Below are 72,089 nucleotides of genomic sequence, written 5' to 3' on the forward strand. Positions count from 1 at the left end.
GCGGTGGTGGCGCACGCCTTTAATCCCAGCACTCGGGAGGCAGAGGCAGGCGGATCTCTGTGAGTTCGAGGCCAGCCTGGGCTACCAAGTGAGTTCCAGGAAAGGCGCAAAGCTACACAGAGAAACCCTGTCTCGAAAAACCAAAAAAAAAAAAAAAAAAAAAAATTTGGTTAGAGAGGTGAAATATATGAATAATATCTTATTATTTTTTGATAACTAGGTTTATATCTAGAAATAATTTTATCCTCACAAAAATATAAGCTGTGATTTCACACTATTTAAATAAGACAAATATTTATATAGAATTAATTTACTTACTGATGAATTTATGGGCACAATGTTTTCAGCTAGCAAAGTACATATAAGGAGTACAGGAAGACCAGGAACAAAGATACAGCATGTGTATCCAAATAAACCAGTTGTAACAAGATGAAGAATTGGTCTAATCACTTACTTCTAAATAATGGATTTCTAAATGGTAGAATATAAATACTTTAAACCACCATATAAAATTGTTTTTTTAAATAATCCAGACATATGATAATGGGTTGAACCTCTGAAACTGTAAGTGAACCACCCCAATTAAATGTTTCCTTTATAAGATTTGCCATGGCCATGGTGTCTCTTCACAGCAATAGAAACCAAAACTAAGATACCTCCTAATTCTTCCTAAGCCTTCCATCAACTGGGAACCAAACAATTAATTATATGAGCTTATGAGGGCCATTCTCATTCAACCCACCACAGTAACTGACTGAGCACAGAGGAACAACATCTCAAATATTTGGGACATAGCTCTAATTCACTTTAATGAAAAAATCATAGACTATAAACTTTGAGAGTCCTGGTGAAAATGATCATATAAATACTACATATGAGTTATGTGTGTATCCTGAGATGCTCTTTGTGAGTTTGGGTGTTTCTGCTTCATCAAATCACAGATTTGGAGCAAGTCATCATCAAATGAAAGGTCTTAGGTAGGAGATTGGGTTAGGGCAAATCCTGAAAGCATGAATGGTATAAATTGATGGATCTGCCACCAGAGAGAGGGAGCACCCATTTACTACACAGATTCAATCAGCATTTGTGTCCCATTTACTAAGAAAGAAATTATTTGTGTGTTTTGTGGATAATAATGCCTAAAACAGAAGGAGGTGGACAGTAATATTATAGCCCCATTTAAGAACAGTCCTCAATCATTAAGGAAGTGGAATTTTTCCATTGGGTAGAAATCACAGCCTTCTGTGTATTTGGTATTGCTTTCACTTGGAAAATGGCATAATAAGACATGGCAATATACATTAGTTTGTGGATAGGGGCGGCAAACAAGGCCAAAGGGTCAAAGACTAAATATCCCTAGTAAAATGGGAGTCATGAAATGCACATGGAAATCTCATCAAAATCAACTCATCACAGAGATGATAGTGAGGTAGGTAAGATGGCCGATCATTGTGTTCAGGTTGTCTAGGATTTTCAGGCTACTGTTCTCATCTCTCAAGCCTGAGAGAATTAAACCAGGAGACAATGATGGCATGGATATGTGCTGTACATGGGCACCATAGTGATAACATTTCTTCATCACTTTTAATCTGGCTAGCACCACATGAATGGAGGCTAGGCAGTAGCGACGATGGTCCCTGAGCTTTTGAACTGGAACTGAACTCTAGTAGAACTGGTTAGCTTTCTGGTTCCAGTGAGAAGTGAGACTATGGGGGAAAACATTTTCCAATTCTTTGGCTATTTCTGGTGGCAAGGACCACTAGGAAACAGTGAGTTTTTGAAAGCAGTATTTCAGTGTAGAGTCATTGATTTACAGGAATTTTGAGGGGATATGGGGGTTCAGTGTTTTTCTTCTCAGGTTATCACAGCCATAACATCATCTTTAATATTTAGCATATAGTATTGTTTCAGTCACATGCTTGTCAGTTTTGATTGTATTTGTAAAGAAAATTAAACCCAAATTTTGCTATATTATATGAATTCAAAAGTAGGTGATTTTCAATCAGTAACTGAGTTTATCAGGGCCTTGTGCTCTATCACTGAGGTAAATCACCAACCCCTAGGTTCTGAGTCTTTCTTTTGGAATGTAGTTACCATACTTTTATTGTTTGCTAACAGAATGTGTACAAAGAGAAAGAGAATTTAAGAAGGGATTGTGGTCCCTCGTATTTCTGACTCTGTATAAGTTATTCAGAGAAGGGGTTTTCCTTTTTCTATAACTTCACATTTCTTCCCTTCTGGATAGATCAGGTAATAGGATTAGAAGCCTCTGAAGGTATAGACCAGTGAGTGGGTGATGGACAGACACAGGTCTGGATGCTCACCAATGGTGCTCCAGATAGGATATAAATTCTGTGCTTACTTAACAATAACACATTGTTGTGCACAGACAGCTTCTGCTTGCATAAGTTCACTCATTCTTTCTCATCTGCCGTCTTTATCACAGCTCCCATCCTCTATTTTCTTACCTACTGCATCATTTTCTGCTTTTGGAGAGCAGTGATGTCTTTTTGGAAACACACATCTTAACCTTTTTTAGACTATAGGGATGTTAAAGAGTTGTGTACATTAGCTTTAATTTTCAGCCTCCATATGGGTGACATTTGAGTCTGCCCTTGGGTTTGTGGGGGAGATGAAAAGTTGTAAGAGTGTGAATGAATAAATTCTGTATTTGATAAGAAACACAAACATATACTTCACAATATTATGGGACTACATCATGAATCTCTACATTGTATGGCTGTGTTTTGTTTTTGTTTTTGTGTGTGAAATGGCAGAAAATAGTTTGAGAACTTCCAAAAGATGTACCTGGCAAGAGAAATCAAAAAATATGTCAGCCAAACTTGGAAGTTGGTAGTTTTTAAGTATTTGTGGGCTCTCAGCATTTCCAGTAGGACAGATTACATACTCAACAGCCATTTTTAGCAGAGTGGAGATCACCAGCAGGATTGGAAATTTTGTGATCCATAATTTCCTCCCACATTGACCAAGACTGACTCACATCAAATCACTTGATAAAACACTAGCAAGTGTCAGTCTCATTTTCTCCTTACACAGCTTGCTTACCTTTGAAGGCTATGAGAAGAGGAAAAACTCAATTATTTTAAGATAAAAAGTTAGATTAGGTGGAATTCTGCATATTTGCCAGCCATCTGGTTCAGTAACAAACTCACCAGGGATCTTGAACATATTTATAACTGAAAATACTTTGAACTTGAATGACTTTTAAATTGGGACATAAAATAGTAACAGACTATTCAGAGTTACTTAACAAGGGCTAATGAATAGACATCTTTTGAGCCCATGCTCCATGATATTTCCTTTTCCCTGGGGGAGGGGAAGTAGAAAGATGCAGATTATTGTTAGTAATTGACTGAGCACTCTTTCATCAACACTAAACCATACCTGTAAAACACATTTTAACTTGGTCTGATAATGTCATGTGGCTACCTTCCATTGGTAGAACTGTATTCATATCCTACTGAAAGTACCACATGTTCTGCTAGAACTGTTGAAGAAGGTGGACAGACCTCATCTAATCACTTATGTGTTTCTGTGTCACGGACCAGAACACAAGTGACTGGGTCCTATGTCAGAACACAGTTGACCTTCAGTTTTTAAGAATTTGGCAGATAATAAATTCAGACCTTGCTAAAAGCATGAATAAATAAGTTCAGTTTTCAGAATTAATAAAAAATACTTCTCTTAACGTACATCAACACAGGCTCTGGGCTGCACCACAGAATCTCTTGAGGATAGTGCAAACTGTAGAACATGGTGGCCCACACATTTCATCCCCACACTGGCAAGCAGAGGCAGGTGGATCTCTATGAGTTTAAGACCCTCCTGGTCTACATATTGTTCCAGACCAGCTGGTACTGCGTGGTGAGATCCTGTCTCAAAAAAAAAATGTATGAGGCTGATAGCAAAGAATTTTAAGATATTGACTCTAACTTTGAAGACTAGAGAGAAGCTCTCTGATCAGTGAAGATTTCACTGGCCACGGAGAGATTTGCTAAGCCGGGAACAGACTCTGTTTGATCCAAGTGTCATTGGTCTTATGCTTTAAGAAATGTCAACTAGTCTTCCCAATGCACACACTTCTAATGGAACATATGTGTCATAACTACACTGTATTTGGTTTTTCAACAAATGTTAGTAAATGTATATTTGTGAAGAATTTTGGTAATTTTTTTTGAAAAATACATTGTCAGGAACAGATTGCTTTTGTTAGTGGGAGTATGAGTATCACAAAGATTCAGATTTTGACTATTTGACAAGAACTCTTTGGACTTCTGTTAACCAGCACCATATTGAAAAGAGGATGTTATTGTGAGGAACATGTTTGATAGTACACTACAGAGAGTTCATAATATGCCTCCATAATTGGTTTCTAATATACCATGATGGCTAAATATGTTAGTCATTGTTCTACTGTTGTGAAGAGACACCATGACCAAGACAACTCTTACAAGAGAAAACATATAATTGGGGGTTTGCTTACAGTTCCAGAGATTTAATCTGTTATCGTGGTTGGGAGCATGGAAGCACATATGGCAGTCATGGTGATGTAGAAGCAGCCGAGAGCTCTACATCCTGATCTGCAGGCAGCAAGAAGAGAGAGACTGGCCTGACACGGGCTTTTGAAACCTCAAAGCCCACCCCCAGTGATACACTTCTCCAATAAGGCCACACCTTCTAATCCTTCTAATCCTTTCGAATAGTGCCATGCCCTGATGACTAAGCATTCAGATATGTGGGGGCCATTCTTATGCACACTAAAATTCTTTAATTATTTTACAATGCACTTTTGTTGTAGTGGAAGCCTTAGAAAAAGTAAAATGTTAACGTTCTGAACATGTTGATTTGATTTCTTCCAGACTTATTACTTAAGTGGTTGCACTGAGATCATAAAGACTAAATACATTTTAAATCGGTATTTTTATTATCTGCATAAAGAAAGAATGGAAATATTTTCTGCATACGCTGGCTGTTTATCAGCAGCAATAGTAGTGCATATCTTTGAGTATCTAAGGAATTAAGAAAATCCTATTTACAGATTGCTGCCTGACCATTGTCTTCAGTTATGAACACAGGTGATTCTCAAATGCTGGGCACAAGATACCGAAGTGAAAAAACAAGTTATTTAGTGGCACTGAGTATTGAACACAGGGCCTCAGACATGCTAGGTTTGTGCTCTTCCACTGCACTGTATACCCATCCAAGAAAGAGTTTTTGAAAACATTCTATTAGAAGAACAGAACTCATTCAGCCATTTGAAATTGGCTCCCATCACAGAAGAAAGCTTCTTCCAATAAAGTAAGGATGTCTTGCTTGGCAGAACCCAAGCACAAAGGGAACCACTAAAGACTGTCTGTCCCTGAGTGTGGAGAGGTGTCTGAAGGTGTGCTTTTTTATCAGAATAATAAATGATGATAAGTGAGTGTTTCTGTAGCTCTGCTTTTACATTTGCAAACAAGGTTCTCACTATCTTTGAAGGCAGGACTCTCACAGTCTGTGAGCCCTCAAACGTACTTGCTTTAAAAAATCTTTTTCTGTTCTCTAAATATATGCATTTTGGCAAAAATTTCCATTGATGGAAACTCTAAGAGACTTTTTTTAAAAGAAGAAAATATTTTTCAGTGGGATAAAGACAGGGTTTCTAGGTTCTTTCCTTGGATAGAAGAAATGCATTGGGACTAATACTGTCACAAACTGTTATCATCCAATGTTTTAATTACTAGACAGAGGAGAAGTTAAGCATTGTCTTCACCTTGAGGGTACTCTCCCCAATCAACAGTGATCATATAATCAGGTATCTACTATGTGAAGGCGCTGATTTCTAATAGCTGAAGCTTGAGCAGTGTGGACAGCCTCAGAGCACAAGAGTAGAAGAGGCAGTTGGAAGGAAGGAAAGTTACTTGATTTTATGAACCATTGACTTCCACCCTGACCTGCCAACATGTTCAGAAGGTGAATGGTTACGGGGGTCACAACTCGCTGGCCTGAAAACTGGATATAAAAAAAAATCATTGAAACAAATTTGAAGATTGTTGCTTGTAGAAAAATAACATGTGCAATGAAATTTTTTCCCATAAGTTTAAAACATGAATCAAATAAAATACAATATATATATGTGTGTGTGTGTGTGTGTGTGTGTGTGTGTGTGTGTGTGTATGTATGTATGTATACATATCAGCTACTGAGAAGTAAGGCTACAGAGCCTTTAAAGATCGTAAATGAAGAGACCAAACAATTGAAGTAGAAGGCAGCAGTATGTCTGTTTCTTCTTAAGTTCAGTAGGCTACATGCCAGTCAATAATCCCTCCCTCTTATTAGCCTCCTTATATATCTGGTTGTAGTATTAAGTCATGCTCTTGGTAGTGAAGTAACACATCACACTTGAATGGTTTAACTACTTTTATTTGGGGACTAGGGACCTCCATAGGATCTTTCACCCTGCCTCACAGACTTTGTTTATAACAAGATTAAAAATATATGAAAAACAATGACAGAATGAAAACGATACCCCTCACTTTGAAAGAGTTTACACACTAAAAGGAGATTTCATTGACCTCTCTTTTGGAAATTGTTTTTCTTCAAGGCTGTTTAATGTATTCCACATGAGTATGGGAAGTTCTGAAGTATTCTTGAATGTTCGAATGTCAAAGCTCTAACTTATTGGTGTGTTTTCATTCAAAGCATTGCACCAGCAACAGACCATTTCATGATATATATACCAGGTTTAACCAAAGAAAAATGGCTGATTCTATTTGAGTCAGAAGAATCAAATAATACTGTAGTAAAGCAAAATTGACTTTTAATGTTTGTTACCAGTTCATTTTATCTTACAGAAAATGAAAACAGTCTTTTTGTAATACAGATTGGTTCTCCTCAAACTTGTACTTTGTAGCTACTAAACGCATTTAAATATTGACTTTTCTTCTAATTGTGTGGCTTAATGATTTCTGTATTATTTATAACTTTTTTTGTATAGTGCTGTTCTGGCAGTCATGAGCTATGACACAGTTAACTTTTCAAAAAATTTGTCAGCTGTCAATTGATTTTTCTCTAAGTATTCTATGCAAAACCAAAATGACACAAATAAAAGAGAAAAAAAAAAGTTAATCCAAACCTGATGACTGATTCCCTTCTAATCCTCCCTTCTTTAGTGGTCAGCTACTCCATGACAAAAGTGTGTTTTTAGGAGTACTGAAATCAAGAAACCCAGTATGGCTGCCAGCAACCAAATTGGAATCTTATTTGAGTCTACTAATTGCCACAATAGCAAGCAACCATCGTACTGCATAAAACAACTCTAACAGGTGCCGGCCCCCTTTACAGGAAAGAAATTTTAAATTTACAAATACTACATTTGGCTAAAAGTTGCTGTGACAAAATATGGCAGCAGTCATTAAAAGATGGCTTCCAGTGTTAATATGACAACTTATCTTCATCCCTGTATTGTATTTTTATGTGAATTGGTTCTTTTTGGCTTAGAGTTTTCAAATGGAAGGAGGGAATCTCAGTAAAATGTGTAGATATAATTTGTTCTTTATATGGGCCATAAGATAAAATATGATGGAAACATTTTGTAATCTATCATCTTCCTTTGGTACTCTGGGAACCTTGAAATCTACAAAGTGATTTCTGAATTAGACAGTGTTATGTCAGCTTTTTGCTAGGAATTGTGCTAAGACAATTTTTCTCTTGAAAACATAATGAGATATGAAGTATGAAAATAGATATTTGGTGGAATAAAACAGTGAGATGAGAACATTAAAAGACCCCTTTTCAATGAGGAGTTCAAAGGGCACAGGATTCTGGTCCTTTGTGTGAAATCAGAAGTTAAAAACTCTGCCCAGCAGTGTTCATTCGAGGATTTGTTTCAAGAACAGACAATGATAAGCAGTTGGTATAGATGTAAGTCAGCTAACAGTCACTTTGGAGATTTTGATCAGCACCATTTCCTATACTAAGGATTCAAAAGTTAAGAAATGCTACTGTGCTTAAATGTTTAGTCCTATGATGCTAACCAAAAGGAATGCACCCACTTCACCATAAAATTTTCCTACTTGCATTTCAGACAAAATTCTTAAAATATAGGTAATGATTGTTCAAGTATGGTCTTCCTCCAAAGAGCTTATCTCTTCCCATGAGCTGGTCAGAGTCTCCTTCTTAAATAATATATTCATTATATTCTAGACCATTCGGCATCTTTAACTTGTGTTTAGCTTAGAAGTCTGAGTTCAATCAGCAGTGTTTGCCTGAAGTCACCTCATCTCTTTGGATTTATAGTCTGTGTAACTTGCATATCCTAACTTAAAACTGTATCCTCATGCTCTAAGCCTAAAGCATCTGAAAGAAAGGAGCTAGTTTTACTTACAATATTTTATCTAGATACTATATCATGATAGTTATGGTTCCATGGACTTCCAACTGCTCTATACCTTCCATACACATGCCTCTATATTTATAGAGCAAATTTATTACAGTTATTACAGAGCTTTAAATGCAACCATGGTCAATTCAGGAAACAGATTTATTTACTCATATTCATTGGGGGGAAATCTACATTGAAAACATTGATGACAGCACACCAGCTATGCTTGTACTTGGATTGTTATACTAAGGTCCACTCACCAGAATTCACTGTGAAACAATGGGAAATCAGAAAATTACTTGAATACAAATCTTGGTCCCTGTGGGGTCTCAGCAGTCATAAAAAGAAAGCTTTATTTAAGATTGGAGTTGCTAATACTGAAAGTCATTGATCTGAGTTTGGACTTAACTGTTCACTTAAAGCTTGAAGGTGTAAAGTCTTCAGTGTGAGTTCCGGTATTTTGTTTCTGCCAAATGAGAACCAGAAAGCAAACTGACAGTGACTATATTTTCTATTGGAGAGCCTTTTTTTTTTTTTTAATTTTCCCTCCTAAACACAGGTCCTATTTGGGGGTTTGTATTATGTATACAAACAAGAACACAATTTTGGAAGTTGAATCTTGATTTCTTAGTTAAACAAGTGTAGAGTTATTCATTCATTGGATGATTTTCATTATGGAATGTAAATAAGAAAGAAATATTAAATAGGTTAAAGTTATTTTTATAGGACAATAATGTTTCATAAGCTAACATAAAATCAAGCTGCTACATTTTTATATGTTTTCTATCCAGCAGTTTATCTTTTCAACTGCCCTGAGTAAATTCTAAATACCGCTTAGCAAAGATCCCTTAGAATTTAAATATAACTCAGTGAAGCTACTCAAAAATGATAGAACAATCCTTTCTGATAGGTAATCTTAATTAGAAGGTAGCAATCTCTCATTGGTAAAATATTATCTGTGTATGTTAAGTCTATACTTCATATAAATGGGTTGCCCTAGGAGTTCTAACTCTGGTTTTATTGTTATGTATCTGAGTCTATATGGTTTTCTTTTTAGTCAAAAAGGTAGAATTTTAAATAGTAAACTATTTTGTATACTGGAGACTTGGAGTATTAACTTTTAGAAAAAGTGTCCATTGTTCCCTTGTGAAACTGAGGTTTTTTTTTTTTTTTTTTTTTTGCACCTCCCAGAATCCCAGTTTCTGTAAAGAGGCCTGTATTTCAAATTTGTTGTTCTAATTTGTTCAGCGAAATGCATTTCAAAGTTATAGAAATATGTAAAATTTGTGCTTGTGGAAGTCGCTGCTGATTTTCCCTAACACAATCCTGGTTATCCTCAGCCTACTGCATGCCCCGTTCATGAAATGGCATTTTGTTGGGATGATGTAGCATACATAACACAGGCTCTGAAGCCCGTTTTTAGCTTCCCTTATACTTATATTAATTTATAATATACATTGACTGATAGCTTTACAAAACAAATGACTGATCTGGCCTTATAAAAACGACTCTTTACAGTAAGTGGAAAAGGGTTATCACAGTTTTGGTAACTTGCATGAGTTCATATTAAAAACAAGAACGAAAACAAAAGACCTTTCACGCGTTCCCTCTGACTCGAGAACTGACTCTTTCTAGGGCACCATCAGTTGTATGCTCTGAAGCAATAGACCCCGTACAGCTTATGCTTTTTATCCGGGAAGCCCACAAAGCGCACTGCAGCCTCAGTAGGACTGCAGCGCCTTCTTGGCCGAGAAATAGGGTAGCGGACGCTGCCATCGGCCAGCCAGCCAGCATCACAGCGGTCGTAGCCCAGAAGCTTCCAGGCAGCAAATATCTGGCCCACTTTTGCAATCTGAGCACCGTCATTGAGACAAGCTTGCACCGCCTCGTCGTAAGTGAGCTTGGTGGGGTGGATCAGGTAGTAAAATCGGCCTGCAGAGAGAAGGAGAGAGAGAGTCAGCCAGCCTGTGACAGAACCACAGAGAAGGAAGGAGCCAAGGCCAAGTGCTTCTCAATGACAGGAGATGCAGAGGAACGTCGGAAATTCGGAGAACATAGCATTGCCATCTAAATGTCAAAGCATTGCCATCTAATGTCATATTAATAGGTCACTCTAGATTAAATAAATTCACTTCCCCCTTGCTTCTTGGCGTGTGCGCCCACATGCCCTTGTACAGCATTAAAAAGAAAAGTCCAATGGCAGATGCAGTTTCTGTTAGCTAATTAGAGACTAAAAGAGCCCTTCTGTAGTTCTCGGGAAGACAGAATACCACGCTGAAAGAAGGCCTATTTAAATTCTACTTGTTGCAAGACTGAACCCTAGTACAAGTTTCTAGAGAGGCAAAATTTGAATGTGAAAGGATCAAAAAGCATTCCTGACATAAAAGTCCATTTAAGAAAATCAAAAGCCCTCAAGTTCTTTTCATTACAGGTATCAATAAGACCTTATTCTCAACCAAAGCCTACAGCATAAAAATGCATCAAACCCAGGAAGTCATTCGCCATCAATGATACTCTCACTGAATGCAAACTCGGCCGGCACTCCCTTTCTAGCCCCGGGGTTTGTTGATGTTTTAAAACTTCCATCATTTGAAGCCTGACATCATGCTGCTTCTTCATTGCATAGGGACACTGTTACTTTCAACCACTTACTGCAGTATTAGTTACTAAGATCCCATTAGCATGATGAAATATGATAACATATACAAAATGTATCCTCAATTGACTAAAGTGGCACACACTGAATATTCTCTCATTCATGTTAGTTTCAGTATAATATCATATTTTCTTATCAGACACATCTTGTAGTGTAATGTCCACTGGCCTTCATTTAGCATGATGCTCGTGTGTGTGCGCGTGCGTGCGTGTGTGTGTGTGTGTGTGTGTGTGTGTGTGTGTGTGTGTACGTGCATGTGCTCACTTGTTTATGGTTTTGATTGCATGCATGTGGCAGCTAAAGGCACAACCCTGGTGTCATACTCAGAAATGCTGTTTACATCTTTTGATATGGGGCCTCTCATTAAACTAGCCTAGCTGTCCAATGAGTCCCAAGGATCCCCTTGTTTCTGATTCACCATTGCTGGAGTTATAAGTGCACCCCCGTACATCTGGCATTTTAGTGTGAGTTCTCAGGACTAAACACAGTTCTTTCTGTTTAGGAGGCAAGTACTTCACAACTGAGATGTCTCCCCATTCCTAAACAGGCGGTCAAAGGCTAAACTAATGCTTACCAGTTCTTTCTACCCTAAGCTAATGAGATCTGGAGTAAGCGGGGAAGCCACAGCAACCTTCATTAACTAGAGAGTTCAGTCTGCCAGCTACACAAATCAGTAAACCACAGTACGTCAGTTCAAGTCTGACCTCTACATGTTTGGAATGCAGTTTGCCTAGGACACACATCCATCTGTTCAACACTGTGCATGGCTTCAGTACTGCCATGGCTAGAGCCACAACATTCAAAACTCTGTTGTGCAACGGTGACCATGTGGTCAGCAAAGTAAAATGGCTTCCCATCTGTTTTCTTTCTTTGTTTCTTTTTTTTTTTTCTTTCTTTTTTTTTTTTTAACAGAGATAGCATAGTGACCACCCATTCCTTTTTGCTTCCCCCTGAATCTGTTTCCAGGGACCCTAAGTATAAAACTTTGGGCTCAAATCTTGATTCACAGGCATGTGACTTGTGCATTTGTTCTGGCTAAATAGAAGGTCTTATGTTTGTTTTAATGCTCTGTAGTCTTAAAACGCTTTTGGTGTTTTTTGGTTTTACCGTTGTTTCTTTGAGACAGTGTCACTAAATAGCTCAGGCTAGCCTTGAACTTACGATCCTCCTGCCTCAGCCTACCAAATAATAGGATTACAGGCTTGTGCTATTATTAATAAATTTTGAACAAAGGCTCCTACATTCTCATTTTGTGATAGGGCTCGAAGACGATGTTCGGGACAGCGCATCCAAAGGGCTGGGAGTGGGAAGAATGCAAATGTCAGTCATTATGCCGTGGAACCTTCCCCCACCTTTCTCTTGCGATGCTGACAGGGCTTTCTTTGTCTCACTCAGTTCCTCCTTTGGCCTGAACTTTGCTGATCGTAATATTGTGACTGGGCAAGGGAGGGCATGTATGGCAGGGAAGCTCCTTCCTTCAGCACAGAGTAATGGGTACACAGATAGCATCCTGAGGCAATGTGAAATGTGTACCACATGACAGCTTCAAGTGCTTCATAAAAACAGGATGGTTAAAGTGTAGGAGGACCAGAGGTAGGCCGTTTTTTTGTTTGATTTATGTAGGCAGTTAAAAAAATGATGACATTCAAGATTCAAGAACGTTTTATCTATCCTTTTAAAATATAGTAATACCTTAAATGGTTGGTTTTTATTATTGTTGTTTTGTTTTGTTGTTCGAAGTTATCACCCAAATCCAAACAGTGTTTTAAGACAACTTGTTCTCTGGAATAGAAAGGAAGGCAGTGTAGCTATCATCTCATCTTACCATTGAAGTTGGATGTAAAACAGAAAACATCGTATCTGCTTTTATCTTTGTCCCAAAACCCGTAGTTCCTGACACCAGGCACTGTGTTCTGGCCCCCACAGGGCTCGCGGGGTTTGGTGATAGGGTACTGCACAGATCCGTCACTGAGCCAACCAGCATTGCACCAATCCAGTCCACCCCGCCAGGCATCATACAGCTGGTCGAAGGACGCAATCACAGCATCCTGGTCCAAACAAGCCTGCCGCGCCTCGTGGAAGTTGAGATTGTAGCGTCCCAGCCGTGGAAAGTAAGGGAACACGACACCTGTCCAAAGAAGAGAAGGGAAAGGTCGTCAGTGATAGGATCCTGAGCACATCCATGTACAGACGAGTGTGGGGGGAAAGCGGGGTTTCCCGATGAGCTGGGTTTGGGTCAGGTTTCAGTGGTCTCTCACAGTGGTCCCTTTCCACGGCACACACTTTGTCCCAAGCATCGCACAATTTGCTATTTGTTACTTGGATTGATAACTTCAGTGACTTGCTTCCACTGCCAAGAGCTCAACTTACGCTCAAAATTTCTCCCTTCTGACAGAGAGGCAGCCATGGGTTACAGTGTCTAAACAGTGTCTTGAAAACATGTCTCCGCTGCTGGTTACAAACCCTAGCACAGACACTGTGGAACTTCTCTGGGAAGGAAAAACTCAGTGGTAATAGTACAGGTGGTGGGGGGATGTAGTGCTTGAGCACATGGTATTTTTTAAGAATTCACAGTGTTTTTCAGTCATTACTGTTTTGGAGTTAGCAAGTAGTTTCATATAATCTTCAACACATAGAGACATATGTTGAATGCTTCAAATATGAGTGAATATCTGCTTTTACATGTGCTCCTAAAACCATCCAAGTAAGTGACTGTCTCCTTGGGATTATTATTTGGAGAAACTTGAAGTTCATATCTAACAAAAGCCTCACTAGTCTTATTTCATATAATAAAGTAATTCTGTGCTAGTGAGGCATACCTCATGTGAAATATTATAACTCTTGGTTTCAACTTTCAATACATTCCTTAACTGTTGTTCCCTGCCCTTGAAACAGCGCTAAAATAAGGGCTTTTACTTAAAACATTTCCGGTATTATTTATTTAAAGGCCAGGCAAGCAAAGTTGATTGAGAAATAAAGGCCCATCTCCCTGCAACAGAGAGGTGCTGCATGGAAGGGACCTGAAAATGGGTTCCAGTTTTGGCTTCTCTATTTATATGTCATATCACAAACTAAAACTGAGGTTTTGAAAATGCTTTCAATATAAATGGATGAAAAAAATTGCTTCCTTAAACTTATGCTATATGCGCCGGGCGGTGGTGGCACACGCCTTTAATCCCAACACTCGGGAGGCAGAGCCAGGCGGATATCTGTGAGTTTGAGGCCAGCCTGGGCTACCAAGTGAGTTCCAGGAAAGGTGCAAAGCTACACAGAGAAACCCTGTTTCGAAAAACCAAAAAAAAAACCAAAAAACCCCCAAAACTTATGCTATGCAAGATGAGTACAGAGCAAACATCCATTAACTGGTTAGTTCTGAAGAGTCAAGTATTTCAGTGAACAATCCCTTAGTAAATGCAAAGAGCATCGATTGGTATTTGACTGTGTCTCAAAAGTATTTCTTTTTGTCAAATAATTATTGGGGTGGAGGGTTGAGCTGTCTCACATCCCACATAGTTTTTTTTTAAAGGATGGATTCCCAAGATAAGTATCCAGAATTGTGTCATTTACTGCATATTAAGGAAGACATTTGTCAAAGTGTCTACCCCATAGTTAATAAAAGATAACCCAGAGCAAGCATTCTTAGAAATATTATTCCAACTACTTAGTATCTTAGCACATGGAATGCAGGCACTTTGTCCCACTGGCCCACTAACTGTATGGGCATTAAGTTGCATGCTACAAAACTGCACATTCTATTCAAGATGATGCACAGTTCCCTAACAACCAATCATGGCCAGTGTGTTCTTTTCTAAATTATCCTGGACGTTTCTACAAGAGGATTCTGAGGCTTTAAACCAAGTCTCGTCCCTTGTCCCTCTAGACCAGTCCAGCTGGCCCAGGTCACCACAGGCGAGGATCCAAGAAGGCTTTCTGATCTCACTCTGCCTTCTCAGGTTCTTGGCTGAGGGATTCATCAGCTGGATCAGAGCCAACAGAAGAAGGAAAACCTTTGACTCCTGCTGCGGTAAGGGGGAAGAAGAGCCTGGAGATGGTTCTAAGGATGCTCTGCCCCCACCCAGCTGGGACAACTGTGTACCCCAGAACCGAAGTGTTACAATGTACCCCATGTCATTTGTTCTCTTTACTTGGCAATCCCAGATGTGTCCCCAAGAAGGGAAATAATCTATAGTGCAATGATTCTCTTGGTAGCTGGAACTCAAGCGGCAAAAAACCTCCCAACATCTTTATCTGGAGATAGAAACTATTTGTACCTTTTCTTTTCCAAATGGTTCATGATGGAAACAGTGGAAAATGTAGGATACTTGAATTTGTAATAACTTTAAAGACCCAGAAAATCGTTCAGATTTAAACTCACTATCATTTGTCATGTGTCATGGTGCTTCTAATGGGCAGTAAAAAAGTTTCCATGAGTCCTAGATTATCTGCAATATGACGGATTCAGTTCCAAATCCAGTATACTTTATTTATATTTAAGTTGCTTTCTATTTTAACATAATGTCATACAATCTTTTTATAAAGTCACATGCCTTTTATTACCATTTTATTATTTTCTGTAAAAATTTAATTATTAACTTTGTTTTAAAAAAAGTTAAAGGTATAAAGCATCCCGTACCAGGATTAACTAGACCCACAGTCTATACATCTCATTAACAGTCTGTCCATCTCACCGAACTTCTTTAGAGTTAGAATATGTGTTCTGAAGCCATGGAGCTTCACGTTGGATTTTATGAGAGAGATGAAACCAGTGAATCTCTATATGCTGATGGACCCTTGTGGGATTCAGGAGGGCCAGTGTTCAGTGTTAGCATTTTCAAAAGCCACAAATGCGTCCTAGGAGGGGATAAAAGCTTCTAGCAAACACAGATCCATGATTCTGTGAGGGAAACCATCCTACCAATGCAGTAATTTTCAGTCTTTGGTGTAGAACAAGGGTGAAACTCATGAAAATAAGGCGCCTTGAACTGTATAAGAAACTCTCAGCACAGACCTTTGCCTAGAGTGATGACCGCAAAGGGAGATGAAGGTAAGGACACATTCTCTTGTGTAGCCTTGTCCACGTGTTGACCTTTGAACCTACTGAGTGTAATATATTCAAAAAATAGAAATCCTCCCAAAATGCCTCTACTATTTGATATTTGGTGTCTAAAAGACCCTGGGCCATTAAAAGAATTACTTCATTGCAAGAATATTTAAGTAAACCCAGAGGTTACTTTTTCTGCTAAAGTAACTTTTATAGCCATTTTGCAGAATACAATTACATGTATTGTACTGCAGATGTCCTTTACAAATCTTACCATTAGCTTGAAATGGAGATAATTTTAGAAGCAAATAAAAAAGAATCTAATTTGAATTTCTCAATAACTAAAAAATGGCTTTTAAGTTTTGAATGGCATAAGGCTATTTCCAAAAATTATTAATTCAGTTTCATTGCACATTTCTCCTTGTAAATAGCTTCAATTTTGCATAGAAGTATTGTGCATACATCTCAAACATGAAAGCTGAAATTAATTGCAGACTGCCGAACACAAAAGAATAAAAATTTGCTAGGCATAGACTTTTGGGTCCTCACATTACTATGGGAACCACCACATGCTATCCTTAAAACAAAGGGGTAGTGGCTAATTATTTATAACTTTACAGTTTGACATGCCTCATGAATACCTACCTTGCAACTCTAATGCTACCACAGCGGTATCATCTTCTAGACCTTCAATCACCTCACACTTGTATCTTCCGTAGTCCTCCAGGGTGAGATCTGTGATTACCAGGGAGGCGTCATTGTCTCCGCCTCCCCTCAGAAACACTCGGCCCTGATATCCGCCGTAGGTCTTCTTGTGGTAGCCCATGGAAACGAAGACATCTACCTCCCTGAGGTAATCTGAAGTTAGCTTGGTCCACTTAATGCGGATTTTGTGGATGCCTGAGCCAAATGCTGTAGGGTCTCGGTAAAATTTACACGGCAGTGTCACATTGCCACCTCGGTGTGAGAAGACTTTGGCTTGCTCTGCTTCCACGAGGAGACGGGGCCCATTTTCCGCTATAACAGCAAAAACAACAAAAAAGCAGGATGGAGAGGCAGAAAATAATTTCATGTGCTTTTAGACTTTTTATATGATAAAAAGGGCTATCTGACAGAAAATATACCATTCTCTGTGATTAGACAGGAGGTGTCTGTAAGCTACTACAAAGCTGGGGATGATATGCACAACCATCATTATAAATTATGGGATTCAAACAATATTAACGGTTTAATGCTTTTATAGTAAATTCTAAATATTGTTTTAATTCCACTTTTCTTTATTTAAAAACCAGGAAAGTAGATGCAAAGTCAAGGGAAGTGACAGATAGTTCCCTGGCCATCAGAATGAACCTCAAATCTTTCAAGGCTAAGTAAGTCCAGCTAGATTTTCTAGTGCAGCGAGTCTGAAATACACTGGGAGAAAAACTTTGAAGAGACACAGTTCACTTGCATCTTGTCATCAAGGTCACATGCAAGTACTTTTGCAATTATGTTTTCCATTTATGTGCACATCTGTACCATGCTGCTCTAAAGCACTTCAAGCCACATTTATACATCCCGTTTCAGCTGAGGCTGGGCATCAGAAGGGTAGTATTAATGCTTAATGCTTAACTCCAGTAAGTTTTGAGATACATTCTTCAAAATGCAGAAGTTTCAAATCTGCTGAAAATTATACTTATTTTCTAACACCAAGTAACTATTTCAGTCTTTGTTTCCTTTGGCTGCCTCCCTCCCTCTCTCTCTCTCTCTCTCTCTCTCTCTCTCTCTCCCTCTCTCTCCCTCTCTCTCTCTCTCTCTCTCTCCCTCTCTCTCCCTCTCTCTAGCCTTGTTTTATACTTAACCACTTCCATCTTTATTGTTCTTGCCCTGTGGTTTCCTGCCTTAACCTTCCAAGGACTTCCTGGCTTTCTAAAGAGCACCACAATAATATAAGTTGCCAAGTCAGCAGGGCCTTCACTTTTAGAAAGCCAGATGTTATTTTCAGATCTTGGCTTTCCCTGGGGTTCCCTGGTTAGCACTTTATGTTTTCGACCTTGGCACATTCTATTGAGGATTCTTGAGATATGAAAAGGGGAAGGTGTAAGAACTCTAGGACAAACATACCTCTTGCCTACACACAGTTTCCAAACTATAAAACCTTCCTTTTTTTATAGCTTGGCAGTCAGTCCTTGCACCCTTAGGACAATTGCTACTGAACAATCCTTGGCCATGAATCTTTTAAGATGTACAAATCACAAGACGTACAAGTCACCTGGAAGAGTAACCACTTACCTTGAGACAGAGCTCAAAACTTAATAACACACATACAATAGGTTCTGATTCAACATAAAAATATATAAAATCAGGTAGTCTGATGTTATTGTGATCAGAATTGATATTCAAAATTTAGCATATCATTGCATTTATGATATGAGTCCCAATCCTCAAAAACTGAAAGTGTAACAAGTCATCAATGTTCTCACTTTCAATAGATAATGCCAGCTGACAATAATGACTTCGAGAGTAGTTAGTTAAAATGAGTCACAAACACAGTTCACTAAACATTTGTATATATTCCAATCATTATCTCATTTAGCACAAGAGAATCTGAAGAGAAAAGAGACAAATCTCCTTTCTACTCTACCCCACATATACATATACATATACATATACATATACATATACATATACACATACATACCCCCATTCAATATTCCAGGTCTATATCTAAATTCTATTTAAAGATCTCTGGCTATCTTTCTCAGGGGAGGAAAAGATGCTCTGACTAACCATGCTCACCAATGACCATAGGGGACATTGATGGCTAGTGTTTGAGGGACACACTTGGACTTTATGGCATGCTAGGCTTTGAGTATAAATAAAAACACTGCATATTTTTGCAAGAGGCCTCAGTTCTATGATTTGTTCAAGTTGTTCAATTTAAAGTTAAAACCAATACTCATCATGCAAAGATAAAGGGCACAGGAGTACCTAGGAACAGGGCTTTTCATGTGATAGAGACCCTGGTCTAGTCTCACTGTGTCAATGTATAACCTTTTTATTTGGGCTAGCTGTGTACTCCTTAAGCTCCTTGCCTTAAAGATGAATTAGGAATAGTAAAGCTATCATACAGTAGACAAGCTTACACATACGAAACCCTTAGAACACTGTCAGAATATAGCACGTGGCATTAACTGCTGGGTTTCTGTTGCACAGCTTTTACTCAATATATCTTAGAATACTAGGACACTGCCTAGTGCCAAGCAAAAATTTCACACTTGTAGATATTCAGTATCAACTACTTGTAATGTTTTTGAGCCAAGCAGGTAAAAGACTAAATAATATATCAAAGTCAACCTGTTTTTCAAGAGGACTTGGGAATTTGAGGGTTTGGTGCAATTGTAATATGTTTCAGGATGAATCCAAGGTCTTGTTTCATAAATTACAGAGCAAAGAACGAAACTCTTGCACAAAGGACTGTGACTTCTATGTTTTCTGTCTTTACTGTTAACACTGCTTCTGTAGTACTTCATGTGGGTAGAGGCTGACTTGTGTATTTCAGGCTTTAACATTCCTCCTAGGCTGTATGGAAGTCTAGGGTTCTTATTTCTTTCCATGGAAGTGGTGAATTTCCTGAGATTCCAATAACTCTAAGAAGGATGCCTAGCACATTTAGTGATGAACGGTCCTGAGTGTTCACTAACCCAAATCCCAGCACGGCCCTGACAATGGCTTTGGTTTGCATATCAGAAGACATATACTACAGATTATAAAGCCCTAAACACGGCTGGAGAGAGGGGTCTACTACCAAACAAGAAGATATGGAAGAATGAAACCTGGCTAGCAAGTCAGAAGCTTTCAAAGTTCTGTCAGAGTCGCTATAGATCAGCTCCTCCCTGTCTACTTTAGAAGAACACCTAAGTTAATCTTGTGACCAGGCTCTGTCACACAGGCTCTCATGAGGTTTAAATTATTTTGTTTGTTTGTTTATTTTTCCAGACAGTGTTTCTTTATGTAGACTTGGCTGTCCTGGAATTCACTCTATAGACCAGGGTGACCTCGAACTCAGAAATCCACCTGCTTCTGCCTCCCGAGTGCTGGGATTAAAGGGGGGTGCCTCCACCACTTGACACTGATCATGAGGTTTTAAATCATAGCTTAGACTGATCTATTCATGCATCAATCAAAGCCCTTTGAGTGACAGGGCAGAGGTCTCACAGCAATAAGGAAGCAAAGTATAAAATTCAACCTTGATCTTCAGAATCAGTACTTCTTGTTTTTCTTCTTAACAAAATGAAAGAATAACCAAAACAAAGCTGCATATGTGTGCTTATTTTGTTCCTATCTTCACTCTGGAGTCACGCAAACTCTTAAGTAAACTGAAGACCTTGTCCTTAGATGAGGCTGTTTACTCAGAACATAAAGGTAATTTGGGAAATTAAAGATGCTCAGTGGGGGAGAAGCTTTTGTGGAGAGCGTCTCGTAAGTATGAAATTACTTGTTTCTAATAGAGATGGTGAGTGAAGGTGCCTTGAGAGACTTGATGCCCTTCCAAGCACACAGCTTACTCCAGGGGAAACAGCAGGGCATGGCGAGAACGCCAACTGGGGATGCACTGGACCGCTGGGTCCCTGTTATTATTTTACAGACCGCTGTGAAATCTAGAGGGTCAACTCTGCTGCACCAAATGAAAGCAGTGTGATCTTTGTATCCACTATGTACTTTAGATGAAATCTTTAAACAACAGGTCAAAGTGATTGTAGAAAAAATAGTTGAAAGATAGCTTTGAAACTATTGTTCTTAGTCCTATTAGAAGTGTAATTGTTTTGAAGTTCATGTTCAGAGAAACCCAGATAACAAAAAAGGAGAAAAGACTGTGAGTCCAAGATTGTCCCTCTGAGAGAGTCGTGCAAGATGACAAGTCTTGTTAGGTGACTTTCTCCCATGGTGTGTAGGAAATACCAGTGTCCAGAATATTAGATTTCTTAGACCAATTGAAAAAAATGTGGTCACTTATTTAAGATAGTCAAATATGGGAATTAAAAATACACCTACACGATCCACAGCGAAGCACTGGCCCAGCTCCAGGAGGCCAGTCAAAGAGAGGGAGGAGGGATTATACGAGCAAGGGGGTTAGGTCAAGGTCATGACAGGGAAACCCACAGAGACAGATGACCTGAGCTCCTGAGAGCTCACGGACTCTGGGCTGACAGCCAGGGAACCTACATGGGCCTTACCTAAGCCCTCTGCATGTGGGTGACAGTTGTGTAGCTTAGTCTGTTTGTGGGGCCCCTAGCAGTGGGACTGTAGCAGGAATCTTAAAGATTTTTTATTAATAAAACAAACCCAGAGCCAAGTATTGGGGTGCACACTGGAAGATCAGAGAACCAGAACAATCCACAGCCACCTTACCTCACGGGATCCTCAGCTGGTCTTGTTTCCTCCGACTGGAGGCCTCTGAGTCCTCATCCAGAATGGGTCTCAGCTGAACTGCTGCTAGAAGCCTGAAAGCTTAACCAGCCAAATGCTTAACCAGCCAAAATGCTTCTAGTTTCTGGTCCTCACACCTTATATACCTTTCTGCTTTCTACCACCACTCCCTGGGATTAAAGACTCACTTTCTGGGATTAAAGGCTTGTGTCACCATGCCTGGCTGTTTCCAATGTGGCCTTGAACTCACAGAGATCCAGACGGATTTCTACCTCTGGAATGCTAGGATTAAAGGTGTGAGTGCCACCATTTTCTAGACTTTGTATCTAGTGGCTGTTCTGTCTCTGATCCCAGATAAGTTTATTAGGGTGCACAATATTTTGAGGAACACAGTACCACCACATGGGACAAGGACCTGTCCCTGGTGCATGAGGTGGCTTTTTGGAACCTATTCCCTATGGTCAGATGCCTCGCTCAGCCTTGATGTGGGTGTTGGGGTGGGGGTGGGGGGACCCTGGTCCTGCCTCAACTTGATATGCCATGCTTTGTTGATTCCCATGGAAGACCTGGCCCTTTCTGAGTTGTGGAGGGGGGGTTAGGGTAGGAAGGAGGTTGGGGGAGGGAGCACGAGGAGAGGAGGGAAGGGAAACTGGTTGGTGTAAAAAAGATATACACCTCTGCAGGAAACAGAACAAAACAAAACCTTGGTATCTTTTTTTTTGTGTGTGTGTGTGCTAAGACATATACAGTATATATGACTACAAATACGCACACACTAGTATACATGTATATTCACACATATACATACTTACACGTTTTTTAAGTCACATTCAAGTGTGCGGTGAGGTGCCGCTACCTACTTCCACTGCACTGTGCGGTCATCACTGCTGTCTCTCCCAGAGCCTTTTCCATCACATCAAACAGAAAGCTGATTTCTCTTGTATCCCAAACACACAGACAATGATGAAACTGGAAGCCCTCTGACAAGTCATTTGAAAGGCCCTAACAAAGTTTTTTTCTTTTCGAGACAGGGTTTCTCTATGTAGTTTTGGAGCCTGTCCTGGCTCTCGCTCTGTAGCCCAGGCTGGCCTCGAACTCACAAAGATCCTCCTGGCTCTGCCTCCTGAGTTGGGATTAAAGGGGTGCGCCACCACCGCCCGGCTGAACAAAGTTTTAAAAATTCTTTCTGGAAGAAAAATGTGTGTGTTTGGGAGGTGGGGTGGGTTGTTTGTCTATTTGTGTGCATATGTCCACGTTTTGAAAACTTTGAACTTTGTGTATGTATTTTGTATGCACAATGTTTAACAATGGTATGAAAATAAATTAAAAATTGAGGAATTCTTTAATAAGTAATCAACCTTAAAAAAAAAATAAAACAGACAGAAAACAACCCAAATCCTTGTCTGTGGCACCTCAGGAGAGACATACAAGCGGTCAACAGATGTGATTACGGTGTGTTGTTACAAATAAAGTATTACATTTTTTACAGAAAGCTTGTTGTTCCCTTAACAAAACTGACATCTCCAAGCAAGATTTTAAAGATGCTCCATTTCACTTTCCTTACTCCTTAAAGTAGTGTTTCCAAGGACTCTCATGGTGTCTAGTTTTGAATTATAAATGGAAGAAAGCCCCGATGCTGGAAACAGGGTAATGAAGATCACCCTTCCAGGTCGTGATGGCTGCTGTCTCTCTGCCTTCAGCGACGCTGCCTTCAAATTGTACAAGCTGCAAGATCGTGCCCCTTGCATCATTTCAACTCCTCCCCACACTCTGGTTCTTCCCTAAGAACCACTTCTTTCTCGTTAATCCAGCTAATTATCCAGAGCTATGTTTTTACAGTCTTCTCAGGCAGCAGGTGTTTTTCCTATGAGACCTGCGTTTTCTGGTCTGATATGCTAGGGAGCAAGCATCCTCCTAGGAACTCAACACATCTTCCTCCCTGTCTTCTGACTAAATTGACTGTGATGGGATGTCGTTTGATACTGAGAGACAGTATTGTTTGGGGCAATCCTGATCATGAACATGTGCTATGTTATTGTTATTGCCAACTTCACAGTAAAAAGTAAAGACACATGCCACCACTGTGTTGAATCCTAAATTTAACAACTTATGGCAATATCGAAAACACTTTTGTCAATAAATGTAAGCCTTTCCACTTGAGCAAGGTGTCAAGAGGCCCAAAGGAACTCTATGGAGTCAAATGAATTACATTTTAAAAACCTCAATTCTGAGATGTGCACCTGAATCTGTGTTAAGGTATTGATAAATATTCTGCCTTTTTATTTCCATTTTCTTCATATTTTAGTGTAAGGAAGACATAAAAAGTGGAGATGGTTTATCTCTGTTTTACTAATAGAATTTTTTGGTGGGCTTTTGCCTTTCCCATATTAATTGGTCTTCATTCCTTTCTTTACTAGTAACGGCATTAGTTAAGCATATGGGCTGTGCCTCTTGGAGCATGATGCCTAATCCCTCTGACCCTGAGTTTCCTCATCAGTGCAACAGAGGAAGACAGCATCATCCCAGGGTTCTTAGGAACATTTACTTAAACTCAACACATATGGAGAGCTTTGCTAGTGCCTGACCGACCTGAGTGTCCAGTTAAAGTTACTCATGCTGAGGAGCATTCACTCGGGACGCATGTGTCTGGTGTGTTTACCAGCTGGTCTTCAACTTCACCAAATCCTGCACCTCATCAGTCTCCCCAGAATCTTCTTCTAAGGCGGCGATTCCTAACAGGCTGCGTTTGAGGACCATCAACCTCAAGGAGGCTCTACCCTGCTCTTTTGGTCCACTGGCAATTGACAGTTGATGGAATACGAGGTTTCATTTTCTTCCGTGGTGGAGCCTCTAACAAGTTGTCCTTGCTTATGGTAAATAACCTTCCACTCATGCTCAGGCAGAAAAATTCAAATTAAACTCAGTGAGTCACACACAGAAGGAAGACATGGATGTAGGGGAGGACTTCTCTAGAGGAAAGGTTTCAATGGGAGAAGGAGGATAAGAGGGGCCATAGGGTATGTGAAAATGCCTAAAAAATTATTCTATAAGTGTATGGAATGTCAAACAGTAACTAGGTTCCCCTCCCACCTCACCTTTATCTCTATATAACAGTTTCTCTCTGCTTCTTCCTCAATTTCTTTGCAGGTTTCAATCTTTATTTAGATGTATTCATCATTATTAACCTTACTCCTATTAAAGTCACCATAGCAGCCTAGAGGTACATTTCCAGTAAGGGCCAAGACTAAACTTTTCATAGTGATTTGTTTCCTTTGGAACATGGTTCTAAACAGTTGGAACAACATTGAATGGAATCAAATGTCGACCCTTTTTACCTATTCCTTCATTGAAAAAGTACCTCCCACAAGAGTGGAGAAATGTACATGCTGTCTATCTGGCTCCCATGAGAGTGTGGCACTCAAGAAAGACAGACTACTGGGGTGTGAATCTCAGCTTCAACAGCTGACAAGCAGCTGCCTCAGGCAGGATGCTTACTCTGTGTCAATGTTAGTGAGACTCGCCATCTACATAGTACTGCTGGGGAGGCTTAGATGGGGTGATAGGGTTCACATTTCATCCTTCTTCATGCAGGTAACTGATTGCAAATGTCAACGCTGGTGAACTGGCATTCTGCCATGAAGTCTTACTTGCTTCAGAGCAAGGGATGCTTTTAGTACTTTTGCTAACTTAAGAGTTAAATTTATTTGTATGACCAGTGGATAACAGGTAAAAATTTAGCATTAAATTCTTATTAATATAGACTGAAAAAAAATAAATCAGGATATCATAGAAAGATTATGGAAAACAGAAAAAAAAGTTTAAATTGGGGCAATTCAACAGTGTGTTGAATGGCACTGTTAAGATAAACGGGACGTCTGTTTCTCAATGCTCAGGGCTCATTGCGGCAGAGGGAGGGTAAAGATGTCAAAGAGCCAGAGGCTGTGGATGACTTTAAGGATACACGTTTTCTGAACACAAAAAGGCAGTTGCAGATATGAACTTACAGCATTTGTGACAGCATGCACAAGACCTGTACAGGTTTGGGCCATACAAAATCCCAGCATGGAGAGGGGAGATGGCCATGAGGTCCTACCCCTGGCTAAGGATCTATCAGCAGCTGATAGATGCTAGGAGAGGGAGAGTCAACTTTCTTAAGGATGAGGCCCCTGAGAGGTTGACCACATACAAGTAAAGGCCATGCATCCAGGAGTACATACATGGGCAGCACACACTATATTTGATGGGCCTTAAAAAAAGAGGGAACAAATTTGGGTGAGCAGGGAAGGCGTGGGGGAAGGAATGAATATGATCAGAACACATTGTATGAAATTCTCAAGGAATTAATAAAAATGAGAAGGAGAAATATGCTTCCCAAGAGGTGACTGCCAGGCTTTGTTCCAAAGTTGATAAAGACACTGGAACGAGAGTGTGTGCTGTTTGATATCTTTGATATCTGAGATTATCTACTTAGTTCCTAATTTTTGAAACTCTTCTACTATGTGGCAAAGGAAAAGAACTCAAATCGCTTTGTTTCCATGCAGAACATGTCAGGCAGTTTCTTGGGAGGAAGTAGAAGGTCAAATGATTTATAATTTCCAGAAAGGACACTTAATTTTGTGCACTACAAAGATTAACACCATTGCATAATGTGATAGATATCACAGTAATACAAAAGCACTAAGAAAATTGTTTAGGGAACCTTATTGTTTTGCGAACAACCATGAATTATTAAGCCTTCGATGGGTCAGGTATTGAGTTTAGTGCTGAAAGAAGAGAAAATACAAGTCTGTTGGGAGATGTGCCCACAGATCTCCAGGGACATGAGGAATGTTAAGCTTGGAGGATTGTCTTCTGAAAAGAAAGGATGTAAAACCTATTCTTCCATCCAGAAGGCTGGGAACTGGAAGTGACTAATAGTCTGATGATCTGCATTATCTGTTGGGCCAGGCCACATCAAGCTCTTACAGCCAGGACTGGAGGTGACTAGTAGTCTAAATGACCCTTACATTATCTGCATAGCCAGAGGCTCCCCCAAACTCCCACAACCAGGACCAGTGCTGGCTAATAGCCCAATGACCTCCATGCTATCAGTATGACCAAGATTGACCAGATGCTTCCTTAGGCCACTAAACTAACACAGGTAGCCTATCTTTCCTTTGAGTTGAGTTTCAATGTAATTATGCCTCCTTGTGCCTAGGGGATTGCTTTACACTAGGAAACTTCTTTCCAAATATACTGTGATTAAATATGCTGGCAGTAAACTGTCTGACATCAGACTCCCAAAGTTTGATCCAGTTTGATTAAGTCAAACTTAAAGAAGTTTTCATTGTAACTTCTTAAAAGTTTGTTTCCCTCCCGGCCATGACCCCACCACAAGTCAAAAACAAATGCTTTGGTTGATCAAGGGTTAGAAAAATGACAGGAACAGCTTGGATAGCAGAAGAATATGGTACAAAGGACAATATTCAGTCTGGGAGCATACATCCCATTCTAGTGGGCAGTGGATGAAGGTCTTACCAGCATCATCCTAGGGGATACAGGCAGGGAAGCAGCAAGCCTTTGGTTTTTTTTTTTTACAAAGGCTAGAAAAATAATATTTAATATTAAAGTGTCTACTTATATATAATCCCTTGCTGCTAATTTAGATTTAAAGAGTTTTTTTTCCTACCTTTATATCCAGACAAGTTTGAAACATGATTTCTTGATGTTTGACTTGACTCTGTCTCCCAAGTTCTGGGATTATGAGCATGTGCTACCATGTCAATTTAGAATTAAAAATAATGAGAAACTTCACATGTATTAAAGATCAGGATTCAACCCCTTTGGGAGTGAATAAATGTCTTTTGTATACTGCCTTATCTAAAGGCATCCTCTTGCCTCTGCCTAGGTATTCTTCCTCCACAGGTTATCCTGTCTAGTCCCAGAAACAGTGGTGACCTATATAATCAGTTATAAATATCATATATAGTTAACTCTATAAACTAGCAAATCCACATACCTTCTGGTCATATATTGTGCTGCCAAACAGTTCTCTCTTCTTTTATGGAAGCCATTTTATCAATTTCTGTCAGTCTAGGCCTTGCGTCCATTATCCATTCATTTACTCAATAGAAAACCCATGGGCTATGTTTAAGATACTTCTCTTATTCTCCACATCCATCCTATCAGTAAATTCTGGCATTTCTACATCCACTACTTATGGATGATTTATTTGGCTTACAGCTTACAGTCCATCATCCATGGACGCCAAAGCAAGAACTTAATACAGTAGCTTGAAGCAGAAGCCATCAAATGTTGGTTACTGGCTTGCTCCGTGGCTTATTCAGCTTGCTTTCCTTATACAGCCCAGGATCACTTGCTCAGAAGTAGCGCTGTCCACAATGAGCTGCATCCTCTCTCGTCAATTATTCATGAGGAAAATGTCTTGCAAACAAACTCACAAGCCAATCTGATGGAGGCAATCCTTCATCAGTGGTTCCCTCCTCCCAGGTGACTAGTTTGTCAAGCTCACCAAAAACTAACCAGCACATTCTTAGAGGATTACCTCATGTTTACTCCGGGACCATTCATTGCAGTGTATTGTCCACATGGTCTTTTGTAAGAGGCAGTCATAATAGATTATATCTTTGCTTAAGACTTAACCATTTTTTCATTGGTTAAATGTAAAATGAAACCCTGGATGGCAAAAAATTACGGTAGTCTGGATTTTGTTTACTTTTCCGGTCTCATTTTAAATCATACCTTCTCCACTAGAAACTTTCAACTGCTTTATAAAAACACAGTGAAGGCTTTCTTCCTCACATCCCCATTCTGCTCACATAGTCTACACATCTGACGATAATAAACTGATTCTTGTTCTAACAGGCTTTATACGCAAAGCATTGTGGATTTGGGGTACTTATGTTTCTCAGGATATCTAAACCCCTTTTGAGTGAAGAGTAGAAAAGGTAGGGTGAATTCTTGTTTGACTTACTTTGTTCAACACACATCAGAGGACAGACTTTGAACATAAAGTGATATACTCAGAATATGTACATGTGGTGATTAATAACTGACTATACTATACAAGGAAGCCAAGGAGCCAATGTATGTAAATAAACCAGGCAAAACGGCTACCATTTGTACTGATTACTGGATAATGATTCCTGAGTTTACATGTGTCTAGAGGTACTGTGTGGGAACACAGTTCAAGAATGGAGTCGTGTGAGGGGATTTCTTAGTGCTGGTGAGAAAACTCCAAGAAACCAAGACAAATGTCTTATGACCTCCGTTTCCTCAAGAACACAGAATTGTTTTTGGACTACGCTTTCATGCCCTGCCCAGGTGTGGTGGGTAGGAGTCTTTCGGAAACTCACTGGCTATTGTTGTCTGTTTATATGCCTCTATGGAAAACCATGGTTTTGCTGCACATGGCTTGTCCTCCACATGTGGCTCGCCCTTGTGATTGGACACTTTACTCACGTGACTCCTCTGAACTCTCAGAGTGTAAATTGTCTGATGCTCTGAATCAAGTTGGCTACTGCAGGAGACTTTAGTCCGCCTCATTTATCGGCTCCATTTTCCCAGGTCCCACCACTTCTAGAGTGGTTGAAGTAGTGTTTATAAAGGTATTGCATTTATTTTTTCAGTATTTTTATTTTGGAATAATTTTTCTATAATATATTTTCTTAGATACTATTAGTTTGATTATCCTTGAGTGACTGTTTTAATTGCTTAGAATTTGATAGTGTTTCTATTCCAAATGACTTGATCAAAATAACAGATTTTCACTTTACTTTTAAGTAAAGAGCTGAAACAATAAAGAAATGTAAATATTTTCATTAGGTGGTAAAATAGAAAGTTAGCATGCTGTATAGATTTTAGGCAAGTGCTTTAGTTGAGTCAATACTTGTTCTCATATAGTTTCAATCCAAACAAAAGGGTTACTATTTAATTATCTGGTTTTTTTTGTATTTTCTAATAATTTGATTTCTTTCTTAGATTTTAATTTCCGCACACAGGAAAAGCGCATAAAACACAACGGCTATCCAATGTGAATTTGTTGCCATTGGAAAAAAAGATTTTGTACCTAAAAGTATAAAACTACATGGTTTTAATTGACAGTTAGCAGAGCAATATAAAATAACAGTGTTTGGTACTAATATTAAGCCTAGAAATACTCACAAGCTATATTTTATGGGCTAAAAACGTCAATGAATTTGGATACATAGTTCTAAATGTGCCCCTTTGTGACTAATTACTTTTCTCTCCATGTTCACTTTTATTTCATCTTTGTTTTCTTCTGTATCACTGGTGTTGCACTAGTGGTGGTGTTAGTTTGTTGAGATGATTTAACCTTCAACAGCATGACTGCTGTCTGTGAGAAAGCAGCCCAATGCTTGGCAAACATTTGAATAAATAGATTGCTTGCAAGTAAGGTTGGTATGTGCATATGTATGTGTGTGTGTGTGTGTGTGTGTGTGTGTGTGTGTGTGTATGTGTGTAATCAGTAGTTCTTTGTGTGTGTATGAATGTGTGTGCTATTGTCTATGTGGTTTATTTATGTACGGAAATGCATATATGTGTGGATGCTTGTGTATAGACATATGGAAGACAGAGGTTGACATCAGCTGTCTTCCTTGGTCTCTCCTCCTCCTTATTATTTTTTCATTTGTTATTGTTTGTTTGAGTTTTTTATGTTTTTGAGACAGGGTCTCTCACTGAATCTGGAGCTCATTGACTAGGCTAGTCTGGCTAGTCGATGGGCTCCAGGAATCCATCTGTCTCCGATCCCCGCTTCCCACGGTACTGGGGTTAGGAAAGTGCTTCCACATCCAGCCTTTTATATGGGTACTGGGGAATTCAGAGTCAGGTCCTTGTTCTTGTACAGTGTGCACTTTACCAACTGAGATCTATGCTCTGTGCTTGGAATTTTATTTCCTGCCTATCTTTCCTCCCTTTTTCCTTCATTCCTTCTCTCTCTTCCTTTCTTCCTCTTCATCCCTTCTTCTTTTCATCCCTTCTTGTCAGATTAAACTTCTCTATGGCTATATTCCTATAAGATGCCACCAGAAATGTGCTTAGGTAACTGTGACAGGAAAGACTCAAGGACAAATTAGTCAGATGTCGTTTATATGAATCATCTAAGGAGAATCTGAGGACTATATTTAATATTAATTCAATATAATTTGGTCTTGCTTGGGGAATTTAGATTATAAAACAGAACACTAATGATGAATAAGGGACATAAAATATGTTTTAGTAATAATGTGCATTCTAAACATTTTTCCACCTCTGTGAAATCAAACTGCTTATAGGGAATAATTCAGTAATTTGAGGTTCAGCCAGCCAATTTAATAATTGGAGTACAAATAGTTCATAACATTTTGTGAGAGTTTCAATTCTTTGAATTACTCTGGCTATTACAAATAAATTTTGAATATGAGAAAGGAATCTAGTCCTTCATCAGGATAGCAAAGGCTCTCTCCCTCCCTGGTTCCTTACTGTGCTATGAGGTTTATATTTGTATTCTAAGAGACAACTGAAACTACAACATCCAATTGGACGTGGATTCTCAGAGCTCTGTAACTTGAAACTTCAATGTGAGTGCTGTAAGGACGGGAGAAAAAAACAGAGGGTGGAATAGTAGAGATAGAACAACTTTAGAATAGGTTCACTTTTGAGAATAACCCCACAGTGCTGTGACCTAAGCCACATTTCAGTATTAATATCTACCAGTGAATACAGGCATGGTATCACTTGAAAGCCCTAAGTAACCCTTCCAGGGAAGCCTAGACTTTCTAAGAATATGAATTTACAAATTGAAATGAAGTGGACTCTCAAGGCATTTGGAAGGAATCCAACAGTGTATGAAATCATTTGAATAACTCGGGTAACTTGGGCTAGAGTCTCCTTTAACTAAATTTCAACAGAACACACGGGATTTTGAGGGCTGGGCTACAGGAGTTTTTCTTGCTCAAATAACTTACCCTAACATGAATAAGTTTATAAATGTCATTATATTTTTAAAATAATATTTTTATCCATTGGTTTTCATATAGACTATCTGGACTACATGGTTTATATTATAACTTGAGTAGATCTTGTAAGTTGAAAGCAGAGTTATACAAAGCTACTTTATATTAGATTTAAAGTTGCTATTACTAATGATTCAGTATTACCGTTTGCATTGAGTTGAGTTCTGCCACTAGAAGTTAAAAGAATATTATTCTTCATCTTTAATCTCAGCGTGTAAAACCGTTACAGCCTTTGGGCAGGAGCTTTGGTTCGAATACATACATTAAGGAAACAGCTGAGTCAGTAGTTTGCAGAGGGAAAATTTACGATTATATAATTTCTTTTTATGCTTCCACAGTGAAAAAATAAAGTTGCTGGCAGCAAACAAAACCAAAAAGGATGTGCCTACACTCAGAGACATATTAATTAAAAATTCTATTCTGGACTGCCAAAACATTTACAGGACAGTATTTCTATCAGATTTTCACGATCAAATGACCTTTACAAGTCTTGGTTTTCAACAGCGAACATAGTTCCCCGAGGCTCCACTTTTGACCTTGAAATTACAACTTGCTGTTTCATGTCTTTTAGCAAACTTATAACGTCTCCCGGTGGTTCCCAAACTGAACTTATCTAAAATTAGTAGTAGCATCTATTTAAACTGTAATCTTGTGTAATTCTTACTTTAATTATTTAGCACCCAAGGGCAGGTGAGAGGTTATTGCTCCTTGGACTACCTTTCCTTATTGCATAAGTCTCCCAGCTTTCCTTTTGCAGAATGTCCCTCAACAGAAGCTTAGGCTGACGAAAGAGCTGCATTATACCGCAGCCACTAGCCTTGCTACAGCTCTCTGCCTGAGGATTCAGCTGAGCTCAACAGAAATATGCAGAGCCAGTATATTGGTCCACGGGAACGAGAGCTTCACACAGCAGCTGTAACAGGGTACCTACTATTTCCCAGCCCATGGTTGATTCGGCATTTTCCTTATTGCATTGCTTCCCTCAATCATTAAGCAACTATTGAGACAGAATGACCTTACATCCTAAGTTACTCAGGTTTGCAGCTCTCTCCTGCATATTGCATTTAAATGAACTTCACGCACTCCCCTCTACTTGAAGATACCAACTGCAGGTAAAGTTAACCACACCAACTCACTGCAGCTGGATGTTCTTAAGATGCCCAACTTCGATCGTTCCCAAGGTACAATGTCCCCCTCGCGTATGAGCGAGCATCCACGCACCAGAAGCATGCTTACTAATTAGCCGAAAGGGAAAGAAAAAGTTCGTGCAGCAAGACAGAAATGAACGAACCCCAGGAATCTCAGTGTAAGTACCTGGAAATCCATGTGATGCTCCCTTGAGAAACTTGTGCTTTCTTACCTTGGATGTGAATAACTCTGTCTTGATCCGGAGTGTAGCTGTCTGAAAGGTGATCAGCCCAACAGACCGAAACCAGCACCAGGAGAAGGAGGCTCTTCATCCTTGTAGCTCAGACCCTTCTCCACTGTGAGGATCACATACAAAGAGGCTTGAGAAATTCGGAACCCTTTGGGGTGTTGCACTGCACAAATTATTGCCGCCTTATCATCATAGAATGGGTCTGTAAAAATATTTAACCCAGTCTGTTCAGAAAGTTACTGTAGCAGCCCTGGAGAGCTGACGACCGAGCTTTGAAAAATTTCAGTTCCTCTTAGGCAGCCAGAGTCCAAACAGTGTTTAACTCTGTCTTTGCAGAATTGTAAATGTGGAAATTTCAAACACTGTGCTTTTGGCATGAAGACTTACAAAGAGTTAGAAGGAGCTTTAGTGAGGAGGCAAACAACTCTTAAAACATTAACCCCCTGAGTTTGGAGTGTAAGTTAACAAAAGAGCAATTTGGCACATCTATCTATGAATATTTATCCAGCCAGCCTAATTAGGAACTGAATCTTAGACCAGAGCAAATCAAGGGTATTTGCATGAGCGTTAACATCATCATTCCTTGCACATGTGGCTTCCTGAGCAGGTTAGACTTGCTTGTTCTAAATAGAAAAGAGGATGGCAAGAAAAATAAATCAAGCAGAAGCAGACCTTTTGCTACAGTCACTTACCATCTTAAACACTGCTGGGGTCTACCGTGAAGAGTTGAAAATTTGGACAAACTAGATTAGGTCTGGGTATGATACACCACTGCAGTCATCCCGATTGATTTTTCATTCATTGCAAGCTAAAGTGCTGACATACCAACTAGGAGTGTCAGGTAGGGTCTCTGCAGTCAGCAGAGCCCTGCTGGGAATGTCCCTGCCAGGCTCACAGGGCAATTAGGCAAATGAAGAGCTGAAATAGAAAAGGAGGTTCAGCTCTGGTCCTAAGCAAAAGAAGCAGAGCCATCCTTTGCCTGTCCTTTATCGAAGATTGACTCCATAGGAGAGGACAGAAAACCGCATCCCCTAAACTTTGTTACTGGAAGGACCAGAAAGTAATTTCTAGCAATACAAACCTTCCATCCTTTGCAGTGTTTGTAGGGAAGGACATCAGTGTAGTTTCTGTTCTAATGTAAAAGCTGAGGCAAACATCAAGAAGGACTTTCCTTTGCTCCCGTGCACACAGCAGCCTTCATAATACGGGCTATTTTTAAAACGGAAATTGCAGAGTTCTGGCTTCTCATACTAATTTGTTTTTTTCCAGGAAAGCCTGGCTCCCTGGAACACTTATGTTAATGAGTTTACTGTCTGTTCCTGGAGGTCCTTGAGGGAGGCGTGTACTCTATAGCCTGATGCCCCCCCACCACCACCACCCTCATCACGGGGACCTGCCCAGATCTCTGGGACTGAAAACACACCTCTCTGCAGTTCAGTCACAGAGATGCCATTGCCATGATGCTATGGGTTTATTCTTTCATATTGGCTGTCATTTCCTCTCTTCATTATGTCAGGGGACGAAGAAGATGGTGGATAACTGGCTGATTTGTATTGGCAGCCAGGTGCAATCTCTTCAAAATCCTACCCGATTTTCTAATCTTATTTTCAGAACTTTGTTTCCCTGAGGATTTTGTAAATTATGTTTTTGTACCAATGACTTTGTCCACAAGATTAAAGCTAATGAATATTGCCCATTTCCAACCTAAAATTGTGCTTTAGGTGAACAATTAGAAGAGAGGCAACTTTATGTCTGCAATTTTTAGTATTACTGAGATAATTACACAAATATGAAACAATAATCAGTCACTGCCTGAGGCATGCTGTGCCCCTTGCTTGTTCCAGGTGTCTCAGAGGGAAGAGGTTGCATTGTGAAATGGACAATATAAAAAAGAAGGATGCCATTTTAACAACTAAAAAAGAAACACATTCTAGGAAAGTGGTAAATGAGCAAAGGTAGTTAGATACACCATGATGATAGAAGATGGGTAGATAGATATGGAAAGATGATAGATAGATAGATAGATAGATAGATAGATAGATAGATAGATAGATATGGAAAGATGATAGATAGATAGATAGATAGATAGATAGATAGATAGATATGGAAAGATAGATAGATATGGAAAGATAGGTAGATAGATAGATAGATAGATATGGAAAGATAGATAGATATGGAAAGATAGGTAGATAGATAGATAGATAGATAGATAGATAGATAGATAGATAGATAGATATGGAAAGATAGATAGATATGGAAAGATAGGTAGATAGATAGATAGAGAGAGAGAGAGATGGAAAGATAGATAGATAGATAGATAGATAGATAGATAGATAGATAGATAGATAGAGGTAGATGAATATGGCTTCTTTAGTTCTATATGTCTGTATTCAAACATATCACTAAAGGTGCATTGCACTGAAATAAGATGCCTCATAGTCTTGTTCTGAAATGCCAATGTGGTGAGAGCATCTCTCTTTCCCCTCCCCCTCCTGTGTGTGTGTGTGTGTGTGTGTGTGTGTGTGTGTGTGTAGGGGACATAGATTGGAATAATAATAATGATGATGATGATAAATAATTTTCTTTTCTTTTCTTTGCCAAGTCCTATGCCATGCATAGTGACCACTGGGACCAATGCTGTGAGACAAATATTTCCTTTTCCTGCTATAGTCAGTTCTCATGTTCAAATCTAGTAAGTGATTTACTTTTAAGCAAAAGCAACTCCTACTTTAGTTGTACTTACTTTTTTGTGTAATTAATTTTTTAATTTATGTGCATTGATTTGAAACAACTATGGCCTTGGTACTTTGAGTCCTGTTGCATGTGAATATACGAGGTATGTGATAGACAGTCTGGGGGGCATGTTCCCCATCATCAGTGTCCCCTGACTCATTTATGGTGCAGAGCTGATGACAAGAATCTGCTTGGTGGCTCATAAGCGGGCACACACACACACACACACAGATATCTACACCATCTATGAACAGGCAATGGAAGTGACTCATCTTTATGTACAACCGAAGACTCCAGAGGGCCCACACTGGTGTTAATGCAGTGAAGACCTGGAGTGCCCGCACTGGTGTTAACACAGAGGCATGGACACTGAAGACCTGGAGTGCCCACACTGGTGTTAGTACACTGAAGACCCTGGAGTGCCCACACTGGTGTTAATACAGAGGCATGGACACTGAAGACCCTGGAGTGCCCACACTGGTGTTAATGCACTAAAGACCTGGAGTGCCCACACTGGTGTTAGTACACTGAAGACCCTGGAGTGCCCACACTGGTGTTAATACAGAGGCATGGATACTGAAGACCCTGGAGTGCCCACACTGGTGTTAATGCACTGAAGACCTGGAGTGCCCACACTGGTGTTGATACAGTGAAGACCCTGGAGTGCCCACACTGGTGTTAATGCAGTGAAGACCCTGGAGTGCCCACACTGGTGTTAATACACTGAAGACTCTGGAGTGCCCATACTGGTGTTAATCCAATTCAGACAGGAGCAAGGAAATTATCTTTTTTATATATATCATGGCAGAACATCACCGTTTTAATAATCATGAAGTCAGAAAAGGAAAATTCAGGGACACAGTTTTCAGGAATTAGAGCAAATTGCAAACAGAGCAGGTTCGGTATACCAGAGTGAGCCTTTGGGTATATGTGCTATGCCTAGGATCTGCATGCTGGTCCCCCAAAGATGAGGTGAACTCAGACATTGGTAGTCATGAGAGTGAATAAATGAGTGAATCTGACTCATGTTTCTAATGACATCTTCTCTGAATATCTATGTGTGTAAAGTGCAATTTTCCAGTTCTTGATGTGAGTAAAATTCATAAAATTAGGGATACTTTAACGTAACCAGTTGTTATTAACAGCTCCTGAACTAGCACTCATACTTTGCGAGAAAACTCACACACTGACAGTTTCTTTTAAAAGCATGTTTGACTCTGTGTGTCTCTGTATTTGTATGTGTAGTGTGTATGTGTGTGTGTGTGTGTGTGTGTGTGTGTGTGTGTGTGTGTGTGTGCCTGTGTGTGTCCATGTGTCTGTGGAAGTCAGAGGATGACACCCAATGTCTTTGATTTCTGTTCACCTGACTACATGAGACAGGGTCTCTGGCTGAACCTGGAACTCACTGATAGGCTAGGCTGGTAGACCAATGAATTTCAGGGACCTGCCTCTCTCTGCCTCCCCCTTCTGGGATTACAGACATGTGCAGTCTGGCTTGACTTCTGACGTGAGTAATTGGCATCTGAATTTAGGTCCTTGTGCTCCCATTACAAATGCTTGACCATTTCACCCACTCCGATTGTCACCAAGCTTTCTAAGCCTTGCTGCTATGATGCTTTTGGTAGTTTGAATGTAATCGGCCTCTATAAACTCATAGGGAGTGGCATTATTAGGAGGTGTGGCTTTGTTGGGGTGGGTATGGCCTTGTTGGAGGAAGTGTGTCATTGTGGGGGCGGGCTTTGAAGTTTCCTATACTCAGGATACTGTCCAGTGTGTCAGTCGACTTCCTGTTGTCTGCAGGATGTAGGACACTCAACTACTTCTCCAGTACCATGTCTTCCCACACAATGCCATGTCCCCCAGTTTACACTCCTAACAGCAGTAAATAAACATTCCCTTTCACCATAGACAACTAAGCATCTATTGTCATTATTTTTAAGACTCCTCTACTCTGATTGAGGTAAAATTAAATCTCAAAGTAGTTTTAATTTGCATTTCCTGGATGTGTAAGGATGTTGAACAATTTTTAAAAATCTTATTACAGAGGTAATGCTCTTCCATGTTCTTTACTGCTCCATTCACAATAGCCAGGAAATTAAAACAGCCTAAATGTCCATCAACTGATGAGTGGCTAATAAAATATTTTTGCACATTTACACAATGGAATATTATTCAGCTGTTTAAAATGAAATAATATAATTCACAAGTAAATAAATGGAACTGGAAAAATTATCCTGAGTGAGGTAACCAAGACCCAAAGAGAAGAACATCACTTTTTCTCTCATATGCTAACTCAGAATCTTTTGCCATGTGGACTTCATTTAGAATACCCACAGGGGTGAGGAAGGCAGTAAAGGGCCACTGGGGAGAAATTGATATTTTAAGGGAGGGGATATAGATACACATAGATATGGAGGGGATGTAGAATACACATAAATTTAAAGGAAAAGGGGAATAATCGAACAATAAAAATTAAATGGGGTTGAGGATGGGAGATGAGAGAAAGGAGGGAATATGGGAGGGATAATTAACATTAAAGGCCGTTTACAATAGCCATATGGAATCCTATTAATGTGGAAGCATGTATGCATACGCACACACACTCACACACACACATACACACACATATATGCTTATATATTTAATAGAATTACACTACAAGTGGCAGACATTACCCCAACTTGACACCATATGCTAGCAAATAAATATCCCAGTGCTAGGAACAGGAATTTTTTAGTTGTTGGCTAATGGGTCCCATAGATTACCAAATATTATAGGGTGTTGCTAATGCTCTTGGTTACCATCCATAACTTGATGGTAAGTAAGACCCTATTGCTGAAGATACCATATAGTTGATTATCAGAACTAGGAATTAAACTGGCACTGACCTAGAAGTTTTACTCTTATTGGACGGAAGGTACTGTGCATACAATTGGAGCAGAAAAGTAATCATCAATGTCACCTTGTAGCTGAAATGGCAGCTTTGGCTGCTGGTTCTGCCCACCTCAGCTTTCCAACATGGTGGAGATAATTTTCCACTGACTCTGGGAAGCAGTGGGCCTATACCTTTATCACAGCAGCATGTAGCCCAGAAACTTCTTTGTTTTGTTTTGTTTTGTATTAGGTCTACAGAGAAAGTTCCAGGACAGGCTCCAAAGCTATGCAGAGAAACCCTGTTTTGAAAAAAACCAAACCAACCAACCAAACAAACAAACAAATAAACAAACAAACAAATAAATTAATAATGGCCCAGCAGATGGCTCATTGGGTAAAGGTATTTTCCATAAGCCTGTTGACCTCACTTCAGTCACTGGCCCCACATGGTAGAAGGAGAGAACTGACTCCTGAAAGCTGTCCTCTGACCTCCATTTCATGCACATGTACCTTCAACATCTACCAATAAATGTACTAAAAACAAAAAAAGGTGGTATGTAATTTTACAGTTTGGCTTTGGTGATAATTGAACACTATAATGAAGTAGGATTATAAAAAGTAAGATTCTCTTTATAAATATTTTATTGCTGTTCTATTCTCTTCTATTTATTCATTCATTTATTAATTTTTTAGACACGGTTTCTCTATGTAGTCCTAGCTGTTCTGGAACTCACTATGTAGACCAGGCTGGCCTTGAACTCAGAGATCCACCTGCCTCTGCCTCCCAAATGCTGGGATTAAAGGTGAGAGGCAAAACCACCCATCACAAAGTAAAATTCTCATAGTCTGACATACAAATATACTAATACCAACTGATACTAAAGTGGTCAATTGCAGAATGTAGATCTGCTTGGAATGTAACTGAATATCAAGAGAGAAGCCGTGATTGGGGGGAAGAACGTAACACTTAAGACAAAACAAGCATACAGCCCCCCCCCACACACACACACATTGCTGAGTTATATGATGATATGTTCCCTGAGAGATACACCAAAGAAGGGTTAAACTTCCAGGTCACTGAACCCTTTCCCTGTCACACAGCATGGCCCTGTGAAGACGCAGGTGACTGAATCGACTTTCCGGATTCTGTCTTGCTCCAGCCCCCACTTCTCACCACTTTCCTCTCCAGTCTGGCTGTGGGAGTGCATGGCTTGGTTGCCTTGGTGTCCATCAGGTGGACTGGAAGAGGTCAAAGCTAGAAATTAGACACTTTGAACCCCTCCCGCCCCTCCTAGTAAATAGTTCCTGTCTCTGGCTCTCCATCCAGAAACAGGAGTGAAGACAATTTCTCCCTGGTTGGGAAATATTCCAGAAAAAGAGCTACAGAGACTAAGGCATTTTTTTTTCTAATTTGAATTGACATAGCCTACTTGAAACTTGGTCAATTTTCATGAGTAAACAACCATAAGAAAAAATGTCAGGTGAAAGCTATTTCCATCTCAGGAGCAGCTGGGTCGTCCTCTAAGACAACTATCTGATGTGAGTTTGGATGTCAAATGTTTGTGGGGCCTGGAGCACCCAGGCCCTTGTGAGAATCACAGGTTCCTGGCCCCGTGAAAATACACCGAGTCAGAAACTCTGGGGAGAGCGTGCCTCTTCCCAGACCCCTACAGCTATGACGCTCACACCCGAAGACTGTGATCCTGTGTGAGGGGTTGGACCTGTGAGAGTCTGCAGGAGTCTTTGATACTAATGGTGTGACTTCATTTATATTTTAAAATTCCTCTAGCTTTTCCTTTATTTCTATATTGAGTTTTTTTAATTAAAAATGTTACTTTAAAATACCAGAAAGTACTTAAATTTCTGAAATAGCCGGTAGACAAATGGTTTTTCCTCTTAGATTTTAAAACAGACTTAATATTTACTACATTTGTTCAAAAGAAAAGAAAAAAAAACTTTATCCACAGAAAGATTCTCATGATTAATAGTTAACAAAAAAAAATTGGCATCAAAACACTAATTGCCTCAATTTAATTTGTGTAAATTTGAGACAGCTACCACTTTATGGAAATGCAGTTCTTTTAGAATTTCAGCATATCCCATGGTACTATTCACTCATAGCATCTCACTGGGCCCTTTGAGCTCTGATACATGCTGCATTTATGGGTTCCCTACCAACACAGACAGGGGAAAGAAATGCCTGGCGTATTAATAGAGCAAGACGAAAGGGAAGAAAAAGCCACTCCAGGTGGGAAGCTGAGGAGAAACGGGGAGGACATGATTAGCAAATGGTGACTATTTGGTGCATTGTCTCTAAGCTTGAGGAGACAAAAATCCTGAAACTAAACCAATACGGCATTGCACTTCCACATCCAGGCACTAATGCCTAAGCATGCCACCTCCAAGACAAAGCTTCGTTACAAGTTTAAAACGGAGTTTCCCTTATAAAGGTCTGGCAGCTATGTAGATAAAGGATCCAGTAGCAGGAAGCAGAAGGAGAAATTATGTGTAGATTCTTTCCCTTGCTCCCAACTCGTGGCAGTCCTCATATAGTTCCAGAGATCAGATCCAGGGTTTCTGTGCATGCTAGATACTCTACCAACTGAACTTTTCCCCAGCTCCTCCTAATTTTTATTTTATTTTACGTTGTAGAATGTTACTTTAACTGGGCAAAGATGTGCTACATTTGTTCACGCTGCATTTGTTAACTATGTAAAGATGTGCTGCATTTCCGTTAATTAAATAGAATTAACCTGGGCTCCGAGAGGCGGAGTTAGCAACTGGTTGACAGGAAGTAGCAGGGAGGAGCTTAGCGTGGGTTTTTTTCAGTTGGGGCAGTGTGGAAGGGAGTGGCTTCCTGGGACACCAGCGAAGACAGAAAGTTAGCCAGTTGCTATTTTAACTCTCTGAGCTCACAGGTTTTCACCCTAGCCTTTAAATCTGGAGTTTTATTAGAAAGATTAAAGATTCAGTTAGAGCTGCCCTAAGCAGCAGCAACAAAGCCCTTGTCTGGGGTAGAATTCTCCCCAGGCTACGGCCTGAGCAGCCCAGCCGCTGATAGCGTAAAGCACAGCCACTTCAATGAAGGTAGAATACAATTTTATTCATATATACTACTACATTTAAGAATTATACTTTTTTCTAGATTATAGTATAATCATAACCTTTCTCCCTCCCTTTTCTCCAAATCCTCCCACAACCCCTCCTCCTTCAAATGCATGGACTCATTTTTATTTTACTAAATGTTAATGCATGCACCCATGTATATGTTTATACATATATATTCCTAAATATAACCTGTTCAATCCAAATAATGTTACTTGTATCCGTGTTTTCAGGGCTGACCGTTTGGCGCTCGACAACCGATTGGCATGCTCTTTCATGAGTAGATGGTCCCTCCAGCTCCCAGCTACCCTTAGTTGTCTCAAGTGTTTTGTGCGGGGTTGAGACCTTGTGGGCTTTTCCTATCCAGGCTGGTATGTCCACCGGATCTTGTTCAGCACACATGTGAACAGTCGTGTTGGTGACACTTTATGGAGGTGTCTTTAGTTAAATTTAATATTTACTGGGATTCTCAAGTCCTGCCGGTTTTGCTACAGGAGACGGAGGCACACCTGAAGGGCTTAAATACAAAATGCTGTTTTTGTCACTCCATCCGCCATGTTTCCACAATTTGGTTGTGGTTTCTCTTCTGGTTTACAATTTCGGAAACCTCAGTAAATTACATCAATCAAATATAGGAAGTAGAATCCAGGAGCCTGGTGACTTAAAAGCCTGCATTCTTAGAGCACTGAATAATTTCTCTTCTTTTCCATGTTTTGAAATCAGTTTTCGTCTATATTGTTCTCAGATAACATCAGTCTTTTTGTCCGTTCTTGTGTTTTTTATGCTTCTGTTTCTCTGTTTATCACCTTAGCTTTTACTCACCCTGTCTGACCTCATGGCTTTTCTTCCTTGCATGCTACTGTGATTGTTGGACCAGTCACTAGTTGCCACAGATGACAGGATTATTTATTATCCAGATCGGGCCACAAAGAATTTTATGCTAGTACAGCCTGTAAGCTGGGGCAGTCCCGGGGAGATAGGAAGATATAATATGAGTGTAATACAGAAAAAACAAAACTTATTTCCATTGCTCGGCCAGGCAGGTTCTGGTTGTATGACCTGGGAAGGAGTCACTCCACAGCTCATGGTCATGTTTTTATTGTTCCGTTGAAGCAGTTAATGTCAATGTCAAATCGTACAGTAGTAAATTAATGATTTTTATTTTTTATTTTACTAAGGATGACAGAAATGGAAGGGAGAACATTTTAAATAGATTATTTTCTTCCTCCCATTCCTGGTCCTCCTTCTTTCCCCTCTTCCTCCCTCCTCTTCCTCCCCCCTCCCCCCCTTCCCCCTCCTCTTCCTTGTTCTTTACTGAGGCATAAGTTCTAAGCTCTTCTTACACTGTGTTTTAGGACTGCCCATCTAAGCAAATAAATTTGCAGATTTTTTTTCTTTAAAGGAATGGTATCAATAATGCTTAACTGACAATCCAATTCTCTCTCATTTTTGCCTGGCTTGTTGCTAGCCCTCTCTTGGAAAATATTGACAGAGTTTTTGCAAACTCAGCAACCTTTAATCAAAGTACATTGACCCAAACTGTTCATTGGCCCATCTGAGCCTTAGGTAATTGTTGGACTTAGGGGCCATACTTCTCAACAAACCAGATTCCTGAATAACTTGTTAGTAGTTTATATATGACTCTGATAGAAATATAATGGCTAAACCTAACTAAAAGCAAAAGCTGAATGTGACATTTATAGAGCTCAAATGTACAGCTCTTGCATGGGAACAGCAGTATGTAAATACACTAATAAGCAAAGGGACCACTTTTGCTGTCTGTGGCCAACTGAAAGTCTCAGATGGCTAAGCAAGTAAATGGGTAATACACATTTGCATAATTTTGATAAACAAGTTGTAAACTCTATTAAGCCATCAGGCAGGGTGGTGGTGGCACACGCCTTTAATCCCAGCACTTGGGAGGCAGAGGCAGGCAGATCTTTGTGAGTTCAAGGACAGCCCGGTCTACCGAGAAACTCTGTCTCAAAAAACCAAAAATAAATAAATAGATAGGTAGATAAATAAATAAATAAATAAACTTCAGCTTTTTCTAAAGTAATTCTCAAAGTTTTGACATGTCATTTGATGTTGATTGTCACGCAGAACTCTCAGAGTTTTATTCTTTCATCTGTTCCATGGCCTTCAGGTTTGAGATAGTGTTTACAGATATACTGAAGATAATTTTGGACATTAGTTTGCATCTATTTAACTGATTTCTTGACTATGAAAGGAGTAGAAAGAATAAACTATGTCTTCCCAATGTGTTCTAACCTTTTCAACTTGTAATATTAGTCTGAAGTTGTTAACAAAATCCAATTCTATAGTAGTAAGAAAACCAAGGATGTTGGAATGAAAGTAAAAATGGTCATTCTTAATGGTGTTCTCTTACTCAAATTTTACATCAGTCTTACAATAAAAAACCTGGTGCCCTGATACTGGGGTAAACGCTGAAAGATCAGAGAGACAAAGGAACAAGTCACATCTTACCTCTAGGACTCCTTGGCCTGAAAAAGCCTCTAGTGCCTCTCTCCTCACGCCTTTTATACCTTACTCCGCTCAGCCATCACTTCCTTCTTAGTGCTGGGATTAAAGGTGTATGTGCTTCCCAAGCAAGGCATGAGATCTCAAGTGCTGGGATTAAAGGTATGTGCCACCACTGCCTGACTTTATTTCTCTCCTAGACTGAGTCAATCTCATGTAGTCCAGGGAGGCTTTGAACTCAGAGATCCAGACAGATCTCTGCCTCCTGGGTGCTAGGATTAAAGGTGTGTGTCACCACTGCCTGGCATCTATGCTTAATCTAGTGGCTTGTTCTGTCCTCTGATCTTCTGGCAAATGTTATTAGGATACACAATATATCACCACAGTATCCAAGTATCTGCAATCATTATCTCACAGGGGTGGGTGGCATGTGTACACAGAAACATTGACTCATCCTAATAGATCATACTAAAGAAGACATTTTCCCTATATTTACCTCCACAGTCAGGACTAATATACTGTGGAATCTAATTTTATAGAATTGGCTCTGGTGGGTCATTCATTCACAATTTGTTGAAAAATAAAAAAGTACAATAGATCTATAAAAGAATTTAAAATCTCAGAGAGACCTGCAGTGTAGTACAGAAGTGATTACAGTAGCTTCCACCTGCTCCCAAGAGCTCTGGTTCAATGCTATTTGCAGATTTTCTCATAGACTTCTTCCAAATTTTTCATCTATTTGAAATAACTAAGTCTCCAAAGGGCATATAGTTCCATGGTTCCAAGATCAATACAACCAAGCAGGAAATTAGTCCTTGGAAGAGACAGTCAGGAACAGACATTAGGCACTACATATTGATGATGATGGTAATATTAAAAGGAAACAACCTTCTTTTCTCCTTGTTTGTTTGTTTATAGAAACTTACTCTACATTTCTTGCCCTTAAATTCCTTACCATATATCATTAAAACCCATGCAACAACCAGTATGAATATTGCATTGTGTTTCTTTATAAGTATATCCTTCATGTGGGGTAGAAGAAAATTCTATCATTGAACATCAAGAAAATCATAAAAAAAATCAAGTAACTTTATGAACAATTCTTGAAAGATAGTTAAGTCTTCAGAATATAAGCTATCACTGTTGCCATACCTCAGGTTAACATAATTCTTTTAAGATTTAAGACACTAAATATCATTCCACTGCTATGGCGTTCTGGAACTGTGATCATCATCAAATTATGGAAATAAGGCCACGTGTTAGAGGTAATATTGAATAAAATTAAATTTTCATTAATTCTTTGTTTCTAGCATAGAATAATTCATTTTAAAAAAAAACCCACCGGAATGCCAAGAATTAAGGCTAACACAAGTAAAACTTCATGAAACTGAAAAGCTTCTTCACAGAGAAACAATCAAGTGGATAAAGAGGAAGCCCACAGAATAGGAGAGAATACCTTTGACAGAGGGTTAATATCCAGAATATATAAAGAACTCAGAAACACAGAAGATCAAAAAACTACATCCTACTCAACACGATGGACCTGGTATCAGAGCAGTGAATTCTCAAAAAGAAAAAATAGCTAAAAAAAAAATCTCAAAAACTGTTCTACATCCTTAACAATTAGGGAAACACAAATCAAAACAATTTTAAGATTTCATTAATATCAAAAATTTCAATTTCAAAATTTCAGCAATTTTGAGCTCACCAAAAAGACTATCAACAAATGCTGGAGTAGGTGTGGGGAAAAAGAGACACTCAGTCACTGTTGGTGGCATTGTAAACTGGAGAAACTGCCACAGAAATCAGTGTGGAGAATCCTAAAAACCCAAACTAAAGATAACTCCACCATATGCCCCAGCTATACCTACATGTCCTTTAACCAAGGAACAAATAGTGAAAATGCAGTAATATACACTATGGAATACCATTCAGCTGTAGAGAACTGAAATCGGGTAAATGGAATTAGAGAAGATCGTACAGGGTGAGGTAACCCAGACCTAGAAAGACAAGCATCACATATTCACTCTTATCATAGATTCTTAGCTCCAGATGTTCAGATATGAGTACTACAGAGTTAAGGAAAGTAAAAAGGGACCATTGTGGAGACTGGAGAATACCAGGGTACAAGTGATCTGAATGGGAAAAATGAAGGCCCTCTGATTAGGGAGAGAGAGGGTGATACATACAGGAGCAGAGAGGAGGATAAAAACACGTAGTATGTCTAAAAAAGTCACAAAGAATCATCCTAAAAACCATCTACCTTAAAGTAACTATAATACATATAAGTCAGTGTGTAAATGTATATAGAGTAGCATACACTATATAAAATAGTTAATATGTATGGTTTATAGTTTAACTAGCAGATATATATATATATATATATATATATATATATATATATATATATATATATAAAATTTTAAGTAAAATTTTCCTATCTGGGCTGGCAATGCTACCCCCAAGAACATAGACCATGTAACAAAATCCCCAACACCAGACACAAGAAGCTTTGAGTTGTTGTTCAAGTTTGTCTAACAGGCTTCAAAAAACATTACTGGCTATTGCACGTCAGACACAGGGCCCAGAGGCCACGAAAATAGATCTGACCTGAATGTCTCCTCCCTTAGGACTAGCATTCATATGCCAGAATATGCCTTGCAAGCTATCAGGAGAGAAATAGCCATAGTTCTATCCCACAATGATGACCAGAAACCACAGCAATGGCCAACATGGCGTGATAATTCTAAGGGTGCGCTAGTGGCGCACACACCTTAGCAGTAAACAACGGCTCTCTGATTGGACTTAAGATCTGTTCAGCAAGAGGGAAATGCCTGTACTGGAAACCTTGCCAACTACCCTGGGCTAGTGACGTCATGGATCATGGAGGAGAACTTACAACACCATTTTACTAGTCCAGGGTCATCCCTAACCACACTCTGTTAGTCCTTATGTCTACAGATAAGCATAGTTCTCACCCAGGATCAAGAAAATGTCTCTTTCCAACAGATAGAGACCATTACAGAAAACCACAACCAATCGACATGTGGAGTTGTGGAGCTGAGTCTCAATAGATAGATCTACAAATCAACTTGCATGCCTAAGGCTCAGGGAACACTGAGAGGTAGGGGGTGGAAAGACTGTAAGAGCCAAAGGATCAGGAAGTGTGCTGTGAGACTGTCTTCCTGTGATGTCAGAAGCCACACCTATACAGAGTCTTACCAACATGACTGCCCAGACACAGACTGAATCAGAACGACACTAGTGGCTGTGATAACAGACTGGGGGAAGGTCAGAATGCCTTACCCCTAGACAAAGAACTGCAGGCAACCAAGAAATGCTGAAACAGGAGAAAACAAGTCTTTCCTAGGGAAGGGCACACCAAATGGTTATCCAATATCAAATGGTCAGCTCTGAAAACACACATACAAGTAACATTGCTGTTGGAGCCCATCTAGATTCCTAGTGGCTGTACCCAGCAGGACTGCATAAAAGGTTGAATGGACCATGGGTCTGAGTACCGGGTGTTTGCAAGGGTCTGCACTTGCCTGTATCTAACAAGGGGGAGGACCTTTGCCCCTCCCCTTGGTATTGTTATAAAAAGTCCTTTGGAATAAAGTTCTGGGCCGGTAGATAAGGACCCAGGCCCTCCCAAGGCTATCCTGTGTTTCTATCTGTTTCTCTCCCCTCTTTATTTCTACCTAAGTCTCTTATCTCTCATTCTTTAAGTGTCCTTGGGGTAAATAAATGTGGGAGCTGGTCCCCCACACATTACACAGACTGAGCAGGTTGTTTTATGTAGGAACACACACACACACACACACACACACACACACACACACACACACAATAAGTAGTTAAAGAAAACATGGCCATGTATCTGAAAGAGCAATGGTGGGGGTATATGAGAGGTTTTGGAGGGAGAAATCATATAACTATATTATAATTTCAAGAAATTAAATTTTTTTAAAAATGAAGTGAAACAACACAAGTATAAAGACAATATATATTTTAGTACTGCTTTGAGAAAAAGAAATTCTGTAAATAGTGAGAAAGTTAAGAACACATTTATTTTCTCTCTCTCCTGTCTCCCCCCCCTCCCTCCCTCTCTTTCTCTGTGTGTGTGTCGTGTGTCCACTTGGGAATGTGCATACCAATGTGCATTCCTGTAGAGGTCAGAGGTCATCTCTGTGAAGCCAGTTCTCTCTACCTTTGCATGGTTTCTGGGGATTAGGTTTAGGTTGCCTTGAGGCAAGTGTACAAGATGAGACATCTCACTTACCAAAGAAGCGTAACTTTTAAATGGTGTGTATGTTGGGCATACTTACATGGGAGAGACATCACCTCATAGATTTCCCCCATACTTGATCTGGTAATCGAAATCCTACTAATATCTACAACAGTGCACTATATTGAATAATAGACACTTTAACTCAAAATATTTTTTTCTTCATGTATGAAATCAAATGCATAATTGACATTATAAGTATATTAAATAATATTAGAACACTGACAAGGGCAGACTTAAAGAATCCATAAAAGTAAGCTAATCATAATGTATTCTCTAGTGAATTACAATTTGAATAAATATTGGAAGCATTTTAAAAACATTGGAAGGCCCTTTTAGCCAATAATGTAAACATTTATTTTAATTCTAAAGAAACTAAGAGCTTAGATCTTATAAAATTAAAAAATACAAGAAAAATAAAGCAACTTCCTTTATAGATTATTATTTTATATTACTTTAAAAAAGAGGAAATAAGTATTCCCTTCATAGTATAATATAGAAATATGAAAACAATTGAGATGTTTTAGGATTCTTTGAAATGTAGGTTATATAAAATGAATATAAAATATATATGCATACAAATAAATGAACATAAGCATCTTAGTTGTAAGTTTTATAATTTGGACCAAAATTGTTACAGTTTTGGAAGTAGGATTTACGTGGATAGAAAAACTAATTGTAACATCACTTGAACTAAATTCCTCTTGACAGTGTTTCTCACAGAGCTAGCAAAGATAGAAGATTCCATTTCCTTTACAGTTTTAATGTCTCTTTAAAAGCTCAAAACGTGATCAGTTCTCACTTCAGCATCACGATTACACAACTGCAGATCGTCTTCTGGCCGTTTTGCCTCCATGGCAGACGTGACAGAAACGCAGTCCTTGTGCAGAACTCAACAGCGAGCTCACCACCGCTCTGCACAGAAGTTCAGGATGCACTGACCCACGACATGAATCAGACAATTCCCATCTATGTCAAGCACTGACCGATCATGAGGAGGCTCGGACAGACATAAAATGCATGCCCATTGCATTGTTTTTCCTCCCTCCAGTAACTAGTAGTTAAGACATAAATGATCAATGGTTTACTGAGGTGCTGACTATGTGTATTCATGAAACACAAAAGTCTATTAAAGATTCCTACCATTTTTCTCTGCCACATTATCAACATCTTCAAAAGACTTGATGCTGGTCTGCTGCTGATCAGCATCCCATATCCCATGTTGAAGCATGATTTTATCAAAATTCCATTCATTAGTCTAGGAGCAACATAGCCTGTTCTAGCCTCTAATGCTATCTACAAAGCACAGGTCCCAGGAAAATACACTATCCACCTGAATTAAAAGAGACGCAGTGATGGCTGAACTTTTTGTCATGAAACAAACCATCTAAAAATTCACCTTAATTTTTAACATGTATTTAGTAGTTTTGTATGTATCTGCATTGTATACATGTAAGTGTGAGTATGAGTGTGCTCATCTGTACTGGTACATATGGAAGCCAGAGTTTGACACAGGAATGTTGTCACAATCCCTTACTCATCTTAGTGTTTGAGACAGGCGCACTCACTGCCTGGTGCCTGCAGTTTGGGTTAGGACAGCTGGCCAGTCAGTCTCCAGTATTTGTCTATCTGTGCTCCATAGAGCTGGGAGAGCCACAGAAAACAGAGAACAAAGCCAGAACAACCCCATATAGACTTGTGCTGCCATGTCCGGCTTTTTCCCTGGACGCTGGAGATCCACACTCACGTCATCACGCAGCAAGCACTGCCTAGCCTGAGCCGTTTCTTCGGACCCTTCGTTTTTAAATTACAGTGATACAGGAGAGTATTTTTAACTCTTGAACACCTTCCATGAAATACTGAATTTGAAAGCAAGTAAAATCCTTAAACCAACTTAGAATGACTATCTAAGACTGCAAAAACCTCTATAAACTGCACTTGTATTTTGTAAACAAGCAAGTTATTCAATATTTTCATGTTTGAAACATGTATAAGTCTTTATTATATGTGCATATTAGGTTTGCCATCAACTCAAAGTGAAGTAACTATATGATTATGATTGTGTTACATAAAAATATGGGCAATATTTTCTGGAAGAAAAACAAACATAGGGAAGTCAGATATGCCTTAAGGCTCCATTTTTTCACTGTTCTAAAATGACATGAAGACCCTCACCCTTTCACTGCCACTCACTTTCACAATGGCTCCCAATCTCATCATTAGATGTTCAGAACAAAGTTCCCCCTTTTTTTTTAATTGGCCCTAGTTCTGAGGACTGTACAGAAAGTCTCATGGCTATGCTCATGGGAGTAATGCCGGAGTGACAGGTATCTGTTTGGGTAGCAATCTCGTTAACATGAAATGAACAACTAAAAAAAAAAAAAAACAAAAAACAGAAAAACAAAACAAAAACAGAACAGTGGACAAGAAGATGTTTCTGCCATTTATGATTTTCAGAGAAGATGGTGGTCATTCCACGAGCCGCTTTCTCCAACACTTGGTGATTGTTTGTGTGGTGATGGCTTCTAAACACCCTCCCTCTCGACCCTCCTAACTTAAGGAAGTCCATGTATACCTTCTATCTAAATGATGAAATGTAGGGATGCAACTATGAGAACACAGCATCTGAAAGCAGAGGTTTTGACAACGGGTCCAATTCTTAACACACTGCTTAGTTGTGGTCACCTCGACACAATTAGTCACCTGGGAAGAGGTTTCTTCAGTTGAGAAATTGTCTCCATCAAATGTCTGTGGCCATGGCTGCAGCATATTTACTAATTGATTGAGGGAGGCCCAGCCTTGCTGAGATGACAGTTTCATCCCTACCCTAGTGGGTCTGCGCTGCGTAAGGAGAGTAGATGAGGGAGCCAATGGGGGCAGCCAGTGAGCATCATTCCTTCATCATCTCTGTCTCAGTTTCTGCCTCCAGGTACCTCCTTGAATTTCTACATTGGCTCCCTTTGTTGATGGACTGCAAGCTGTAAGCCACACAGACTCTTTCTTTTTTCAAGTTGATTATGATGAGTATTTTATCACAGCAACAGACACCAAACTAGGCCAGAGAACCTACCTTAATGCAGCTGGTGGTCCTCAGTCGGAGGCTTGCAATAGCTCCATGCTTGAAAATCAGTTTTAGTTCATGTACTACTACAAAGACTGGGAGGATACTGAAGCCATGGGCAGCATGGGAAATCAAGTGAAAAAGGCCGATTCCAGGCTGAATTCTAAAAACATGTTTTGCCAAGAGCACATGACTAGTTAGACATTCTTGGAAGTATTGCCACAAAAGTTTTTAAAGCTCATTTGTAGGAAAATAGAAAGCATATTACTCTGTGTGTGTGTGTGTGTGTGTGTGAGTTACTGTGGTCTACACTGACTGTCTGCCTGCCCCTTCCCTACTTTGTCAAGTCCTAGCTGGTCAGATTGACAATAGTCTCACTCTCATGGAGGACTTACAGTTTCCAAGCTAGAAGAGCCCTGCACTATCTTCTCTCTTTCATTTTTCTACTCTTGTAAACTGGATATTCCATGAAATTGTACTATTACCAATAAAGTTTGAGCTAAAACAAAATCAGAGATGAAAAATGGAGCCAAAAGGGTGGTGGTGGAGGTGGGGAAGAAAAGGAAAGAAAATGGCAAAACTTGAAAGGATGCTACCCATGCATGGAATCTCTTCCCATCCTCATCTTCAGCCCTTCCCATCCCAGCCTCATCCCTTCCCATCCTCAACCTCATTCCTTCCCATCCCAGCCTCATCCCTTCCTATCCTCAACCTCATCCCTTCCCATCCTCAACCTCATCCCTTCCCATCTCAGCCTCATCCCTTCCCATCCTCAGCTTCACCCCTTCCCATCCTCAACCTCATCCCTTCCCATCTCAGCCTCATCCCTTCCCATCCTCAGCTTCACCCCTTCCCATCTCAGCCTCATCCCTTCCCATCCTCTACCTCATTATTCCTATCCTTGAGTTGAAAATTGACTTAACATTTGTGCCCTTTTTTTTGATCCATTTATTTACTCTGACTTAAAAGGGAAAGTAATGATTGATAAAGCAAAGAATGAGCTATTGTGAGTTGGGAACGAGTGGAAGAGTTAATAAGATGGGCCTGTCAAACACGACCACCTCTATAGCTTTCTGAAACTGACTTTTTCTGCCAGGTTAAGAACACCGCTACTTTAGTTACCTGAGAAACAGTGAGATCTGCATATTTAAATTCATATTTCAGTTAATAATAGTGATGGAAAACATGCAGCAAAAGGATTTTAATGCCACTGGATTTCAACATAAAATTCTAGCAATGAGCTAATTCAGAGACAGCCAAGCTACCACCTCCTAATGCCAGCATGGACTAAAAGTATATTATATCAGGTTTCATATAAACAGGGGCACATAGGCTCGATATAAACAGAGGCACGTGTCTGTTCCCTGGTCTACACTCAACCAGAGAGCCACTGAGTTAAGGAAAACTCATAAAGTTATCTGAACTCCCAGATCGGGAGGTGGGAGCAGACAGTGGAGCAGGCAAGGATCAAAGTGAGAGAAAACAAGAAAAATAACTTCAGTTTCTGTGGGTTCAAGACAGGATAAAATTCACATCTGGAATGCTGTTTTTATTTGCATTCCTGAATTTCAAGGGAAGAATTTCATTCTCAAAGATCCCTGTTGTTCAAAGAAGCAATCACAAAGGGAGAAGTTCGTAGGTAAAGTTGGCTCTTTGAGTGATGGGGTGATAATATTTAGAATGTAAAACAGAAGGAAATAAAGTTAAATTTATGAAACATGAACAACAAAACAGGGGCTCTAGAGCGGGGGGCAGGGGCAAAACCCAGAGGAGGACACAGTTTCCCATCTGACCCACAGGCTTCCATGCTAGTCTAGTCAAAATCCATTTTTGACAAACTGCGTGAATTGCCAAATATTTTCTCCAGATGCAGTGAAAGCCCTAAGTATGCACCTGCCATTCAGCTCATAGAGAACATCACGGCCCTCAGGAACCCCTTGATCACAATTTGCATTTTCTAGTGACAGTGTATTAAGGCCTTTTAAAAATAGCTCTCTCAGCAGGAACATCAATTTCTATTCAGCAGTATGCATGAGCAGAAAAAAATAGCTACTGCTTGGCATAATGGTCAAATCATTTATTCAACCTCACTGTAGGATCAAGTATATAAAATGCAACCCAAGTCCCCAAATACCGTTCACCATTATGAAATCCAGTCCATAGAGGAAGGACCTGAAGGACCTTTTTAAATGCCCCTAGAATGGAAACGGCTTAGTCAGAGTCATTTCAATTGTATCATTGAGCTCTTTTCTCTACCACAGAAGCCTCGGAAATACTATCACTGTGTTGTATTACATCTGACATTTTTGTACATCCCATCTATTTATATCATGGAGGGAAAAAGAAAAACAAAGTTAGAAAACATGAAGATGACCGGTTGATTCATTTCTTGCTCTTTGGTGTTAGAATATTTGAAATTTTGATAGGCATTTATATAAAATGTTCTCCATTATTGCTGTCCTCTTGGAAGATCAAAAGACTATGTCGGGGCTGGAGAGATGGCTCAGAGGTTAAGAGCACTGGCTGCTCTTGCAGAGGTCCTGATTTCAATTCCCAGCAACCACATTGTGCCTCACAACCATCCATAATGAGATCTGGTGCCCTCTTCTGGCGTACAGGTATACATGCAGGCAGAACATTGTATACATAATAAATAAATTAAAAAAAAAAAAAAAGACTATGTCCACTGCCTTGGATTCTTACAGAGGTAGGCTGAACAAGAAATCCCATGTCAAAAAATAGATGAAGAAGGGCAGAGTAACTTGGCTTTCTGTCCCTCCGTTGCTTTCTTTCTGAAAATTTTCATTCCATTTGCCTTTTTAAAATAAATTGGTATGTGAGCCATTCTAGCTTTGAAACATCTATGCTTACAGAATCTCTAAAACCTGCTAGTCAGCATGTTGAGTCCTTTCTTATTCCCATTAAAACCACATTTATTAAGCTTTAGTCTTCTGACCATCTCTGGGAGAACACACTGCCTTTGACTTACTGTCCTAGCGGACGTTTTAGGGACTGGAAGGAATGGTTTGCCCCAGGAGCTCTGCAGTCATCACCGACTCCCAGCATTCCCTTGGCGCCTCCTTTGAGGCACTAGGTACGCTGGTCGCTCCACAGTGCAATGCCTGCTGTTCTCTACTTACTTTTCTACACAAGTTGAAGTTTTCAGTGCCCACAATGGATCTGGCAGAGCCCACTGGCACAATCCCCACTTTAAGAAGGCCTCATTCTCAACTGGGAAATGAAGTTGCTTCAAAATGCGAACATAATTGCCCAATTCAAATCTTTCCAATGATTAAATGCACATGAAAAGTAAGTGGATGTTGACCTCTTTTGTGGGAATCCACGATTCTGGATAATTTCCTGGGCTGGTATTTGCCAAATGTATCTTTGGGTAGTTTTTTCTTCCCTCTTTTTGTTTCAGAATGGGTATTTGAGGAAAGCTATTTAAATAAGAGACATTCATATAGAGTGGGGATTTATGAGACTGGAAACTGGTGCAGTAAGAGCAATTGTGGATAGAAGAAAGGGCCTCTACCATTTTCATTGACATCTTCTAATAACTCCTCTAATAAAGCAATAAACAAAGAACACTAAGCTGCAGACCATGCAATATTCATCTGCCAACCAAAGCCGAGTTTGGCTCATGCTGAAGGATCTGGGCAGCGCTGTGAGGAACTTAAATTCAGTGTTTGCTGTTTACACTTAAGTACATCCATAAATACTGTTATTGTATTTGCATGGCCCCAGACACCATTTAGAATGGGCTGGCGCGAGGGTTTTGCAAGGTCTGCATCTGTTCCTGGTGTACTTTATGGAAGTCAGCTCACTCCATCCGCTAACCAGTTCCAATTATTAGGTCCTTATTTGTGGTGCATTATTTGAAGAGTAGAGTGAAGTCGGGATGGTTAAGGTCAATACGTTTAACTGAGGTGCAAATTAAACATTCTAAGCACACTAAAGGTTGACTTTTATCATTGCGAAAACACACGCACGCACGCACGCACGCACGCACGCACGCTCGCGCACACACAGAGCCAGTATGGTAATGAAGAAGATCACCACTATAGTGAAGAATCATTGCATTACCAACTTGTCCAGTGTTTTCCTGCAGTGGAAAGCTGCCTGTGTAGACATTTTTTTTTTCAGGGCAATAAATACCCTTGCAACTAAAATATAATTTATTTCATTGCCTAGATAAAGAAAACAAAAGGAAAATAAGACTTTTGAAAAAGAAAATGGAGCATCCACAAAAGCAACTTTAAATACCTTAATATTTTGTATGGGTGAGTTACAATAGAGTCCTAACATCCAGAACACATCTTGTGATTTCACACTTGAAAATGAAATCAAAAGTTTTGATGAGGCTATAGGATAATAGCTAGTTTTCTCAGAAACAGACAGAGCTTTTATTTGCCTCATAACCCTAGACATATTAAATTTACTATATGCACTTTTTTATGTATGAGATTAAAGCCGTGGCCTCATGTATGTTTAGTCTGGGCTCTAACGCCTGAGCTTGCGTTTATCGCCAGGCCTTCCTTCAGTGAGTTTAGTGTGGAAGGCAGTGAATGTGGGTGCTGATTAGCCCATGAACAGAAACAAGTCAAGAGATTCATTTCTCTTTTCTGTATAGTGTCTCCTGAAGAACCTTGTGCTAAGGTTCTATCCCAAGGCTGGGGTGTGGGGTGTGTGTGTGTGTGTGTGTGTGTGTGTGTGTAAAGGTGAGAGGAAAACTTGTAGGAGTGATTTCTGTTTTTCTACTTTTGAGGAGCTGACTGAACTCAGGATTTCAGTGTCAGTGGCAAGTGCGTTTTTCTGCTGGCCCATCTCACCAGCCACCCAGTGGAGGATTTCTACCTCCCTGGTGCTTGCTTTTAAAGGGAATTGTGGAACTCTCTCTGTCCCTGGTTTCTGCCTGATGATACTAACTGTGGGATCCTATGCGTGCTCTGTTCCCTGTCTTTTCCATTTGGTGCTCTCACCGAAGGTCCAAAGTCATGCGGCTGCGCAGTCTCAGACTGGAGTCCTGAAGCAGCAGCTAAGTAAGCCTTCTGAAAATTTTTGTTTGCAGAGGAAACAGAATGAGTTATTAGAAGTTTGCACTAAAATTCTTAGGCCTCAGGACAGATGATGTAAGTTAAATCTTTTATTTCCAGAGCTCTGTTTCATCCAGCCATATTTCTTCTCTTGGTAGATTTCTTCAGATATCTACCATTTGCCCTAACACTTCCAAGATCCTTGCTTACTGGCTTCACTGTGTTCACTGCCAAAGGAAACTTTTACTTCACTAATAGAAGGAAGAAGGACTGGACACAAGTTTGGGAACTTTGTGAAAATGTACACTGTTCAAGTCTACAATGATTTTTAAATTTTGTGTGTATAGATGTTTTGGGGTGTGTGTGTGTGTGTGTGTATGTGTGTGTGTATGTGTGTGTGTGTGTATGTGTGTGTGTATGTGTGTGTGTGTATGTGTGTGTGTATGTGTGTGTGTGTGTGTGTGTATGTGTGTGTGTGTATATGTGTGTGTGTATGTGTGTGTGTATGTGTGTGTGTATGTGTGTGTGTGTGTATGTGTGTGTGTGTGTGTGTGTGTGGTGTGTGTGTGTGGTGTGTATGTGTGTGTGTGTATGTGTGTGTGTGTATGTGTGTGTGTGTGTATGTGTGTGTGTGTGTATGTGTGTGTGTGTGTGTGTGTGTGTGTGTACACCACTTGAATGTGTAGTGCTGCCACTGGGGGTCATAAGAGGGTGTCAGGTGACTGAGAGACACTATGTGACTGCTGGGAACTGAACCTGGGTCCTTTGGAAAAGCAGTCAGTGCTTTTAGCTGCTGAGCCTTCTCTCCAACCCGTAAATAATTCTTTTTAGAAATTAATTATGTCATATATTTTATTCTCGTAATGTGAAGCTGACTGGTAAGTTCACACAACTCATTAAATAAGCTTGGTTAATTTTATCACCAAATACACTTGAATATTTTCCCCCATTGGGTTTTGATAGGAATTTTACCCTCCTTTGTTGTACATATACATTTCTCTCTCTGTTTTTGTTTTTTGTTCGTTTGTTTGTTTTTGGTTTTTTGAGACAGGGTTTCTCTGTGTAGCTTTGCGCCTTTCCTGGCTGGCCTCAAACTCACAAAGATCCGCCTGCCTCTGCCTCCCGAGTGCTGGGATTAAAGGTGTGCGCCACCACTGCTCTTTTTAAAAGTAAGGGGTAGAAGCTAGAGTGCGGGCTAAGCAGGTAAGGGTGCTTGAGCTCTTCTGGAGGATGTGACTCATTCCCAGCACCCACAGGAGGTTTACCAGTGCCTGAGGAATCGGTCCTGAGGCATCCAACTCCTTCATTGGGCGTCCCTAGGCACCACACTTACATTTGCATTCACTCACACAAATGAATAAAAATAAATCTTTAAAAATTGAAGTAAGACATTCTACACAAAAATATTCATTCCTTTTAGCTTCAAGATTAAAACACAAAAGCCATTTCACATTTACAGTATTATTAGAAGACTGCTTTCTTCAAACAGAGTTTTTTTTCAAGACCACCCAGAAATTTAACTAATGGGGGGGGGAAGCAACCTTCAGCTGACTTAAATGGGAAAGGTCAATGGGACACGTTCCTGGGTTCAGGACACTTTCATACCACTTTGTGTTGTGTGTAAGTGAAGATACTTTTAAATTCTCAAAGCATTCTGGTCTTTCCTTTCTGTCCATATGATACCCTAAGAGAAAAAAAAAGTCTACAATCTCTGATACTTTTTCCAGAAATTTTGTTTCATAATCAAAGCTTTGAAAACTCCAAAGGGGAAAAAAATGAGCCACCCAAGGAGATCACAGATGCGGAATTCACAGGTGGAGAAGCAGGATTTTTATAGTGTGATGCATTCCTAGGTTAGGGAAAGTAGACACTATTCAAAGTGGAATATCTAAGCAGTGGAATTCTCATCAGCTCACGGAAGAAACATCTGTCAATAGCAATTGAAAGTCCATATTAAAAATGATTGAGAAACACATTGGACTATAGAGTTATTAGAAAACCATATAATTTACATTTAGAGCTATTTAACTCTATGCTCATATGTTTCACTGTAATATTTTACGATTTATTAGTACAAGTTTTTATATTTAAAAAATCATATTATACTTTTCAAAAAAAGTCTTTACTTTTTTACCACCCGACTTATGATATTGTGTATCCCCAATCACCCATTCTTCAGAGAAAAAATATGGGTGTTGGTGATGAAATTGGAAACTCTTTATGTAAGGATTTATGAGATATGCAGATATATTAACATGACTAATTGTTGAACAAGGTCCTCAGATACTATCAAGATGGTACTATTAAAATGTAACATATTTTAATGATTTAATTATCAAGATTATACTATTAAAATGTAATGTGTCTTAATTATTACAACTGTGTTATATACAAGTGAAATTCATTCCAGAAAGTATAAAAATGAAGAACAGTAGCACTATGAAAATAAAATCATGTAGACTTTGCTTCTGACCAAGATTGGTAAGCAGTGATCCTGCTACTCAAAGCACTCCAGTTTCTAAGAAACTAGAGAGAAGTTTTTTTAAAACCCAGTGGCTCTTAAGCTATTGACTACTAAGCAAAGGAAAGCTACATTCTAACTGACATGTAACAAGTGAGGTGAAGCCTGTGTGGCTGCCCAAAGATGGCTGCCATGCAGATAAGGAAGAGAAACCAGCCCGGAGTTGGTTGATAATTAGTTGGTGGCTGAGCAGGAGTCTGGAAATCGAAGGCTGCTACTGACTGTGGCAGAGCAGTAGAGGTTAGAGGAGTAGGATGTGGTACCCAGAGAGAACAGAGATGTTTACAGATGTCCTGCTGGGATGCTCTGATGGGGACTGGACAGGGCTGTAGATCAGCCCTTTACCCCTTGTCTTGGAAATGAAACACCCTGTAAGATTTTGCTTCACAGCACCCCAACAGCACCTGCTTCCAACAGGCACAAAACAAGGGTTGTAACTCTAAGCACTGGTGTGGTGCTGTAAATAGCCCTACTTGGGAACAGGGCAGCAGTAATACTAAAGTTAAATGCAGCTCTGGTGCCACCTACCATAAACTAAAACAAACACAAAAACCCACAAAATCCAACGTTTTGTGACTTAACCACATCTTTGCATATTATCAGTAATATCTGTAGAAATAAAGATCCAGTACCAAACAATTTACAATTTATATCTATAGGTTCAAGGCCCCTAGGTGAATAATCAGGAAACTGGCAAAAATTAAAGGAAATTAATCAATGGACTGTTTCAGAAATGACACAGAAATAGTAGGTAAGATCATTAAAATCATATTATGTCTATATTACAAATGTAGAGAGTAGAGAAATTACTGAAGATATTAAAAAGAAGCACATACTAGACACTTACAAAGGACCTAGATAAAATATTTAAATATAAGAATTACATTTTCTGAGATGAAAATTTTTACTGAGATTAATCACAGGTTAAGCAACTCAGAATAAAACATTAATGAAGTGGAAAATTGCAACTGAAATTATCTAAAATTGAAACAGTAAATGAACTGAACAATAGAAAGAAAAGAGGCCAACTCAGCTGTGAGTCACCATAAGTGGACAAATAAATATGTAACTGTTATCTCAGAGGAAACGAGCAAGGAGGGGGGAAAAAGATTTTTTGAAGAATTAATGAATAAAGCAATCGACACTGAAGAAAAATATAAACATATAAACAAATACTGAATATAAGAAAGTTTAACTGAAGGACATAATAATGGAATCTGTCCAAAAAAAAAAACTCTGAAGAAAAAATAGTAAAGAAGACATAATATTTATAAAGGATGAAGGCATACTTCTTGCCTGAAACAAAACAATGAAGATGAAAGTGGAGAGTGATTTTTAAACCAGTGACAGAAAAGAACTGTCAACCTAGAATTCTTGAGCAGGAACAAACAACCCATCCAAGGCAAAGACCATGGGAACATGCTGTCAGGGAAACAAAAGGACCATTCAATGGCTGACTCTTCCAGAGATATTTTGAAATGGTCCTTGTATAAGAAAAATAGTGTTAGTGGTAACGTGGACCAGTAGAAGGAATGAGAATATAGTTACTGGATACAGTAACTGCATGGGTGAAGTCTTATCTCCTCATGCAAATCTTTAAAAAGGTCATTAATACATTCATACCAATTGTAGTAAGCTGGGCTTTTCTTTAGGGTGTCGATAGGAACTCCTCTAACTATTCTGCTCTCCCGTTGAGCAGTGAATGAATAAAGACCAGACTAAGTTTAGTTTCTGGTTTTGCAGTGACCATCAGCTTTACGATGCAGAACCTGAGTGACAATAAAATGCTCTTCCCACTCTGCTCTCTGATGATTGATTTTAAAAGTAACAATATTCAAAGAAGTAATAGAGAAGGAGTGCAGGGCCCTGTACTTTCAAAGCGAAGACTTCCCAGCCTGTATTGACATCTATTTCCCCTTTCCATTCATTTATTGAAAGGAGACCTTTGCAGTAACAAGGATATAATCTTATTGATTTATATCCTTTGTTAGCCAAAAATTTTGCTCTCAGATAATGCTAAAATATAAATAGGAGTTATTCTTTAGGTTTTAAAGTATCTAAGCTCAAATTCTGTTCCAGAGCATTCAAACCAATACTAAGAGTACCTGTTCAATGCCTTAGAAGCCAGATGAAACAAAGTAATCTGCAGTGTTTGGAACAATATTCCCCCAATAACAAGTTAGAAAAGAAAACCACTATGTTTTGCATTCATAAATATATTGTTAAACTGTGGGGCAGATACAATGTATCTTCACATTGTGCATGGAGCTTCCCGAGGCTTCCCCAGAACAAATGAATGGAAGGTGGGATGGCTAATCTTGCACATCCTGAGGAAGAACCATGTCATCTAAAAGTGAAATGCATGGCCTCAAGAAACTGCAGGTGCTGATGCGAGTCAGTCTGCATGTCCTCAGCACATCTGACACTGACATGGGACGTTTCTACAGTGAGTGAGATGTTGGAACTGATACACTCCTTTGCTTTCTGTAATTCAAACCTCTTCCTTCCTTCTGTTTAGAACTCCCAACGAACATAGGACAATAAACAGCCTCATATAAGAATTTCATAAATCCGCCGGGCGGTGGTGGCGCACGCCTTTAATCCCAGCACTCGGGAGGCAGAGCCAGGCGGATCTCTGTGAGTTCGAGGCCAGCCTGGACTACCAAGTGAGTTCCAGGAAAGGCACAAAGCTACACAGAGAAACCCTGTCTCGAAAAACCAAAAAAAAAAAAAGGAAAAAAAAAAAGAATTTCATAAATCACTGAAGGAGGGTATTTCCATAGGGGACTGCAGCACAAGATGAATAAAACAGCTTGAAATAAATAGTATAGTGAACAGAAAATACCAAGAAAGCCCTCATTCCAGCTGGATATCAGCTCCAGGGCCTGGAGGAAGAGCTCTCACTCATCCCAGCAGGAGCCCAGTGTCCTGGGGATGATGGAGTGGGATGGATTCCTGCTGGGGAGCAGTGGGTAAATGCAGACTCAGAGGACAAGACAAATATTCTGAGAGTTGAATTCTTGAAACCTTTATGATGAGTTTCCAATGTTTATCTGTCAGTGACTGAAATAGGACATTCTGAGAGATCCTACATACAAATAAACCCCGGCCAAGGGAATGGCTCAGCAGGTAGAGACTAGCAGGGCAAGCCTGGGCACTTGAATGATAGCGTGGAACCAATGAAAAAGTGGAAAGAGCAGCAACTCCACAAAGTTGTTGTCTGACCTCCCCACGCACAACATGGTACCTGCACCCCACCCCCCCACATCCCATAGACGTTCATGTGCATACAAATAGTACTAATAAATAAAAACGTAAAAAGAATAAACTTCTCAATGATTGTCTTCTATTTTTAACTTAAAATAACCTTATATTGTACTTTTTAAATGGATATGAGAATCTAAAGATGCCTCTAGAATTTTTCCTGGATATCATTAGGACCACTGAGCAGCTAGAAGCAGACAGTGGGAAGATGGCTACCACCAACACATATCCCCATCCAGGATCTTCCCAGAGCAAGACTCCCTGACACCCTTCATCCTCAAAGACTCTGCTTTGAGAGAAAGCAGGTTGGTCAGGCAAGTTTTACCTGGGATCAGGTCACATCGACATGTTGATTTTTGTCCTTTATTAAGGTGGAAACAAAAGCAAACTTTTTAAGTAATAATTTTTTGCTACTCATTTTGTCTGGAGTCTTTCACTATCGGGAGAATTTAATGGCATCTCTATTGTAACGGCAGTTGTTCCATTCCATGCCTGAGTGTTGACTACTCAATGTTTGGTGACTATCTTACTTGGATTTTGGAGTTCTTCAGTCTCTGATATTGGAAAATCATAACATATTATTTCTTAAAAATTGTTTCTGTCCTGCCTACAGAATGGAAAAGGATCTTCACCAACTCTGTATCTGACAGAGGGCTGATCTCCAAAATATATAAGAAACTATGCATCAAAAAACCAAATAATCCAATTTAAAAATGGGGTACAGATCTAAACAGAATCTCAACAGAAGAATCTCAAATGGCCAAGATACACTTAAAGAACTATTCATCATCCTTAGCCATCAGGGGAATGCAAATCAAAACAACTCTGAGATTCCATCTTACACCAGTCAGTATGGGTAAGTTCAAAAACACAAGTGATTGCTCATGCTGGAGAGGATATGGAGCAAGGGAAACACTCTTCCACTGCTGGTGGGAGTGCAAACTTCTACAGCCACTTTGGAAATCAATATGGCAGTTTCTCAGAAAACTGGGAATTGATCTACCATAAGATCTGGCTACACCATTCTTGGGCATATATTCAAGGAATGCTCAATCATACCACAAGGACACTTGCTCAACTATGTTCATAGCAGTATTATTTGTAAATAACCAGAACCTGGAAACAACCTAGATGCACTCAACTGAAGAATGGGCAAAGAAAATGTGATATATTTACACAATGGAGTATTACTCAGCTGTTAAAAACAATGACATCAGAAAATTTGAAGGCAAATGGATGGAACTAGATAAAAATCATCCTGAGTGAGGTAACCCAGACCCAGAAAGACAAACACGGTATGTACTTGCTCATAAGTAGATATAAGCTGTAAAACAGAGGATAACCATGCTAGACCCACAGCCCCAAAGAGGCTAGGTAACAAGAGGGCCCAAAGGGAGATGCATGGATTTCCCTGGGAAGGGGTAGACTCAAGGCAGATGGGGATGGGAACATGAAAGATCAGGTTGGGGGAGAGCACTGAAAGAGGGGCATTTCAGGATCAGCTAGAAACCTGGTGTAAGGGAAACTTCCAGGAATCTACAAGGATGACCCCAGCTAAGACTCCCAGCAATAGTGGAAAGGTATCTTGAACTAGCCACCTCTTTTAATCAGATTAGTGACTATGCTAATTATCATCAGAGAGCCTTCATCCCTTAACTGGTGGAAACAGATGCAGAGATCCACAGCCAAGCACTGGACCCAGCTCCAGAAATCCCATTGAAGACAGGGAGGAAGGATTGTAAGAGCCAGAAGTGTTAAGGTTACTACAAGGGAGCCCACAGAAACAACTAACTTGGGCCCACAGGCACTCATAGACTCTGAATTGGCAGCTAGGGAGCCTGCATGAGACCGACCTAGGCCCTCTACATATGTGTGACAGTCATGTAGCTTAGTCTACTTGTGAGACTCTTAACAGAGGAAGCAGGGGCTGTCCCTAACACTTTGGTTGGTTTTTGAGAACCTACTCCTCATACTGGGTTGTCTTGCCCAGCCTTAAGACAAGGGGAGGAGCTTAGTCCTACCTCAACTTGATATGCCATGATTTGTTGAAACCCACAGGAGGCCTGCCCTGAACAGAAACAGAGGAGGAGTGAATTGTGGGGGGATGGGAGGACAGGAGGGAGGGGAAACTGTGCTCCGGATGTAAAATAAATGAATACATTTAATTAAAAAGAAGTGTTTCTGCCCATTTGCCAGTTTTTCCTTTTGATTGCCAATGTCTAAATGTCCTCTCTCATTTAATTCTAGCTATGTTTTTTCAGGCTTATTTTTCCAGATTACCAATGATTCATTGCTTTAATATGTCTAAAATTATGTGCTGAATTTGTATTTCAGTTGTTACATTCTTTCAGCTCTGGAATTTTCAATAGTCATTTTATTTATGTTTCTTTAATCTTGTATTTTCATATCTAACTTATTAACCATGTCATCACATAAAGCCTTCATCTAATAATTGTAATATTTAGATCTTTTAGGTGTCTATTTCTATATTCTGCTTTGTTCGCTTGACGTGTCTATTTCTATATTCTGCTTTATTCGCTTGACTTTTGATCATTTGATCATGTCTACTGGGAGGATGGGTGATTTTAGATGGATGTCTTATATGATTGTAGATGGAAAAGAAACCTACAGCCAGGTCATGGAGAACTTTCAAACTGTAGTAAATGATTTTTCCAATTTTCATTACAGTAGAAAGACACTGAAGAGGTTTAAGTGGCAAACGCTCTTCATATTTACCTTTTATAAAGATCGTTCTCCCTTTCACAGGAGTGAATGGATTGGAATCAAGAATGGAGACACTGAACAATGGATAAGGCTTGCAGGAATTCAGCCAGAGGAGTGTGAGATGCAGAGTGGAATTCAGGCTGATGGAGACAGAAAAGAAGAGGTGCTTAAGAGATAGATCCAGTAGGGTGACCCTCAAGCTTTTGTCCTTAGAGACTCAATGGGGAGAAAATGGTGCCATTTCCTAATGGAGGTAAATTGGAGATTTCAAATTCAGGAGAAATGAGAGTTCACTTGGACTTGAGGAGTCTGAGATGTTTGTGAGTTTTCCTAGTGAATGTGGTTAGAATCTCCAACAGAAAAATCTGGCTAGATTTCTAACCCCTGGGAGTTGTCAACCACTGGGTGAAAAGAGTGTAATTTATAGGAATCAATGAAAACACATGGGAAAAGGTGAAGGGCAAGGGCAAAGTGCTTGGGTAGAGGCCATTAGAAAACAGATAGTCCATAAATAATTAAGTCCTCGGGTAGCACACTTTGGAGAGAATAACACTGGTCTTGTGAAAATCGTTCTTTATGAGACTCAGTTGTTGCTAAAACAGCAAGCTTTGCTGCTGACTCCCTCTCTGGCTTCTTGATGCCCCACCACATTGTCTCTTTTCCATACTCCCATGGCTCTGTCATCCCATTTACCAGGAGCTCCTCAACAGATCTGGACAGAAATTAGTGCTGCATTCTTGGATCCTGAGAACTGTGAGTTAATCATTTCTTTTCAAGGTTTCCAGCCTCTGACATTTGTTACAGTAACAGAAAATGACCAAAACCAATTGGTTCTGAAGGAAAGGAATTTCATTAAGAGTTAGACTGTACAGCCGGGCGGTGGTGGCGCACGCCTTTAATCCCAGCATTCGGGAAGCAGAGGCAGGTGGATGTCTGTGAGTTCATGAGTTTGAGACCAGCCTGGTCTCCAGGGAGAGAGTTCTAGGGCAGCTAGGGATCACCAAGAAACCCTATCTCAAAAAAACGAGAGAGAGAGAGAGAGAGAGAGAGAGAGAGAGAGAGAGAGAGCTCTAGCAGCATTTCCAAAATTTAGCTAGTTTCCAGTTGCCTTTCTGCCAATAGGAGAATGACCAGGGAGATTTTTTTTTCCCTTCCCTTATTCTGTTTTTTTTTTTTAATTTTGTATTTTCAAACAAAAATTAAAGCATGTGTAAATTCTAAAAGAAAGGAATAAGCAAAGTCAGAGACATTGAACATGCAAGAAAAAGTAGAATTAACAGAAAATTCTCCGAGAAGATAAGAAGAAATGGATTACAGATCTCTTAGCAGACAAAAGGCCGAGGATGGAAAGGATGTTAGTGAGCAAGGTGAACAAGAAGGTGAGAGAGATGGGCTGAGGGTCTGTGAAGTCTGAATGCCGGCTTCAGTCGCTCTCCGAACAGCAGGGGAGAACTCCAAATTTCCTCTCCTAAGTGATTGAGATTATGATTGTACTTTTAACTTATGTATCAGTAAACTGCCTTCTGGGTGAGTTTTTGTCTATATTTCCTTTTGTTTCAAAGGTGCTGTAATCTTGGTTTAGAAAATGCATCAGGGATGGCTAACAGAAACTAAAACAAGGAGCCAAGTTTGAAATTGAGTTCACAAAACTTACGGTAAAATCCAGGTTGGAAATTCAAATACCCTGAAAATTCATGCAATACAAGTAAATTCACTCATTGCACATAAATTTGTACAGTACTAAATAACTTTAAACCAGTGATTATCTTAAATGTGATAAAACTATTTGCAGATAATCTCAAATAATAGTTGAGCTACGAACTTAGTGCTCTCTTGGCACTGTAGTTTATGGCATTTGGGAGGAGAGTAAAACTTATTAGTTACAGGTGAGGCAGTTTCAACCCGTCAAGATATTAATGGTTTATTACACTGGCCAATCCCTACTATTACCACCAGGTGGCAGCAAAACAGCAAAATAATTATTAAGGGAGACATGCTTGTCCAGATCCTGTGCAGTTAGAATATTTGAGTTTATACCTCTAGTCCCTTATATATTTTTATGAACGTATGATCTTCTATTTGAAATGATTTTTCTGTCCTATAGTTATGTCTGACTTGAAAAAATCAGGAAATGTGGGTGCTAACACACATTCAAGGCCCATGACCCCATAGTTAAACTTAGTCTACAAATTTACATCTTAATATGTCTCAGTTTGATAGTTGTATTTGTATTATCTATTTGTTTGTTTGAGAAAGGGTGTTGTAATATAGTCCAGGATGACACTGAACTGATGACCTCCTGCTTCATCATTCCAAATGCAGGGATAATAATCATAGGCTACCATGCCTGGTCATTTTTTTTTTCCAATATAATAATCTCATTAGTAAAAGTAAATTTAGTTTTGTGGGGCTGGTGATGTAAGCACCAGCTTAGCATGTATGATGCTTTTATCTACAGAAGTACACACACACACACACACACACACACACACACACACACACGGTGTATAAGCACACTCGCACGAGAAGGCATTTACACACACATGAAACACAAATGCTTTCAATAGCACCCTTTATCGTCCATTGGAAGGAAAGTGTTCACAAATATCATGCAAGAATTCTTATGTGGTGAGTTCCAGTTCCAGTAACTCCCATTGGAGGTGAGGATGCCAGCTTTTAAAAGAAAAAAAAAAATTAACACCCAGTTAAATTTGAATCTCAGATGCACGAGAAATTTTTTGTGTAGTAGAAAAGGTATGTTCTATACAATTTGGGGACATGTTTATATTAAAACTGTTCAATTATTTATTGTAGTTTATCTGGCAATTCTGTTGGGATGTAAGAACCAGGAAAGAAGAAGCACCAGTTGTTGAGAAGACAAGAGAAACAGCATTGTGAAGTCTAAATTCCACTTAGAATTTCGAAGTCTTGAGAATCCCGGAACTAGTGAATGGATTGCTGAGTATTCTTGACCTCTGCTCCATCCTGTGGGCAATTCATTCATATGTCAAGGTAAACACTGTGGGTATGGTTAATCAAATACTCTGCTGAATTACCATCTGTGCCACACATGGACTGCTGATTTTTAAACAAGAGCGTGCAAGAACATATATTTAAAGTTAACTAGGAATTGGATGAAATTGAATAAATAGCTACAATTCAGGCATTTGGGGGTCTTATTCGGGGTTACCATTATGAAAATCTATCATTAGAGCATCAAGGCTTGGAAATGCCATTTTAATTTCATTTAATTCAACAAACATGTGTGGCATCTTCTCTTTGCAGAGGGTTGATGGGGACTGTGGCATGTGGGGGTTGATGGAACGCTGCTATTGCCCAACTCAGTGAAAATTTACAGTGGATAAGACAGAGGCTAAAATGATACATCCAGCTGAGGATGTGGATGAGCAGTTGTATGCTTGCTTAGTATGCACAAGGCCATGGGCTCAAACTCAACATCCAAACAAACACAAAGCAGTCTTTACGGCAAAACTCACTGTTAGCAGTTTCCCCCGGGTTTGAAAGAATTATAAAATTATTTATTTAAATTTCAAAATTACTGCTATGATAATTATTTGAACCTGAGAAGAATTTATGAATTTGAGAGTGATGGATAGGAAGAAGACAGATAAATAAACAGAGCCAGGGAATGTCTCAGGACTAAGAGATTAGCTCCTAAGGCACAGGGGATGGAAAAATCTCAAACCCCATGTTGAGTACTCCACTGGGTACTATTAAACGTGAGGTGCCAAATGGCCCAGCTAGGTGGATGATCTCTCCCTGCTTGGATTACAGGAAGAGAAGATGCCACCTCTCCAAATCAGGACCATTAGCCTTAGCCAGTTGATGGTGAGCTCCCCTTAGTGTACTGGCTCAGAATCGCAGCTCACAGGAGCACCAAACAACAGTGATACAGTCTAACAAGGCGTTAAGAGAGAGAGAGAAAAAAATAATCTGTAACTCCAGGTGCAGGGGAGCTGATGCCCTCTTCTGGCCTCTGCAGGCACTGCACCAACATGTAGACCTTATGGATGCGCGCAAAATTCAAACACATACACTTTAAAATTTTTATGCAAATTAACTTGAGACACATAATAAAATATAAGTGATATTATGTCTTATGTTAACCCCAAACCAAAAGAAACGTAAAGAAATGACTTCTGTTGGTGTTAGTTTTGTAAAGCCCAGGCAGATTTTTTCCTATTATTTTTCTTCTTTTTTGCAAAGTTTGTTTCATACATGAAAAGACTACACTCAGTATCAATGTCAAACATTTTCCAAATCTGTTGTACCTAAGCATATAAACATTCAGGTCTGAGCAATGTCAGCTTTGACCCCAATTATCAACACGGTGGCCGCTTCTCCTGTGTGCACCCTTCCGTGTCTTCCTCCTTCTCCGTGACTCTGTGTCTGTGGACTTCATGTTCTAAACCTTCTCCCTAGAGGGGGGCCTGTGGGTTGGCATTAGAGACCTGAACAGTAGCACACCAAGATCCGAGTGCTCTGTCTGACCCTGGGCCACACAGAAGCTCTGCCATGAAGGGCAGAGGCCATGAGGGGTACTCCACAGGAATCTCTTTGGCTGCCCTGGGGGTAGAAGCGGAGATATGTTCTGCTCAAATTACTGGGTGATGTAGAAAGGCAAGTTGATCAGGCTCAGCTCAAAGGACCCAGTGGTCAACAGGAGCCATGGTCCTTTGAGGCCTTGCAAACAGGCCTTGAGGGAACCCTCCTAAGGAGCTGTGACAACAAAGAGATTGAAGACTCTAAAATTACCCCCTTTGGGGGCAAGTATGAGATGCCTCCAGATGTTTTAAATTCTTTCACTTCAAACAAAATGTTTACTTTAAGAGATAAGGGGCTTGAAATGTAAATGCGTGAGTTGAACTCATTCACACTTAGGGGTAGTTAAGAAACCAAGGAACAGAAAAGCTGCAGCTCCCTAGGAGTAGCAGGGTGAGGAGCCTTCCTCCCAGTCCCAGTTTAAGGTATACAAAGGGCCTGGCCGTTTGGATACTCGCAAAGGAAGGACACACAGGGATGGTGGAAGGTACATTTCGCCTCCTTGGCAAATTGGACTTGTGATTCATGCTGTGTGTTTCCCTGTCTTCTGCACTAACTTGAAGATGCCTGGCAGTAATTACTATGTAGCACCTAGCACGAGGCTTGCCTGGAACAAATAGTAAGCAATAAACCTTCCTTGCTCAGTCCGAATTTTAGTTGTAACTGGGAGCCAGCAAGGGTACACAAATGCAAGTTGGCTTTTCCTGTTCATCTGAACAACATATTGTCAGAACCCTAGGCCTGGTGAGGTTCTGGGGCATCAGAGCTGTCTTCTTAGGCCTAACTGTGCCCATACAACCAAAAAACACAGTCCTTATCACCTTAGCTAGTTGAAATGGAAATGACGTATAAAGACACATCTTCAAAATTGTCACCGTACCGCAAGAAAAATGCTGGAACTTCTGGACCCCTTCATCACTCAAAGTATACTGCAGGATTCTGTAATGCTTTAGGCCCAGTATTATCAATTTTGACATTCTGATTATTTTATAATGGACCGTCCTAATATAAAATATAAGACAGGGTTACGGAACATAACGCTGCTCCAGGGCCTGGTGAACAGCTAGTGCTCAGTAATAATTTGCTGACTGAATGGAGGAATGCTTAAGAGAGAAGATTCTCAAAGCTTGAAGTAAAAGTCAGGACAAGAAAGAACCACATAGTATAAAGACTGAGATCCAAGATCATTCATTAGGCTGTAGAAATAATTTTCATTTAATTGGAGTTTTTAGAAATCTAAATTTAGCAACTAACCAAGTAAAGTTGAATTTGCTTTGCAATTTTAGAACTGACAGACCGAAGGGAAATTTCTGTTACCCCAAAGGAACAGAGCCAAACCTGTTCTAAGTTATGGAATCATGGGCATTTGATTTTGTTTTATAAAATATCTACTAGTCGTCTGGCAATGCACCTTCTGAGCATGTGCAAGGCCCTGGGTTTGATTCCCAGTATCACAGACAGACAAAAACAAACAGATCTTAAAAGAGGTGAGGTGACATTTGACATTCTAATAATAATAATAATAATAATAATAATAATAATAATAATAATAATAATGCTTGGCTTTCTTTGAGAAACAAAGCTAAGAAATTTAATTCTCCAAATCACCCTTGGGATCTTCATGAGTGGGTAAAGATGTCACACAGAATTTTGACCACACAGCCGTACTCTAGCCACACCACACCATTTCAGAGAGTGGCCCAAGGTTTCTAGGACTGAGTCTGTCTAGCATCCTGAAGCCACCAGAAGACTTTAGATCTTCTGTGATGGTTTTGCCACCACGACTGAACTTGCACTTTCAGGACAACTGAGTTTCATCCCTCCTTTCCCCCGCCAGGACTCACACTGAGTAAATAGAGGATTGCTTCTCTATCACATGGATGGCCAGATAAATTATTGACATTATTTTTTTATGATGGGTAATGACCCATTGCTGACAAAAATAAAGATGTTTCATTTTACGTGAGTGATGGCGCTGACCACCTCTGTCCAACTGAGGCCCCAGTTTGGTGGTAGTTGATGAAAGAGGACTTGGTGAGTGGCTGTCTTTTCGTCACCGTGTGGGTACCAGTGCCATAAAAGGACAAACAAACCAAAAGCCAGAACTCCTAAAGAGGAGGGTTCTTACTCCACAGCAACAGGCTTGATTTAGAAGCTCACAAGTAAGAAATTCATCAGATTTTTCCCACTGAGCCGTTGTCCTTCCCAATTGGAATTTCACGTCTCCTCTCGATTAATACTATTCAGCGCTGCTGCCATTAAGTCATATATATTGCAGGAAACCCATAGGAGTAATAATTCATATGTCCCTTAGAGAAAAAGTGTTTTGAAACAGCAGTACACAGACGAATTAACCCCCAACAATACCTACTGGCCCTGTCACACAGTGGTTCTGCATGCAAGCATGCTTGTCTAGGAAGACATCTCTGTCACATGAACTTCATGGAAACAAAGTCTATGTTTTAAAATTCCATGTGGGCAATAGGGATAGATAAAGTTGTCCTCTATACTAATTATTAGCGTTTAAGAGCGTTTTATAAAATAGACCTCATACCC

General features: G+C 39.7%; 1 protein-coding gene across 1 annotated transcript; it reads right to left on the minus strand.

Moving 5' to 3' along the window:
- Positions 1 to 9,855: 9,855 nt before the first annotated feature.
- Positions 9,856 to 32,974, minus strand: Hapln1 (hyaluronan and proteoglycan link protein 1). Its single transcript, XM_059276640.1, has 4 exons — positions 32,866 to 32,974; positions 16,726 to 17,097; positions 12,865 to 13,167; positions 9,856 to 10,315 (listed from the first exon to the last, which is right to left on the minus strand). Exons 1-4 carry the CDS (start codon positions 32,963 to 32,965, stop codon positions 10,026 to 10,028), a joined length of 1,065 nt encoding a protein of 354 aa, XP_059132623.1. The 5' UTR covers positions 32,966 to 32,974; the 3' UTR covers positions 9,856 to 10,025.
- Between the last annotated feature and the right edge of the window lie 39,115 nt (positions 32,975 to 72,089).

The sequence above is a fragment of the Peromyscus eremicus genome, chromosome 11 (genome assembly GCF_949786415.1).
Source record: "Peromyscus eremicus chromosome 11, PerEre_H2_v1, whole genome shotgun sequence".
Lineage (NCBI taxonomy): Eukaryota > Metazoa > Chordata > Mammalia > Rodentia > Cricetidae > Peromyscus > Peromyscus eremicus.

What these genes read in the sequence shown, in the direction of transcription:
- Hapln1 (XM_059276640.1), bottom strand. Translation starts at nt 32,965, where the DNA reads ATGAAGAGCCTCCTTCTCCTGGTGCTGGTTTCGGTCTGTTGGGCTGAT. An exon ending in CAGAGTTATTCACATCCAAG is followed by an intron (nt 17,098 to 32,865) that starts GTAAGAAAGCAC and finishes TTGCTGTTATAG; the next exon opens with CGGAAAATGGGCCCCGTCTC. An exon ending in TTTTACATCCAACTTCAATG is followed by an intron (nt 10,316 to 12,864) that starts GTAAGATGAGAT and finishes TTCTCTCTGCAG; the next exon opens with GCCGATTTTACTACCTGATC.